Below are 72,089 nucleotides of genomic sequence, written 5' to 3'. Positions count from 1 at the left end.
CTTCTCATAGCTCTTCTTTTGGGGAGTTTATGGCTATTCTTGCACGCTTATTTTTCTACATGATTTTCAGAGTTGACTCCTCTAGAAAAGAATGTGGTATTTTTATTATGATTGTGTTAAGATTATATATTAACTTCAGGAGAATTAGAACTTCATGATGTTGAGGGGTCCTGTCAGAGAACAAGGGAGGTCTCTTGCTTTGTTCAAATCTCCTTTCAAGCCTTTTGGGAGTATTTTAAAGTTTTCCTCAGGTTTTGGTGATTTTGAAGTGACGTGCAAGTCGTTCAGTCGTGTCTGACTCTCTGCGACCCCATGGACTATCAGATCTGATCAGATCAGTCGCTCAGTTGTGTCCGACTCTTTGCGACCCCATGAATTGCAGCATGCCAGGCCTCCCTGTCCATCACAAACTCCCGGAGTTCACTCAGACTCACGTCCATCGAGTCAGTGATGCCATCCAGCCATCTCATCCTCTGTCATCCCCTTCTCCTCCTGCCCCCAATCCCTCCCAGCATCAGAGTCTTTTCCAATGAATCAACTCTTCGCATGAGGTGGCCAAAGTACTGGAGTTTCAGCTTCAGCATCATTCCTTCCAAAGAAATCCCAGGGCTCATCTCCTTTAGAATGGACTGGTTGGATCTCCTTGCAGTCCAAGGGACTCTCAAGAGTCTTCTCCAACACCACAGTTCAAAAGCATCAATTCTTTGGCGCTCAGCCTTCTTCACAGTCCAACTCTCACGTCCATACATGACCACAGGAAAAACCATAGCCTTGACTAGACGGACCTTTGTTGGCAAAGTAATGTCTCTGCTTTTGAACGTGCTATCTAGGTTGGTCATGACTTTCCTTCCAAGGAACAAGCGTCTTTTAATTTCATGGCTGCAGTCACCATCTGTAGTGATTTTGGAGCCCAGAAAAATAAAGTCTGACACTGTTTCCCCATCTATTTCCCATGAAGTGGTGGGACTGGATGCCATGATCTTCGTTTTCTGAATGTTGAGCCTTAAGCCAACTTTTTCACTCTCCACTTTCACTTTCATCGAGAGGCTTTTGAGTTCCTCTTCACTTTCTGCCATAAGGGTGGTGTCATCTGCATATTTGAGCTTATTGATATTTCTCCCGGAAATCTTGATTCCAGTTTGTGTTTCTTCTAGTCCAGCGTTTCTCATGATGTACTCTGCATATAAGTTAAATAAACAGGGTGACAATATACAGCCTTGACAAACTCCTTTTCCTATTTGGAACCAGTCTGTTGTTCCATGTCCAGTTCTAACTGTCGCTTCCTGACCTGCATACAAATTTCTCAAGAGGCAGATCAGGTGGTCTGGTATTCCCATCTCTTTCAGAATTTTCCACAGTTTATTGTGATCCACACAAAGGCTTTGGCATAGTCAATAAAGCAGAAATAGATGTTTTTCTGGAACTCTCTTGCTTTTTCTATGATCCAGCGGATGTTGGCAATTTGATCTCTGGTTCCTCTGCCTTTTCTAAAAGCAGTTTGAACATTAGGAAGTTCACAGTTCACATATTGCTAAAGCCTGGCTTGGAGAATTTTGAGCATGACTTTACTAGCGTGTGCGATGAGTGCAATTGTGCGGTAGTTTGAGCATTCTTTGGCATTGCCTTTCTTTGGGATTGGAATGAAAACTGACCTTTTCCAGTCCTGTGGCCACTGCTGAGTTTTCCAAATTTGCTGGCATATTGAGTGCAGCACTTTCACAGCATCATCTTTCAGGATTTGGAATAGCTCAACTGGAATTCCATCACCTCTACTAGCTTTGTTTGTAGTGATGCTTTCTAAGGCCCATTTGACTTCACATTCCAGGATGTCTGGCTCTAGGTCAGTGATTGCGACAGGCGCGCCATAGCGCAGGTGGCTGCGACATGGCGCGTCATAGCGCGGCCAAGAGGAGCCACCCCCACGTCCGAGGTCAGGGGCAGAAGCCAGGAGGACCCCATGCCCGAAGGGCGGTGGCCAAGAGGAGTTAACCCACGTCCGAGGTCAGGGGCAGTGGCCGAGAGTACCAGACAGCGATGGCGCAGGAACGGCTGAGAGGAGCTACCCCGCGTCCGAGGTCAGGGGCGGCGGCCGGGAGGAGCTACCCCACGCCCCTAAGCCCGAGGCCAAGGGCGGCGGCGGGGAGGAGCAACCGCACGACCGAGGCCAGGGCCGGTGGCCAGGAGGACCATGGACTATACAGTCCATTAAATTCTCCAGGCCAGAATACTGGAGTGGGTTGCCATTCCCGTCTCCAGGGGATCTTCCCAACCCAGGGATTGAACCCAGGTCTCCCACCTTGCAGGTGGATTCTTTATCAGCTGAGCCACAAGGGAAACCCTTTGGTGATTTTAGCTGTAGCAAATAAAACAACTCTCCAGAAGATCAAACAGAAGTTTTATTACAAAAAGTGATACCAGAAGAGAGGACAGAACCAAACAAAATCACCACATTGACACCAGATGCCAGTCTTACACCCCAGAGGCACAAGAGACCTGGAGCCAGACAGATAACCAGCGAAGGCAGAAAGCGCAGCCATAGCCCCTCTCTGGAGGCTAGACACCACCTCCTGATTCATGGACTTGTTATAACCTAGGGATTCAAAATGTCTCACATAGGGGGCTACTTTCAGAGCCGAGCCTGTGTATAAAATATGGAAAATATTAAAAAAAAGAATTCTTTACAAAAGAATTGTAAATCAACTATACTTCTATTAAAAATATTGATTAAAAATAATGAAATAAAGAATTGTATATACCTCATTTAAGAAAATAGGGTTATTTTCTTTCATTATCTCCTGTAACTGGTTATTGTTTATTTAAATACAAACATTTTTGCATATTCATATGTTACTTATCTATCTAAAATTGTGCATTTATACGTACTTCTTATGGAATTGCTTTGCTTGTGTTAGTTTTGCCATTAAAACTTTTACCTATTATAAGCCTGCCTGTTTTCTTATTTATGACCATGTAACTCATTTTCTAGATGTCTAATGCTGAAATATTAGGTAAAAACTTCATATAACAGATTGTGTTAGAATTTCCACATAGTTCACGTGTATTTGTTGGTTTATTCCTAAATATTTTATGTGGGTTTTTGTTTCTGTACCACATGAAATCACCTGTATATGAATCTAAAACATAGCACACAAGAACCTATCTATGAAACATAAACGGGATCTTGACATAGAGAACAAACGGGTGGTTGCCAAGAGGAGGGGGTTGGGGAAGGGATGGAGTGGGAGGTTAGGGTTAGTAGATACAGGCTTTTATAAATAGGATGGGTAAACAAGAAGGTTCTGCTGTATAGTGCAGGAAACTATATTTAATATCCTGTGATTAATCATGATGGAAAATATTAAAAAAGAGAATGTATATATATGTACAATCTGAATCATAGCAGAAATTAACACAATATTATAATCTACTATACTTCAATAAAAATATTTATTATAAAAGATAAGAATTGTATATACCTTATTTAAAAAATAGGGTTTTTCTCTTTTATTATCTCCTGTAACTAGTTTTGCTTATATAAACATATTTTAATATTTATATATTATTTATCTAAAATTGTGCATCTATATGTATTTCTTATAGAATTGTTTTGCTTGCATTAGATTTGTCATTAAAACTTTTGAATTTTCCAACTATACTATCATATTATCTAGGAATAGAGATATTTTAATTTTCTCATTTTCAATTCTTATCCCTCTAATAGTTTTCTCTTGTCTGGTTGCATTGATTAAAATCTCCAATATCACAACAACACGGATGGACTGTGAGTATTATGCTTGGTGAAGTAAGCCAGACAAAGACACCGATACTATATGATACCACTGATATGTAGAATCTAAAAAATAAAAATAAAACAGACTAGTGAATATAACAAAAAAGAAACAGACTCACAGGTACAGAGAACAAACTAATGGTTACTAATGGAGAAAGGAAAGGGGGAAGGGACAAGATGGGGTAGGAGATTAAGAGGTACAGACTGCTACAGACTAAAATAAATAAGCTATAAGGATATACTGTAAAGCACAGAGAATATAGCCAATATTTTATAATAACCATAAATGGACTATAACCTTTAAAAATTAAATCACTACGCTGTATACCTGAAACTTATATAATATTGTAAATCAACTAAACCCCAATTATATTATCTTCAATATCATGTTAAATGGTAGTAGATTTGCTAGGTATCCTTGCCTTGTTCCTGACCTTGTGTATTTATTTATTAAATAAGATTCTGACTTTAGGAATGAATTATGCATTTCTAATATATACATGTATTGTATAATATACATATATATTTATTATGTCAAAATGAATTCACTAATTCCTGTGTTTAATTAATGTTTTGATCATGAATGAGTAATTTTATCAAAAGATTTGCAATATCTATATAAATACTCATTTAATTTTTTAATAAATGTTAAATTTATTAAATTTAAATTTAATGCTGAATTTCATTCTGCATGCATGAAAGTGAAAGTCACTCAGTCGTGTCCAACTCTTTGGGACCCCATGGACTATACAGTATATGGAATTCTCCAGGCTAGAACACTGGAGTGGGTAGCCTTTCCTTTCTCCAGGGTATCTCCCCAACCCAGGGATTGAACCCAGGTCTCCCACATTGCAGGTGGATTCTTTACCAGCTGAGCCACAAGGGAAGCCCATAATACTACAGTGGGTTGCTTATCTCTTCTCCAGCAGATCTTCCAGACCCAGGAATCAAACTGGGGTCCCCTGCATTGCAAGAGGATTCTTTACCAACTGAGCTATCAGGGAAGCCATGCCCAGTCATGAAGTTGTGTCCAACACTTTGCAACCCCATGGACTGTAGCCTACCAGGCTCCTCTGTCCATGAGATTGCCCAGGCAAGAATATTGGAATGGGTGGCCATTTCTTTCTCCAGAGGATCTTCCCCACTGGGGGCTCAAACCCACGTCTCTTGCACCTCCTGCCTTGGCAGGTGGATTCTTTACCACTGAGCCACCTGTTTACATATTACATTAATGAATAATATCAAACCATTTTTGTGTTCCCAAAATAAATCCCACTTAATCATGGTATATTGTTTGGAATGTACTCCTAGAATATTTGTTGGCTTTTTGAGATGTTTGCATCTCAAACATCTTTATAAGCATCTTTATAAGTAAAAATTATTTACGTATTTTCTTTTTTGTTTGTCTATTGCATTTAGGTATCAGTGTTTACTTCAGAGGAAGAGTTGGGGAATTTTCTTTTTTTCTAGGCTCTAACATTAGGATTATCTGGTCTCTGAAGGACTGGAAGAATTCTCCCGTAAATCATGTGACCTTAATGCTGTGTGTGTGAGAGAGAAAGGGAGACAGAATTTTGGATAACTTTTTCTGTTTCTTCTATGGAACTGTTTCTCAAATAAGTGACTGAAGGACACTCAAGGGTCCATAAAACCCTTTCAAGGTGACAGCAAAGTTCTCCTTTCAACTAAATATCTGCATGAAGCTAAATTTTCTTTATATTCTTCAGTCCAAATATATAACAAGATACTGAATGAAGAAGCAAACATGAGGGGTTTCCCTGGTGGCTCTGTGGTAAAGAACTGGCCTGCCAATGGAGGAAACACGGGTTTGATCGCAGTCTGAAAAGATCCCACATGCCATGGAGCAGCTAAGCTTGTGCACCACAACTCTTGAGCCTGTGTCCTAGAGCCCAGGAGTCGCAACTACTGAAGCCCACACACCTAGAGTGTGTGCACCGCAACAAGAGAAGCCACTGCAATGAAAAGCCTGCACGTGACAGCTAGAGAGTAGCCCCCTGCTCGCCACAACTGGAGAAAATCCACACACAGCAGCAAAGACCCGGCACAGCCAAAAACAAACAAATAAGTAAATAAATAAAATATTTTAAAAAAAGAAGCCAACACAAGGATCCAGCTGTCTTAGATTAAGCCAAACAAAAAAAATTGCAAAAATGTAAAACAATACCATTATACTCACTAAATTTTTTTGGTGGAAAATACAGTTGTTTTTCATAAAATAGTGCTATTTATGTTAACATGTATTAGGCTTGTCTCTTAAATATTATTTCAGTGGTCTCACTTTTAATGTCTAATATAGTAGATACTGATAAACAACCCACATAAACAAAAGCTCTTGAGATGTCATCAAAATTTTTTTAAGAATATTAAAGTGTCCTGAGACCAGCAATAATGAGAACTGCTATTTTATGGGAATTGTGTTGTTTAACTTTTATCTTTTTTATGGACAATTTTGATAAATTGTATTTTCTATGAAATTATTGATTTCATCTATATCTTCAGCTCTATTCAAAAAGAGTTGTGCAAAATAGCCTTATTTTTAGAAAATTTCCTCTTTTCCATGGTTATTTTGTTCCTGTCATTTCTTTTGTGAATTTGGCCTTGCTTCTTTTTCTTTATTAGCTTAAATAAGCTTAAACAATAAATGATATTTATTAGCTTAAATATTAGTTTACATATTTTGTTGATTTTTCAAAGAACAAGCATTTGAATATGGTTGCTATTTCTGCTGTCTTTCTACTTTTTAAACTCATTAATTTCTGCTTTAATTGTTCCACTTTTAGCGTGGCAGGCTAAGCCCATTATAACCTATGTGGACTCTTAAAAGTAGTTTTCATTTACATGGGGCCATCAGGCATATACATCAATGGTCATGCCCAGAACTCAGTTAACTCTCCTGTCATCCATTGTAAAATAGTCCAAAGGAAATTTGACAAGCTGGAAATTCTGCAGGATATTTCAATAGTCCTCTATTTTGATAATATCATATTAATAATAGTAGATGAGTGAGAAATGTATTGCAGTCCAAATGGTGAGATAGTAAAACTTACAAAGACTTAGGGACCTGCCACAGTAGTGAATTGATAAGGATCCGGTGGTCTGAAGTCTGCCAGGACATCCTCTCAAAGCAACAGACAAATTATTGCATCTTGCATCATCCACCACCAAAAAGGAAACACAACACTTGCTTGACCTCTTTCTGTTCTGGAGGCAGCATATTTATTTCACACTTGTGATACTGCCCTGACACATCTGTCAAGTGACACAGAAGGCTGCCAGCTTTGACCAAGGCTCCGACTAGGAACAGATTTTGCAGTCAGGTTCAGGCTGCTGCCTGGGCCACGTGATACAGAAGACCTTATGGTGTCTGTAGAAGCCTTCTGGGGGCTTCTGTAAGGAGAAGATGCTGTGTAGAATTCATTACAAGCCCTAGCAGGAGAATCACAATGTACACACCTGAGTTCTGGAATAAGCCATGACAAATGCAGCAGAGAATTATATACATAGGAAAAATAGCTGGGCCCTGGTAGAGACAGTATCTCTGACCTTGCTGACCATGGAATAACAAGTGGCTATGTGGCCAGAGGGGGCTTCCCTGGTAGCTCAGCCAGTAGAGAATCCGCCTGCAATGCAGATCCTGGTTTGATTCCTGGGTCAGGAAGATCCCATGGAGAAGGGATAGGTTAGCCACTCCAGTATTCTTGGGCTTCCCTGGTGGCTCAGATGGTAAATAATCCACCTGCAATGTGGGAGACCTGGGTTCGATCCCTGGGTTGGGAAGATCCCCTGGAGGAGGGCATGGTAATTTACTCTAGTATTCTTGCCTGGAGAATCCCTATGGATAGAGGAACCTGACAGGCTACAGTCCATAGCGGTCCCAAAGAGTTGGACATGACTGAATGACTAAGCATAGCACATGTGGGCAGAGACACTGCATTATATTTTTATTGATGTGTAATAAATCATATAAATCAAATAAATATAATGGTGTAAGGGAATACACATTTATTAACCTAGTTATATAGGTCAGAAGTCCAGAATGGCTCAAACGGGTTCTCTGCTTAGCAAATCACAAGGCCAAAACCAAATTGTTGACCAGGCTAAGTGCTTATCTGGAAGCTCAAAGTAAGAATCTGCTTTCAACCTCATTCAGGTTGTTGGCCAAAGTCAGTTCCTTGTGGTTGTAGGACTGTTCTTGTTGGCTGCCAACTGAGGGCCTTTCTCAGCTCCTGAGGCCTCTGCATTCCTCCTAATGTGTCCCTCATCCTCCTCAAGCCAGCAACAGTGCACCTAATTCCCCCATCAGTTCAAATCTCTGGCTTCCTCTTTTGCCACCAGCCAGAGAAAGCTCTCACTTTGAAAGGTTCATGTGATTAAATTAGGCCCTCCTGGATAATCTTCTTATCTTAAGGTTAAATGTGCTGGAGAGCATAACAGAACCATGGAAGAAGGGCTTCCCCAATGGCTCAGTAGTAAAGAATCCATCTGGAATGCAGGAGACACAGGAGACAGGGGTTCTATCCCTGAGCAAGGAAGATCCCCTGGAGGAGGAAATGGCAACCCACTCCAGTATTCTTGCCTGGGAAATCCCATGGACAGAGGAAACTGGTGGGCTACGTTCCATGGGGTCACAAAGAGTAGGACGTGACTAAACACGCACATGCAGGTCTCATCACAGGAGGGAGAGCTTATCATATTCACAAGTTACAAGGATTAGGATATGACATTTGGGGGGCCATTTTAGAAATGGTCTCTACCGCAGCTGTCCATCATGAACTGGATTATCTTAGACACACTAAGTCAAAAGCTGAGGCTGGTCCACCAGCAGTCCGCTGAAAGATGAGAGTAGTATGGCAGGTCTGGGCACAAGCAACACAAGTACTCACAAGTGAGCCGTACCAACAGGTGACTGAGACCGCTTGTCACCCATCACTGTTGCACCAGTGTGTCTCCCTCAGCCCGGATCTACGTGCACAAGGGAAAGTCCTTTATGACCAGCCGACAAAGGAGGAAAAGGCCTCACAGGTGAGTCACTTGATACCTGGAGCCAAAAACGAACTGCTGCCCATGCAGCCCTACTCTGGCATAGCTCTGTGAGAGTGTAGAGAGGAAGTCCTCCCAGTGGGGAGGACTTCAAATGGTACACTTGGTCATTTACTTTCCACAGACACAGAAGTATCCCAAGACAAGAATATGCAGAGACTCATGCGCAACCATGAGTGAGTGAGCTGGTGAGTAACCAGCTCTTTTAATCATCATCGCTAACAAGGGAAATGGAACTGGGTGGATGAGGAAACATTATCAGCATGTAGCAACTAACAACCACAATCACAAACATTATGTGAGAACTTAGGAAAATAATTGTGTAAGAATGTTAAGCGATGGATAACTTAAATTCTTTTGGCCTCACCTGGAAAATGGGCTTACTAACATCTACTATATTGGTTTATTGTGATGATTAAGTGAGACAAAATAGGTTTATCATAGAATCCACTTATTATGAGGGGCTTCCCTGGTGGCTCAGACAGTAAAGAATCTGCCTGCAATGAAGGAGACTCGGCTTTGATCTCTGGGTAGGGAAGATACCCTGGAGAAGGCTATGGCTATCCACTCCAGTATTCTTTCCTGGAGAATTCCATGGACAAAGGAGCCTTATAGAGGGTTCACAAAGAGCAGGACACAACTGGGCAATTAACACTTTCATTTTCACTTCTACTTATTATGAACCTGTGATAAATGATAGCTATTTTGATAAATGATAGCTATTTTGTTGTCATTATCATTTACAGTAAAGGTGAAAGAAACAAAGAACAAAAATAACTCTTTTAGGCCAATGTTGAATAAAATAACAAATTTTAATCATTTCTTTTCATGTAGCAAAATCATGTAATTCTTTTCTATAATTTCAAAAATTTTGTTATTAAAGTAACCAGGGTTTATTACCAGCAAACTGAAACTCATTAACAAAGTAAAAATAAGTATTATGTCCTCCTGGCTTCATAAGGTTTCAGTGACTTAAGTTTATTTCCAAATGTGAAAGTGCCTTGGATGTAGTCACATACCTTTCCCAGTTCTTTCTCTCTTGCCTGAATCTCCCTCTCTGGTGTCCTGGTGAAGGATGTACTGGCTATGACACACACCCTGAACGAGAAGGGAGAGTCAGTAATTCAAGTGAAAATCCATGTGTGGCTGGCCGTGATGTCAGCTGGAGGGGGTCTGGTGAGTACCTCCAGGGGACAGAGGGCCCACAAAAAGAACTCTAGACTATCTGGGAAGTGGACTGGATCCCCCAGGCTGGATCCTGGGTTTGGAACGGCTCCAGAGAAATGCTGTCAAGACTCAGGAATTTAATTTTAAAAATGCCAAAGGAAGGCAGCCTCAGATCCACACCAGGGCTCATCTGTGGCATGTTTCACTCAAAACTAGTCCCCATATATTTACAGGTATATGTATAACTGAATCACTTTTCTGAACCCCAGCAGGTAACACAACATTGGAAATCAACTATATTTCAATTAAAAAAAAAAAAAACCTTCGCTCTAGTTCCCACCACCCATACCTAAACATCCAATATCCTCCAACCTATTATTACTACTGGCTGTTTGGATCTGAATGACTGGACTCTTTGACTCTGTCCCTGAGAAAGACAGAGGTCTTGCTTCATTAATTTTTGCAAGTTACCAGAGCTCCAGAAACTGGTTAGCACCAGAAAGGTTTTTCTGCTACTGGATTTTTCATTTTCAGGCTCCAGAAATATCACACATTCTGGCTTGTTTGTGTTCTCCTTACTGCCTCTGAGAACTCCCCTGACAGAAACTGGATTAAGGGACCACTCAATATAAATCGGGCTTCCCTGGTGGCTGGGCTGGTAAAGAACCTGCCTGCCAATGCAGGAGACGCAAGAGAAGCAAGTTTGATCCCTGGGTTGGGAAGAGCCCCTGGAGAAAGAAATGGCAACCCACTCCAGGATTCTTGCCTGGAGAATCCCATGGACAGAGCAGCCTGGTGAGCTACAGTCCATGTAGCTGCAAAGAGTCAGACATGATTGAGCACACAGAGTAAATTAAGGGACCACTCAATGTCAGTGTGAACAGTTCACATGTATTTGGAGCCCTTTTGTTTTTAAAAATCCAGCAGCCTCCTTTGTACCTGTTGGCAGAATATCAAATTGCTGTTTCACTCATGCTCTATGGGAGAGTCAATCATAATTTCAACTACAAAGTCAACATTTGGAAAGACGAGCCAGGCATTTTTCATTTAATCCTCACAAAAATCTCTGCAAAGTAGGTGTTATTATGCCCATTTGTGGATGAGAGAACTGGGTCTCAGAGTTCAGGAGCATGAACAAGATCACACAGCAGAGCTGGGAGTCAAAAGTAGGGCTCTGGCCTGCTGAGGCCCGGCTCTTCTATTGTACTATACCAGGGTATAGACAGGGCTTCCTAAGAGAACCCACCTGCCAATGCAGGCGACATAAGACATGTGGGTTCGATCCCTGCATCCAGGGCATAGCATCCCACTCCAGGATTCTTGCCTGGAGAATCCCAAGGACGGAGGAGCCTGGCAGGCTACAGTCCATGGGGTCACAAAGAGTCGGACATGACTGAGGCGATTTAGGACACACACAGGGTAGAGACAGAATGTTTGATTTCTACAATTTTCTCTGTAAGTTCATACTTTAAGTTACCACTCCTGCTCCAAGCACACAGGAATAATGGATAAAATATGAAAAACATTAATCCTGCTCGAAAGCACAATGAACATCTCTGTGGACTACTCAAAATGAACCTGAAAACCAAAAATTTTAAGAACATCAAGAAATCGAACACTCGGGAAGAAAGCTAACAAATCAAATAATAGACATGAAATTTTCATACAGATTAAATGAAAATAATAGGATTTTCTGGCATAAACTTTGAAATGACACGTTGAGGTTGCATTTTTCTCATTGCATCTGAACAAGTGGTGCATGGTTTCATTTTGCCTTATTAACAGTGATGTTCACTTTGGCCACTTGACTTTCCAGACTTCTCTACTGTACAGTGGATGTGAAGAAGAGGGAACTATTGTGCAGGGTTGGTGGGAGTGTAAATTGGTGCAGCCACTAAAGAAGAGAATATGAGGATTCCTCAAAGAATTGAAACAAGCTACCATACGATCCAGCACTCCCACTCTTGGGTACTTATCCAAAGAAAACAAAAACACTAATTAGAAAAGACATATACACCCCTGTGTTCACTGCGGCATTATCTACAATAGCCAAGATATGGAAGATATTGAAGTTCCTGTCAATAGATGAACGAATAAAGCAGCCTTGAACTGAGCCTGGGAAGAGCTTGAGCTGGTGGGGAGCAGACAGGGACTCAAATCCTTTCTCTACTGCTTAGCTGTGGATTCTCAGGCAAGCTACCTTCCCTGGCCTTGGCTCAGCCAGTTCACTTCTCTGCAAAATGGGAATGCATGCTGCTGCTGCTGCTGCTGCTAAGTCGCTTCAGTCGTGTCCGACTCTGTGCGACCCCATAGACGGCAGCCCACTAGGCTCCCCCATCCCTGGGATTCTCCAGGCAAGAACACTGGAGTAGGTTGCCATTTCCTTCTCCAATGCATGAAAGTGAAAAGTGAAAGTGAAGTCGTGTCCAACTCCTAGCGACACCATGGACTGCAGCCTACCAGGCTCCTCCTTCCATGGGATTTTCCAGGCAAGAGTACTGGAGTGGGGTGCCATTGCCTTCTCCCGGGAATGCATGAGGTCCAGCTTAAAGAGTTGTCAGAATTAAGTAAGAGCGCATATGCAAAGCGCCTGGCACCTGCCTAGCACAGAGGACAACCCCTCCATTCAAGATACCTCTGCTCTCTCTCCAAATGATGTGTGTGCAGGTGTGTGTGTAACAGGTGTTAAATACATGTGTGTGAGTGGGAGGAGGCAGGGCCGGCTAGGGGATACAGCACACAGTTGGCTCAATTACTCATGGCCTCAAAATAAAAAAGCTGCTCCAAGCATTTACAGGCCCCAGGATGATTGTAAATCCCACAGCCCTGGCCCCAGGCCAAAAGAGTGCTAGCCCACCCTCCCCCACCTCCTCCGCTGGTGGCCAGAGCCCTGCTGTCTTCCTCTTTCCCCAGATGGCCTGGTCCGTGCGTGCCCAAGGCCCCAGGAAGCCACGGAGCATCAGAGGCATCATCAGGATGGTCCTGAAGGGTCCTGGGTGCAGGTCTGCTGGGCTTTTTGGAGACCCTGGCCTCTCCGGGGACCTCTCCAGGTGAGGAGATCTATCTAGAAGCAGGGAGGGGAGCGATACACAGCCTGGACCTCTCCCCCTTACAATATGGCCCGGCCAGGGGTGCAAGTCCTCAGACCCTCCCACCTGGGAGCTGGCCAAGCAGGTGGGGCACTCTCGCCTCCATGTCTCTGAGGAGGAACCAGGAATCTCTTTCCTGTTCTGGAGCTTTGGGAGAGCTGGCCATCGAAGGACTCCCACTGGGACTCTTTCTAACCCGAAAGCTGCTTCCTCCCTATTGAGCTCCATAAAGCTGTTTTTCTGTGACTTTGCAGAAGGTTGAGAGGCACACAGATGGCTCTGGAAGGTCAGTGTGAAGCCAGCAGGCCTGTCCCCCCCTAGTCATTCCAGTTAGCTCTGGGAGTGTTGCTGGGAGTGGGGGTCCTGGGGAAGGGTTCAGTGGGCAGCAAGACCAGCCTCCTTCACATTCCCCTGGACAAGAAGGTCAGGGACAGGACTGGCCTGAGGTCACCCACAGTACAAGCAGGTGCTGGCTGAGCGCTAGAACCCAAGAGTACTCTCCCATCCACCTCTGTGCTCCCAGAGCCAGATCAGAGGCCCCAGGGGTAACAGGGGTTCAAAGTGATGGTGGGCTGGACTCCAGCCCAGGGTTCTTGGTGGCAAGACTCTGCCTGCTCTAGAGGCTACTGCTAGAGTTCCAAATAAAGAGACATTCTGTAAGCCCCTACTTACAAAAGGGTAACTGCAGCAGATTAGAGATGGTCACAAAATCTTGGCGATCCCCCCATGGAGAGGTGGGGCCCTATTCCCCTCACCTTGGAACTGGGCCGGGCTTCATGGATTCATGACTTGCTTGACAAATGAATGATGTGAGAATGACACTCTGGGACATCCATGGCTAGTTTCCCTTAACTTCCTACCAGACACAGGAATGAAGCCGCCTTGAAGTCACCCAGGTGAGCCCATCTTCCAGCTGAATCCCACTCAGGTGCCCACCACTGATGCCACGTGGAGCATCACCTCACCGAGTCCTGCCGGGATTCTTAACCCACAAAACCATGAGAGAAAATAAAATGGTGGTTGTTTTAATCTACTGAGTTTTGGTGTCATCTCTTAACACAGCAATAGATAACTATAGGGTAACTTTCCATCTTGAACATACCAGAGAACAGAGCAGCTGGATGCAGACTCCTTTCTAAAGCAAGTACACACACTCCTGAATTGTATACACCGTTTAAGCTCAGATGCTTTTCGAGATTTCATAAAGCTGATTTGGGCTCCAAATATTATAAATGTAACCTGGATACCAACTGGCATAAAAAAAATTAAACCTAATTCTCCTGGTGCAATGACTGTATAGCACAGGCCTCTGTTCTTATTTAATTCAAGAACCACCTTTTAGGGTAGTTTGATGCGGTATCGCCATTTTACCAGAGAGGACATGGAAACAGAGGTTAAGGAGCTTGCCTGAGACCATACAACTCGCAAACGCCAGGGCTGGGGTTCAAAGAGCCTCTCTCCACGGAGGGTGCTTCCCCGGGGCCCTCCCCACGTCTGAGAGGACACCCCCGCACACCGTGTTGGTGACACGAGGGGCCGCGGGTGGACGCTGGAGCGGGGGTCCCGGGGCCCCAGGAAAGCTCCTCCAGGCTGACGAAGGAGCACAAACCCCAGGCCCAGCCTTGCGCCACCTGCCCACGTCCCCTCCTCAGGCCCCTGGCGCAGCTGTCACCATCACGGGCCTCCGATCCGGTTACAGACCCCAGAGCCCCATCCTCCTCCTGCCCGTGCGCAGGATGGAAGGCAGAGCCCCGTCCGGCCTGGGAACAGCACTGAAGGCGGAGGACCAAACCGCCCAAGGCACTGCCAGCTGCCGTCACCGCCGCGCCCCCGCCCGCTGAGCTCATTCTCTGGGGTCTTCGGCGGCTGGTGGTGAAGACGGACAGGAGTGCGCGCCCTGCGGTGGGCTGTGAGGAATCCTGCAGTTGGCTTTGTTGAGACGAGTTGATGCCGCACCAGGCCCGGGCTCTGCACCTGCTGCCGGAGGAAGTCCCCTCCTACCTTGCCCCAGAGTGCGTGCAAGCGCACACGCCCGCACACAGAGGAAGCCACCTCCCACCCAGTAGCTCCCACAGAAGGCCCAGGCCTGGATTAACTCTGGGCTTCACCAGTTGCTAATCTAAGGTTCAGTTTCCTCACCTGTAAAATGGGTTCATATAACACCTAACTCATAGGTTTTATATCTCAGGTCCTCACCAAAAGCTTGTTGAGTAAAACCAACAAGCAATAACAAAACCAACAACCCCACATCCATCCATCCATCCATCCATTCCCTGTGGTGCAGGTCCCAGACTCTACTCTCCTCCTCACTGCTGCCTTCCTTCCTGTCAGCCCCACCCTTGCTCCACTGGGCTTGACCCAAGGCTCTTAACTAGGCCTCCCCCTGCCAACCCTGCAAGATGGTGAGCTCCTCTCCTCTGGGTCACACCTCTGAGGGCTGGAGTATGTGTCTGAGAAGCTTCAGGTGTTTAGCAAATGTATCCAGTTCTTGGGGATTAGGCAACAAGCCTACTGAATGCCCTTTCAAAGTCACACTAGAGCAGTGACCAGCAGACCCCCCTTGGGCCATCCAACTTTCTAAGGGAAGTCATTTGTTTGACACACTGTCTTCCACGGATCAGGGCATAGATCCCGCTGAGTTAGATGTTAACTTACAAAGAAATGAAACTTTCCCCAATTGGAACGTTGGAAGTGACTCTTGTAAGCTAGAAAAATAACCCCGAAAGATTATGGTTTTATTGACCTATCCAGATCTGTTATCCTGCAGGTTCCGTCATTAATGAGATAATGGTGCTCATGGTAAAGAACTCACCTGCCAGTGCAGGAGATGCAGGAGACCTGAGTTCGATCCCAGGTCGGGAAGATCCCCTGGAGGAGGGCATAGCAACCCACTCCAGTGTTGTTGCCTGGAGAATCCCATGGACAGCGGAGCCTGGCAGGCTACAGTCCATGGGGTCATAAAGAGTCAGACATGACTGAAGCAACTTAGCATGCATACTGTGTATGAGAATCATATTTTCAAAATTCCAAAACCATGCTTCAACACAGATCTCACATGTTTAGGAAGAGGCCAGGGTTGGGGTGGGAGGACACCTGTAAGTGGAAATTGGAAAGAATGAAGCCCCAGTGGATGCTGAGGGGCTGTGGATGGAGAGGAAGATGGAGCTTAAGGCCAAGTACACTAGTGTCCTGAGAGCTGGTGATGCTTCCGATGCTGGTGGTGATGTTGAGGGTGGGAGCCAGGGTAGATGGAGCTACAGAAGAGTGATTGCTGAACAGAGTGGTGACGCAAAGTGGCATCCCAGAGCCAGGAGCTCACTGTCCCTCTTCCGAAGCCTGAGAGAAGAGGTAGATGAGAAAATCCCTCTCCATGAAAAGGACTTGAACAATGAGAGATGTCAAAGGGAATCATCAGGAGGTAACGGAAGCTTTCAGGTGTTGAGACTGAGGCTGAAGTTTTCAGAAGCCTTAGTGATATAAGAGGGTGGTCAGAAGGTAACGGAAGGTTTCCGGTGTTGAGTCTGAGGCTGAAGGTTTCAGAAGCCTTAGTGATATAAGAGGGTGGTCAGGAGGTAACAGAAGGTTTCAGGTGTTGAGTCTGAGGCTGAAGGTTTCAGAAGCCTTAGTGATATAAGAGGGTGGGGAGAAGGTGGGGCAGGTATGGAAGGAAGCTGGCTCCTGGCCCAGGAATGAGAGTAGCATGAGGGTGGGAAGCCATCTGGAAGGAAGCAGAGTCACAGTGATGCCCGTGACGGACTGGGCAGGCCAGGGGCTTCTACCAGAGCAGGGCCTGGTACAGCTCTGGGGTCAGAAATGCTCCAAGTGGGGACTGTGGGCAAGAGGCTTTGGGGGTTTTCCCGGTGGCCAGACTCACTGGCTGGGCACGAGGAAACCCTGAGCTGGGCACACTGAGCTCTTAGCTTCCAACAGAAGCTTCCCAGAAACTTCAGGTGTGCAAGGGAGGTATTGGGGTGACAGGGAACCGCTGTCAGGCTCTTCAGCTGCCCACACCGTCACTGTGATTATGCTCCGAATCTCCCCTCAGAACTGCTGGCGGCCGGCAGAGACCCTCAGCTGGGAGCGGCCAGGTCCTGTCTACTGAGGAGGCCCAGGAGTCAAGCTGGTGAGTTTGAACTACTCTCCCCTCAAGACAGGAATTAGCTTAAAGCCCCCAAGTCAAACAGGGGAGTGGCACAGTCCTCTGGCTGGTGGGACGGCGGCAGCTCTGGTTGGCTCACCTCTGCCATCCCAGCCTTCCATCTGGAGGCCTTTTGAAGTCTGCCAGTCGCAGGGACCCCCCTCCCTCCCACCCCACTGCATCCAGCTGCCGCCCACTGTTTACCTCGGTTCAGATGAAAGTTTTAACTTTCCCCTTACATAAAGCAAACCCCAAAAGCCTGCTTCTTTTCTTTGCGTAAAGAATCAGAAAGGATTCCTCCCAAGTTCATGGGCCACTCTTTGTTCCAAAGGCGAAGGGTTTCAACAGCCTGAGCCTTCTCTTTAAGGCCCATAGATTTTCCCAGTTAACAGGCAGGGCCTGTGACCTTCCTGGGCCCTGCCCCAGACCTGCTGATTTAGAACCTCCAGGGGAAATGCTGGCAAAACAGCAGCTTCAATCAAAAACAACTTCAAGGGCTTCTTGGGTGGTCTAGTAGTTAAGAATCCGCCTTGCAGCGCAGAGGACATGGGTTCAGTCCCTGGTCTGGGAAGATCCCACATACCACGGAGCAACTAAGCCCGTGTGCCACCACTATCGAACCCTTGCTCTGGATCCCTTGAGCCACAACTACTGAAGCCCACACGCCCTAAAGCCTGTGCTCTGCAACAAGAGAGGCTGCCGCAGGGCGAAGCCCGCACACTGCTGCGAGAGAATAGCCCCCACTTGCCTTAACTAGAGAAAGCCTGTGGGCAGCAACAAAGACCCAGCAAGGCCAAAAATAAAGAAAGAAAGAAATATAAAAACCACTCCAGGGCACCTCCCTGGTTAAGAATCTGCCCTGCGATGCAAGGGACATGGGTTCGATCCCTGGTCAGGGAACTAAGATCCCACATGCCTCAGGGCAACTAAGCCCATGTGCCACAACCACTGAGCCTGTGCAACTAAGCCCGGACATGGCTAAATAAGTAAGTAAACACTTAAAAACCACTCCAAGTGGGGAGTTCCCTGGTGGTCTAGCGGTTAGGATGGCGAGCGTTCACTGCCGTGGCCCAGGGTCAATTCTTGACCAGGGAACTGAGATCCTGCAAGCTGAGCAGCATGGCCCCCGAAAAAGGATGAAAAACAAAATAAACAACACTCCAAGCGAATATAATGGTGAGGCAAGGCTGGGTGACACAGGTTCAGATTAGAACTCCTCTGGGATATAGGGTATTTGTACATTTCTCATCAAACTTCTAGCTGAATTATTCCCGACTCTTCCCTAGCTACCAAGTTCGGCCCTAGAGTGGGCCAGGGTGGCCGTTCAGAACGTAGCTATCCCAAGCATCCACGCCCCCTTCTGTATGGGGAACCCAGTCAAAGGGAATCATGGCAACGATAGAAATAGACCATGGGAGAATTCAGAGGGGATCAGCAGCCTGGGGTGTCCCAGGTCACGGCCTGCGGGCAGGTGGAAGGTTCACGGACAGGGAGGCACCACATGGGATGTGGACCTCAGAGGAGGACCGACCTGGGCTGGGTCTGCCGCCCCCGCTTAGAGCTGTGTGGCCAGGGGTTGGGGTGGGGAAATAGCCCCTTCGAGGCTCAGTCCCATTTTTTGAACAACAGCTCCTCTCTCAGGGTGGTGGTGAGGCTTGTCTGCCCTTGCCATAGAGAATATAAGTCGCTGAGCACAGAGCCTGGCACACAGTAAATGCTCAGTAAGTGCCAGCTGCTATTATTGATCATTCATGCATTCCACAAACAACTTGTGGATAAAAATGGCAAAAATAAACAGCAAAACAGAAAATTAGACAGATGCGGTGTCAATGCTCATAGTGCACACGGGATGGAGGGTTTTAATGGGATTTTACTCTAAATTCATACAAACAAAAGGTTTCTGTTTTTAAAGTGACAGAAGAAAAGAACTTGGGGAAAAGCACAGGTTCAACTCAGATGAGAGTTCTGCCCTGGTTCCTTCTTCAGATTCAATCTGTTGGTGCAAGAATAGATTGTGGAGATCTCAGAAAAGGGGCCCGACTTCCTGAGACTGGAGAATCTTTTCAGTCTTGAAGAGCAAATAAAACTGTTACCCCCATACCCTGCCTTTGCAGTAGTAAAATCTTGGTGATCTAGAACTATTCTTAGTTCCCTCAACTTCCAAGTCCTCCTCTACCTCAAATGTCTCATGTTACTGCTTTAAAAACCCTCTTATACCTACAAACTACAAAGTAAAGAATAATTAGGTGCATTCGAGAACCAAGAGAGAAAAGGGACAGTGTGGGGAGGGGCATGAAATCACAGTCCTACCCTTCGGGATGCACGAGGTTGAACCCAGGCTCTCCTCCAGGAAAGCGGAGCTCTCAGATGCATGGGCAGGGAAGAGGGCTAGTGGTGGTGGCCAGAGCTCAATGTGCAATCTTTGCCTTTTTAATACTGGGAGCTGAGAATAGGATTGGGGGACTTGAGAGAAACTGACAGTTATGTGCTAGAGAATTCCAGAATCAAAAGCACTTAGCCAGTATGCTCCTCTGCAAAAGATGTGTGTGTGATACAGACTGGGGTCGGGGGGAGTTTTGGATCTGCAATTGCTTCCCAGAGACCATCTGAAGCTAGGGACTGCAGAACCCAGGACTGCGTTTCAACAAAGCTTTTTGCTTTTGTGGCCTGGCATCCCTGGGGGATGGGGTGGGGGTGGGGAACGTAGCTGCAGGAAAAAAAAAAAGCTCCGGGAATACACCTCAGATTTGTAGGCAGCTCGGAAACCAACTGGTCCAGAGGTGCGTTCACCCTGCTTTGTGGCAGGTCATTCCGCCAGTGTCGGTACCAACTTTGAGTTTTTAAAAGGGAGTCAGAGAGAAGAGATCTAGTGAAATAAGGGAGAGCAGGGCTCTCTACTCTCAGCCCCACCACTTTCTCTTTTTTAAAATATTTAATTGGCTGCGTCAGGTCTTGGTTGCAGCATGCAAACTCTTAATTGCAGCATGCAGAATCTAGTTCCCTGACCAGACTGAGCCCAGGCCCCCTGCTTTGGAAGCAGAGTCTTGGCCACTGGACCACCAGGGAACTCCCCCCACCTCTTTCTTGCAGGAATTTTTCAGCAAGTTCCTTCACCCTCATGGAAGCTTCCTTTTGTGCAGACTAGTTACCACCACCCACCTCAAATTTATTGCCCTCAAGTGAGATGATAAAGGGGCTGTCTGGTATTTGTTGTTGTCGTGTCTGCCTGTTTTTTGTGACCTCATGAACTGTAGCCCACTAGGCTCCTCTGTCCATGCGACTTCCCAGGCAAGAATACTGGGGTGTTCTTGTATTTCTTCCTCCCAGGGATCTTCCAGACCCAGGAATCGAACCCATGTCTCCTGCATTGGCAGGTGAATTCTTTACCACTGAGCCACCAGGGAAACCCCTGTCTAGTATTTAGTAGGTAATTAGTTACTATTAACTCACCCAAAGTTAAACTGTATAAATTCAATACATGGCAAAGATGCTTCTGTCCCAAGGGATCAAGATGACCACCTGAAATCAAACTTTTTTTTTCCCGTACTGCATTGCTTGCAGGATCTTAGTTCCCTGACCAGAGATCGAACCCAGGGCTCCGGCAGTGAAAATACCAAGTCCTAACTACTGGATCTTCTGGTAAGTCCCCAAACATTTCTTTTTAATATCCAGCCAAGGACAGAGGTTAGACAACAGACACTCCAGGATTGTGTCCACAAAAAAAAAAAAGGAAGCAAAAGGTCACTGGAAAGACCTCGTTGGCATGCAGCTTCGGTAGTTTCTCTTTCTTGAAGGTTCCGGAGCTTTTATCTCACACTTGAGATGAAAGACCAGACATTCTTACCTCAGAATTGAAAGACCATGCTGCTTATTTCTCTACTTGTACCTTAAAAACTCCAGGCCACTGTAAGGCCAGGCTCAGTGCCAGTTATTTGCATCAGGGTCACAGATGTAGCTTTAGGGGGGCGAAGATTAAGGTCAAGGCAGGGCCCTGCGTGTGCACAAGGAGGCACACACGCTGCTTCACACCTGCTTCCCAGGAGGATGAACACTTTATTCTTCAGCAGTATGGAAACCGAGCTTCTGGGAGAATCCTTAAGAGGGATAACAGTACTTTCTCCAAGGCTACGGGGGTGCTAAGAAGGTTTCTTAGAAAACCAACCAGCAAGTACTGTCATCATTCTGTGACAGAATGTAAGAGACCCTGATTCTGCCTCAGAGTTGTGTAGGAGAGATGATGATGAAATGGTGAACTGAAATGCAATGTCATATGTGAAGCTGTTTACATTAAGGGATGCAAGGTGAAAGTCAGCAACAGAAAACAGGGGAAACGAAGACAGTCTCTTCTGGGTCTACAGGATTCAGAAGTCACAAGCAGAAAAAAAAAGCTGCTCTGAGTAGGGCTTTGCAAGAAGGGGTTGTGGCTTTGTTAACAAGATTCTATTAAACATCTGCAGCATAGCTTTGTAAATAGCAACAATACAACCTGTTGCAAGCACTAGCCACCTTGGCTGAAGGCATCCAATTTATGGCTGAACTGCAAGCAGTTAACACTTAGCTCGAACTTCTGCAACAGGGAAATCTCAAAAATATCACATCTCAACCTGCTCATTGCTCTTGAAACTCTAAGGAACTAAAGAGGAAACTAGTTTGAAAACTATAGACTGAAAAAAAGGAGGGGTTGGCATGTGGGAAGGGCCCCCTCTAGTGGTTCTGGAAATAAATGAACTAATTTGGGATTTAGAGTATCAGGAGCAAAGCACAGCTGCAGCAAACCTCAATCTTACCAAAAATCTTAATCATTGTTTCTAATTCTGAGGTGGCATGACAGATTCCTATTTAAAAAAAAACCTCTCCTAGCAGGCTTCTGCCTTAGAAGCAACATGATCCTTTCCCTATGTTACACAATAACCACTTCTGTGGCCTTCAGTTCAGTTGCAGTTCAGTTCAGTCGCTCAGTCATGTCTGACTCTGCGCCCTCCATGAACCGCAGCACGCCAGGCCTCTTTGTCCATCACCAATTCCTAGAGCCTACCCAAACTCATGTCCATTGAGTCGGTGATGCCATCCAACCATCCCTTCCTCTGTCGTCCCTTCTCCTCCTGCCCTGTCTTTCCCAGCATCAGGGTGTTTTCAAATGAGTCAGCTCTTCGCATCAGGTGGCCTTAGTTCCAAATGATTTGGTCTCACATCCATGTTCTTCACTTTCAACTTTCTAGTGTTTTTTTTTTTCTCTCTCTCACCTATATGTACTTCTGTCTTACCAGTTTATAGAACCATCATTTTTAATGAACAAAAGTTTCATACTTAGGAGACTAAGGCTGGATTTGGTATCACCACACACTTGACTGTGTATTACATAAGCAACATGCCAGGCACTGGTCTGAACCATACAGAATCCATTAAACATTCAAATGCTAACAGACTTATGCCAGCCAATGTGATGACTTGAGGGAGTAAATATATACATGTTCTCCTTGAAATCCTGATCTCTATGCAGCCTCATATCCCTGTGCAGTTACTGGCTGCTACAAGGGCTCTTACACCCAGGAGACTCTCTGTCTGTAGGAAGGGGAGACCAAGTGCCACAAGGTGGCAGATTTATGGAGCAACACTGGCATCTTTCATGCAGACAAGACTGGCAGCCAGGAGTAACCCAGCCCCCTAGGACATTCAGGCAGATAGAGATCAGAGTGTACCTAAATAGGTGAGAGCTAAAGAAAAGGGGAGAAGGGTAGGGAGGGAAAAGGTTTTGATTAAACAAAAGATGGTGGTGACTCACCCTTTGAAATCCGTTACTGGGTGTAACGTGGAGGACTGATCAACACTGTACAAAACAGCTCCCCTATTTGCAGTTAACCGGGGAGGACAAAGAGCTATCATCCCATATTTCATGTGTTTAAAAAAAGGTGCAGAAATTAAACAAAAAGCTTTCTATCTTGAGAAAATTAATTTCCAGGGTTCTGGGTAAAAATGCTCATTTTGGCACTGTTGCTGAAACAACCTAAGCATCCAATAGGAGATATTTAAGTAAATTAGGCTACTTCTGACAGAATTTTGTGGCTATTAAAATTTTGTTTCTGAAGAGATTAAAGAGGGATATTTCATATTGTATTACTAACTGAAAAGTTCAGGATATAAAATTATATACCCAGTATAAACCCGACCATAAAATTTTGTATGGAAATTTGAAGGAAATGCCCAAAAATGTTAATTGTGGAAGTCTGGCTGGTAAGGTGACCTAAAAATGCCATATTCTTCAAAACTACATGTAATATATACACTCTTCAAATCTATTAGTACTTTGTAAATAATATTAGTAAAATCTCAGAGTGGAAAAATCAGAACAGAGAGAAACCCTTTTTAGATTTATGAATCACTGGCTAATTCCTTTGGTGAATTTCTGTCCTTCCTCTGAGTTTCTGGGTTAGCCAAATATTCCAGGATTTTCACATTTTTCTGTTCAGTAAGAATAATTTATGAGGAACTCCCTAGCGGTCCACTAGGTTAGGACTCCATCCTTCTACTGCCAGGGGCCCAGGTTCAATCCTTGGTCAGGGAACTAAGAACCTATAAGGGTAGAGAGCCCAAAAAATTACATAATATAAAAATTTATGACGAGATATAGAAAGGAAAATGGGTTTTACATTTATATTGTTTCACTATTGAGGTGCTTACTGTTATAAACTCACTTAAGTCTCATTTACACTCTTGGGGAGATGCTTAAGAAGATTATTAGCAAGTTCTAGAATAATGCCATGCATGTAACATCCCTGCCAAATTCTTTACTATGGAGGCTTGATTGTATTAGGGGAAAGTTATAGATCATAAACTATATACCAACCACTTCAGTCTGCATTTGTTGTCGTTCAGTCTCTCAGTCATGTCCGACTCTTTGCAACCCCATGAACTACAGCCCGCCAGGCTTCCCTGTCCTTCACTATCTCCCAACTTTGCTCAAACTCATATCCATTGAATCGGTGATGCCATCCAACCATTTCAACTTTTGCTGCCCTCTCCTCCTCCTGCCCTCAACCTTTCCCTGATGCTGGGGACTTTTCCAATCAGTCGGCTCTTCAATATCCATGGGTGACTCATAATGAATATTCCTGGGGACATGCTTAAGAAACATTTTAGGAATGTTAGAAGGGTACTGTGCTTATATAACCCTTTGAATGGGGTCTTAGAATTCTATTTCTTGAACCAAATTCTCTCTTAGGAAGATAAACAATCTACTGTATGTGTGTGTGCTCAATCTCTCAGTTGTGTCCAATTCTTTGTGGGCTCATTGACTGTAGCCTACCAGGCGCCTCTGTCCATGGAAATTTTCCAGGCAAGAATACTGGAGGGGTTGCCATTTTCTACTCCAGGGGATTTTCCTGACCCAGGGATCAAACCTGTGTCTCTTGCGCACACTGTATTGTATCCTCCCAACCCACATGAGCAAATGCACACATTTAAGTTCCAACCCCACTACCTCCAAATATCACTACTGTTTTGGAGACAGGGCTTTTAAAGAGGTGATCAAGTTACAATAAGGCTGGAAAGAGTGGGCCCTAGTCCAATCTGACTGGAGGCCTTAGGAGGAAATTTCCTTAAGTGGAAATCTGGACAAATGAGTTAAATGTTATGCTTCAAAAGATATTATTAAGAAAGTAAAAAGACAAGGGCTGGGAGAAAATATCTACAAGTCACACACCTGACAACGGACTTTTGTATCCAGAATATATAAAAAACTCCCACTTCTGTTATTAGTATCCTATAATAATATAACTATGATTCTATAATAAGAATACAAGTTAACAGAATTTAAACATGGGCAAAAGATGTGAACAGACATTTCACCAAAGATGACACATAAATGACCAGTAAGTACATAAAAAGGTACTTAACATCATTAGTCATCAGGAAAATGCAAATTAAAACCACAATGAGATACCACTTCACGTAAGAACGGCTATAACAAAAAGGGAGATTAAGTGTTGGTAAGGATATGGAAAAATCAGAACCCTCACAAACTACTGGTAGAAATATAAAATGATACAGTTCCTTTGGAAAAGTCTGGCAATTCCTCAAAATGTTAAACATACCACATCACCCAACAATTCCAATCCTAGGTAAACACCCAAGAATACACAAAAACTTGTTCATAGATATTCACAGAAGCATTATTTATACTAGCCAAAAGGTAGAAACAACCCAAATGTCCAACTAATGATAAAAACAACACAGTATACAGGTGACCTTTGAACAACATAAAGGTTAAGGGTGCTGACTTCCCCTTAGAGCTGAAAATTCAAGTAATGCTATGTCTGCCTCAAAAACAAAGGAAATGATCCATAAAATGAAAATACAGGTAACTATATTGAAAAATATCCAAGTTTAAGCAGACCTGACCAGTTCAAACAAACGTTGTTCGTGAGTCAAACTGTATAATCATACAATGGGATATTATTCAGCAATAAAATGGAATCAAATACTGGTATGTGCTACACCATAAATGAACCTTGAAAACATGCTAAATAAATGAAGCTAGTCATAAAAGGTCCTATACTGTATAATTCTGTTTACATGAAATGTCCAGAATAGGCAAATCCATAGTATGAAACATACATTTGTGGTTGCCAGGGGAATAAGAGGAACGGGAGACGTAGAGTGACTGCTGATTGGTACAGTGTTACTTGTGGGGTAACTGAAATGCTCTAAAATTTGATTGTACAGATGGTTGCACAATTCTGTGAATAAACTAAAAAGCACTGAATTGTGCTATACTATTTTGAAGGGTGAATGTTATGGTGTGTGAATTACCTCAATAAGCAATTTAAAAACACAATAAACAACAAAGCTCTCCTTTGGGAAAAGCCCAATGTTCCAACAACAAGGTTTTCCAAACTATTTACTTATCTGGAGGAACAACAATTTCTTGGATACACTTCCTAACTTCTATTAAACACACTGCCATTTTAAATTAAAAATACTTTTTAAAGGACAGTTACATTGAGTTATAGCAGGGTTTCTAATCCTCACTGAGGGTCAGGATCACCTTATGGAACTTTAGAATTAACACTGACTAAGACTCTATTCCTTAGAGATTTGGATTCAAGTGGTCTAGGGAAAGACTCAAGCAGTGTTACATTTTTAAAAGCTCCCTCCCATGGATTTAAACAAGCAGCCAGGATTGGAAATCATATTGCAATTCAACAGAATATTAAACCATATTTTAAAAATCTTCTTTTAGGTGAAGGCAGACCTTTTCTCAAGCAAAACAAAAAGCAAATATTTAAGAAAAATTTGTTTCCAATCATACAACTATAAATAAAAAGCCACATAAAACAGTCATAAAACCAATTATTTAATTGAAGCTATAAAAAGAGGCAATACACTTGATAAAATAATTAGGAAACAATATTTAGCAAATTTTAAAAGATTTAAAACAGAACACTTTACAAAAAGTTGTGTGGGAAATAAAATCCTTAAACTATGAATAGAAATGTAACATTACAGAGTACGTTATAAAATACAATGACAGAAATATAAAAGGACTATGTATACTCTAAGCTGAAAACTATTAATAATGACCAGATATTTAAGTTTAAATTTACAGTTCCTGGGTAAAAGGATCATATTACTTTACACATCTTCCAGACCAATGGGCAGTATTTTCCAATTAACCATGAGTGGTATCATCTTCTACAAAGTCTTTGGCCATCTCTGCTGTGATCACATCAATATGACTAACCTGAAGAATAAACATTAAAAACAGAATCTGTTAAATTGTAAAGAAACTTACCAGTGTTCCCACTGGATACTGTAATATTTTAAAAATACAGCCAATTACCTATAAATTTCATATTTCAAGTCAACTGACTCTAAAACACTGACTGATAAAACCCTTATTTTAATGCTGTTTGTTAACTGCTAAGTTGCTTCAGTCATGTCCGACTCTGTGCGACCCCACAGACGGCAGCCCACCAGGCTCCCCCGTCCCTGGGATTCTCCAGGCAAGAACACTGGAGTGGGTTGCCATTTCCTTCTCCAGTTTGTTCAACACATGAGTTTAAAAAATATTTTGCATTTTAATGCTCTGAAGATACAGATAAGTACTAATGTCTAAATATCTGAACCACATTTTTGTTCAGTTTTTTATTACTTTGCTATTTCAAAGAATTTTAAGGCTGAAAACACCTGAAGAGCCATGTGGTCTAACCAAATATAAATCAATGTATGTAAATGTTAAAGACTGCATTAAATAAGCACTAAATAGACTAGGGAGGAGGATAATGTCTCTTAATGCCAATGAAAATAAAACTATGCAATGAATGCCAAAAAAAACCCCCTGATAAGCTTCATAAACATTTTAAGGTTTTTTTCACAAAGACTTCATCCAATAAGCAACAAGTTTCTGAATTTTTTCTCATGACTTAAGTAACAACAACAAAAAGAACTGAATGGATACAATGGATTAAATACTATATGAACTTAAACTTCATGTAAAAAAATTTTACCTTATTTCTGAACTTCACACCATAGAATTTGTCAGCTGACTCAAGCAGTTCAGGCCTAAAAGTAGTTGTAATGAATTGAGCATGTACAGCAAGCTCCATAATCATATCTGTAAAAAGAAAGAGTAATAAAACCGTTTTCTCAGTAGAACTAAAAATTTAAAAAGCAATGATCTTTAATCTTACCTAAAATTTAAAACTGCCTGTTTGCATACATCTATAGAAAGCATCCATTTATTTCTTAAGCTAGGGATAAACCTTTAACACCGATATCTTAGTTACAGAATATAAAAGCAGCATTTTCTAACTGGATTAGAAAATGTAGGATTAGAAATAATATCAAAGTAAATTTTTCTCATCCAGAAAAACCAAAAACAACCTTTTCCTGCTACCCACTCCCCCAAGATCTTTTGAACTTACTAAAGATCAGGTATAGATTATTTAAACACTGAATAAAATCTGTTTATGAAAAACAAGTTTTAAAAAGAGAGACATTTGTATAAAAAGCTGAACTGGAGTTGGATTTCCAATTGTTTCATGTTTCTCATAGAACTAAACTTTGTAGTCTAATAAAGAGAAATTATTTTGTTTATTGAATAATACCCTGTCTAGTCTCCCCAGATACCTCAGGCAGCAAGAAATATATGATAGAAGAGGCAAGCTATCATTTCTAGTAAGTTACTATGAAACTATGAAATCAAAACTGTACCCGACACAGCCTTTCTGTGCTGAGCATCCAGAGCCTGGTCAATCTCATCAAACAAGTAAAAAGGAGCTGGGTCACATTTCTGAATGGCAAAAATCAGAGCAAGAGCTACCAAGGATTTCTGTCCACCCGAAAGCTGTTGCATTTCTCTCATTTCACCTTGTTTTCCTGTAAATGACACCTAAGAAAATATTTAATTAGAGTTACTATTTCAAAGGGGTAAAATCACCATCATCACTTAAAATTAAATTGCATACAGTGTACCAATTTAAGATTTGCAAAATATTCCACTATGATAATGCTCTCAGGAAAATTGAATATAAAGTTATTTTACCCTAATTCCAACTCCAGTGAACTGGTCAACTGATGGAACACTGCTTTGTGATCCAGAGCCCCTCTCACTTTCACCACTCCCTTCTCCTTCATCCTGAGACTGACTGCCTTCCACATCTCCTTTCTTCATCACCAAAGTAGCTTTGCCACCAGGCACCAACTTCTGGAATACTTCACTAAAGTTTTTGGATACCTTAAAATGAATAATATATAAATAGGTGTCAAATGGATATGTACTTTTTAAAACAAAGACAAAAATTATTTAAAAGGAATAAAAAATATTTTCATTTTTTAATCTTAAGAACAAGAATAACTTGAAAATAGAACAAGAAGAACAAGAATAGCTGTATATATACTGGATGTCTGTAAATATTAGAACAATTATCAGTGGAAAAAAAGCTTTTAAATCTTTACAAACTGAATGATAAACTTTTAGCTTGTGTATTAACTACAAACAGAAACATACCTGTTTGAAAGTTAACTGAATAGCTTCATATTTTCGAAGTTCAAGTACATTCATCAGTTCCATGATTGATTTGTACCCCCTGTCCAACTCTTCTTGTCGCTTTATTAACTTTTCTTTCTGCTCCGAGAAATTTACAAACTGATCTAAAGCTTTTTTGTTAACATGGCTATACTTCTTCAATTCTGTGTTGCACTGTTCAAGTTTTCGAAACAACTATAAAGAGAAAAAAACATAAATAAACTCACATGTAGGAAAATTTGTAATGAGATTTCATATTTAAAACAAATTAGATTTACCTGTTTGAGGCTCAGTGTTTGGTATTTTTCAAATGCTTCCTGTGGAAGTGATCCAAGTTCTCGAATTTTCTTCATACACTCTTCTTTCTTCTTCAGCAGCATGCCTTGTCGATTTGTCATCTTTTCTAGTTCTTTAGTATCATGATTTATAGCATCCATGTGTTCTTTTTCCATATTTTTCCAGCGCTCCATACTCTTCTGCAGCTCCTTAATTCCAGCTTCTGTTTTATCGATGGAATTGTCCAAATCTAAAATGGGGGGAAAACCAAATTAGGCCATAACACTTTTGTATTTTGGCTGAGCCATGCGGCTTGCAGGATCTTAGTTCCCTGACCAGAGAGTGAACCTAGATCCTTGGCATGAAAGCAAGGAGTCCTAATCACTGGATCGCCAGGGAATTCCCCATAACACCTAGGTTTAAGGTGTTATCTGACCAAAGATTTTAATGGTCAAATCTATCAAAATAAATAGGTTTAAATTTTCCTGTGAAAATTTATGAAAGAATTCAGAATAAAATTGGGAGTATATACAAGCCATTCAGTTTATAAAAACCTAAAATAATTTTCTTCTCAGCAATTAAGTGTCAACAAACTTGATTCAGCTATTCCATGCTTTTGTCAATGAAACTAATAATGTATGGTCTCTTAAAAACTGCCACAAACATTTCAATAAAATGAAGGTGACTATAATCAACACCCTAAACTCTGTTCACTAGAAACTGTTTACGACAAAAACTTCTGGTACATGCTTTTGCCTATTTGGGTATTTCATTTTGTAATACAGTCTTATAAAATGAATAAGCTAAATTTAACTAGATATCAAAAACATTTTTACAAAATAAACATTCACCTTCTGATCTTGCCATGGTATCTTTCACCCTTTTATTGATGGCTTCAAGTTCTGAGGTTGTAGCAGTGAGAACAGTACCCCCTTCTGTCTCTCTCAGTTCATTGAGTTCCTATAACACAAAAGGAACACAGGAGCATTAAGCCATAAAAATATAAACTTAGTTTCAAAATGCTATGACTGCCAATGTTTATATAGCTGTTGATATGTTTGAATAAACACTTAAGGAAACCAAAAAACATACTTCAAATAGTTGTAAATACTTAAGGTATCCATTAAGCAAGAAAAAAATGATTAATGACTAAAAAATTTCTTAGCATCTGACCACTACTGAGAAAATATTTGTAACTAATATTTACTGAGTACCTAGAATATGCCAGATAATCACACAAAACATACTGCTGTGCTTATTTTACACAAGAGGAAACTGGAGCTTAGAAATATCAAATGACTTGACCAACACAGCACACTAGGTGGCAGTGTGAGATCTCCAAGCCAGGGCAGGTCGTCAGACTGCTAGTCTTTCTGTCCCCAGAGTCCATACTCTAAATCAGAGCCTCTCACGTAAGCATATTCAAAAGGTTGTGCTCATCAAGAAACCATCAAAAGAGAACGTACCTGTTCTACTTGGTCCAAGCGTTTTCTCAAATTCTCATTGAGGTAAGTCTCTACTCGAGTAATAATACCTTCTAATTTAATTCTTTCATTCAGTAGTTGTCTGTTTTCCTAGAAGAAAAAAGAAAAACAAAATTGTTTGTCTACATAGGCATGCACATTTCACATACAGGAATGCTGTTAATCTGTTGTTGTCTCCATTCAGATCAGATCAGTCGCTCAGTCGTGTCTGACTCTTTGCGACCCCATGAATCGCAGCACCCCAGGCCTCCCTGTCCATCACCAACTCCTGGAGTTCACTCAGACTCATGTCCATCGAGTCGGTGATGCCATCCAGCCATCTCATCCTCTGTCGTCCCCTTCTCCTCTTGCCCCCAATCCCTCCCAACATCAGAGTCTTTTCCAATGAGTCAACTCTTCGCATGAGGTGGCCAAAGTACTGGAGTTAAAAGACCTTTATTTTCTTCATCTACTCTCATCTATCCAGAAAGGCTATTTTTGTGCCTGGTTCTTTTTATAAGGCATACTACCAAAAATATCTTTCTTTTCCTGCTTTTCACTTTTTGAATTTAGTGTTAATTATTTACATCTATATTTAAGAATCAAATGTTATTAAAATGTTTAATCAAAAGTATTTTTAAATATGTAAAAGTGGTCACATCAATAAATAGCAAAGCTAATAAGCTCGATTTTACTAATGACAAACAGGCATTAAATAAGATGAAAGAAAATAAAGATTTCCTATACAACCTTATCATAAGGTTTAGAAAAACTTACTAAAATCTCATTTACTTTAATGGATACTGGAAGTCTTAATCTTATATTTTCTCAGTATCTCACACTCTTTTACTAGCAAGAAAGACACTTTTCACAACAGTTGATTACCAACAAAATTTTTTTCTGTCAACTGTACTTGCCTGCTGAAGTTGACGAATTTCATCATTCAGTGCATCTACCCTCTTCTGATCTTCAAGACTAAGTTGAGAAAGCAAATCAGTTCCCAGTTCTGCTTTCAGTGATTCTCTGGTGGACTCCATAGCATGCAAACTTGCCTCCAAACTTTGTAAGCTACGTTGCTATATGACAGATTTTCCATTTATTAGTAACGGTATTAGTCAGTGTACACTTACAGTAGTGAAAAACTGGAGACCATCAATATTTGATATTAAAGTGAGCTTAAATAATATTATCTCAAATATTAGATGCCCATTACATTTGATAATTAGAACTATGCAACAACAAGAAAAATGTTTACAATGCAATGTTATGCAGGATCTGTGGAATAAATATATCATATTCCATGGTCAACCTATATAAAAATCATTATGCATATTCATAAGAACAGAAAGAAGTTGCTAGAATGTTAGGGTGGTCTAATTGTGGGTATATACACTACACTTTTAACTTTGTTGTTTTAGTGTAATTAATGTACAAAATTAGTAGTTTGTGTCAAAACTGCTCATGTTTATGAGACCAATGGATATTATCATTTGTAATAGCAATAACAATTCACTTTCTAACTCATTTTAATATAATTTGGGCAAAATGCAGTCAAATAAATCCATAAATAGCATTTACAGACACAAATGGTACCTGGCTGACTATCAAACAATACTTTTATGTCATGGCTCAAAATGCCTACTGGCTTAATGAAGTTGGAAAATATGAATTTGGCATACAAAAGTAGACTCTTGAGTACTGATGAGTAAAAGTGTGATAAAGATACATGCAGATACCCAAAGTATGGGCCTAAATGAAAATGGAACATAATGTATATGCTATATAACCTACACAATATATAGTCTACCCCAGATCTATATAATTAAATATATTTTTAAAAAGCATATTTACGAACCTTGGGCATAAAGGTTTTCTCTGACTGCTGCCTCTTCTCTTTTAACATCTTCATTTCTGATAATATGCTATCTCGAGATGCTTTAAATTTCCTTTGCTGAGTCTCTATTTGCTGCATTTGGTTCATAAGCTGATCAATTTCATTATTAATCCCTATACAAGGCTAAGGAAAATTCTCTTCAGTGTCTACTAACTTGTATCCCCTTCCTTTTCTTTATCCCTAGATTAAGCTATTTCCCCAAATTTAAGTACCATAACAACACAGAATTAAATCCTATGTCAAGTCTGTTCAGTCATAAAAGCAGCTTTAAACATTTTAACCCACTTCTCTCTCAAAATAACATACAATTTTACCAACTGCTATATAAAATAAATAAAACCATGGGAAAGTCCTAAAGGAAGCTAAATGATACACATTTTAAAATATATATCTTTTTCATTCAGCAAGTATTTACTATATAAACTTATGCTTAAAGCACTATATAAGACAGTCAGATGTAAAGAGGAGGCTTCACGTATTTTCCCAGGCAAGATCTGTGCTCAAATCTTGCCAAATTTGGGCAGATTTCAAAGTATGCAAAGTCAAAGCTAAAACGTTTATTTACCTTCTTCTCTGTGCTCTTGCTTCCAACTGATGACAAAGAAGCTATACACTCACAATTTTTAAAATGCCAGTTTCAATAAAAATATCCTAATGAAGCAGTAAAAATAATTATTTTCATTGCTTGACTACCTGTATTTAATATTGTGTGACATAATGCAAGGTATAGACACAAAGCACTTTTGCCTTATACCATGGTTATTTTAAGAAAATGGACATGCACAACTGTTTTAGTTTTGAGCCGAACTAGTCACTTTTCACAGAAAACCATTTTTATCTGAAAAAACGGAAAGAACCATGGTTACTAAGACTTGCATTTTGATGGACATTTCCTCCACTAATACTAAATCTTAAACTCAAGATAATAACCCCTAATAGACATTTTTCAATCCTTATATATTTAACTTCTATGTAATATGTGGCATTCCTGATACTGCCCACTCTTCTTCCAGTGAAACCCTATCCTGGTTTTCTTCCTATAATTGTCTGACAAATCCTCCTCAGCTCCCTTTACAATCTTAAATTTCTGTGTTCCTCAGGTTCTTTTCTCTCAGAAATACACTCATTGCCATTAACTATGTAACAGTTAAGCAAAGGATATTACAATGGTTTTTAGTTTTCTCCCTGTTTTCGGAAGTTAAACGGACATACTACACAAGCCTTAAGTAAAAGTCAAAATAAAACACATGGGATACTTCCCCCCACTGTGTATGTGAAAATACATCTAACACTCAAGATTGTATATTCCAACCAAAACACAGGTCTTTCTCTATAGCAACATAAGACAAAAAGATATTTTCAATATTTCTGCGCAGATTTTCATTGAGCTTTGCTTCAAGCTCACCAAGTTCTTCTTCCGCTTTTCTAACGTCTTTTTGTAATTCAAGTCTAGACTTCCTTGTATCATAATAGCCTCCAGTCAAAGCACCTCGATGACTAACTTGGTCACCTATTAATAAAACACAATAAAATTAGTAATTCTGTATAACAACATCTTTATTCAACAATAAATTGATTCATAATCAAACGCCTAGATTAATCTAAAGGTTTTACCTATTTAATAAGAACTTAAAAGTTAAGAGTTTAAGCCACCCCGGAAAAAATGTTGTTTTACAATATGAACACTTGCACTTAAAAAATATACCTTCCAGGTAAACCTGAACATTTGCCAGAAAGGAAAGAAGTGTTAAAGACTAACAGGAACATGTCAACAAGACACAGAACCTAGCTTGCAATTCCCAATGGCCATAACTGGAAATATGAAAATCAAAAATAATAATGGCAATCTGGAACACATTGAATAATAAAAAAAAATCCATGAATCACAGCAATACATAAAAAGGAAAAAAGGAGGGGGCTTTTCTTTACAGAAAAGTGACAGCTAATAAATATAGAAGCAATCACGGAATTTTAGAATGATCATTTTGAAATCCTCAATGTATTAATCAAGTCAGGCAAGGGTCACCAAAGGATGCTCAGCCCTTGGCAAAAAACTTTTGGGAGAACCTGATATTCATGTGTCCATATCATTTATTACTTACAAAGGGGAAAAGGTACCTTTACAACCAAGATCTGCTAGAGGTCAAAGCTGACCACTAACAGTGGGACACGCAGTAAGAAGTACACATCACCCATGCCAAGAATGCTTAACCTAACCTAATAAAGAGGAAGCAGTAAGACAAATCCACAACACAAAAGATTTTTGAGAGGGCAGACAGAAGAAGCAAGAACCACAGTCCCACAGTGGCTAAAACGAAAACTACATCAGAGAAAGTTAACCAGGATGAAAAAACCAGAGGGTTTTGTCCCAGATGAAGGGGCAAGACAAATCCCAGAAAAACCACCAAATGAAGTGGAGAGAGGCAATCTTCCAGAAGAACTCAGAATGATAGTCAAGATGATCCAGAATCTCAGAAACAGAACAAAGATTGAAAAGATGCAGACATGTTTATCAGAGACCTAGAAGAACTAAAGAACAAAAGAGATGAACAATACACTAGAAGGAATCAATAGCAGAACAACTGATGCAGAAGAATGGATAAGTGACCTGGAGGACAGGATGCTGGAAATCACTGCTGCAAACAGAATAGAAAAAAGAATGAAAAAAAATGAAGACAGAACACAAGAATTTCTTTGAAAAAGTAAATTTCTGGGGGTGGGAGGAAAACTGGAGAACTGTGCTATACTGAAACTGTTTATGCTCCCCTGTAAACATATAGGGGAAAAAAAAAAAGAAAATGAGGACAAGTGAACCTATATACCAGAGGTTCTTAACCTTCACTCAAAATAAAATTCAGGAGGTCCACTGCTAAATCTCGTTTTTAATATCTTAAAGAATAAATTACTATGTCATATTTCTAGAAATACTGTGATAACCATGCCAACTGGTTTCTTTGGTGATCCAAAGTATTTTGTTTAATACATTTAAAAAATTTTTGAGAAAGGTGCCAGAGGCTTCACCAAACCAAGTCCATGGTGCCAAAAGGTTAAGTAAGAAATTAATTCTACTATGCATTAAATGATTATACTTATGAGACATCAATTAAACATAAAGTGTTGACCTTGTTTAAATTCTGACTTGAATAAACCAACAGGATTTAAAAATGAGAAGTAACTGGACATGAATTTTCAAATACTTTTAAAGGAATTTATTTGTTCAAAGCTAATAATACTATTACGAACCTTCCAAGGTTATGCAGTCCATAGTGAAAGCACGGGCCAACTGGGTTGAAACTTCCATACTACGACAAATAAGTGTTTTTCCAAATACATGTTTGAAAGCTTTGTCAAATCTGGGATTGTACCTCAATTTACTTATCATAGGAATAGCATCCTAAAAACGAGTATGTTGTTAGCAAGCAAAGAAATCACAACACAATTAAAATGTGTTAGCAGAATTGTAAATTACATTTTTCTGAAATACAAATAAACAAAATGCCTTTACATTTCAAAACTGTTGATTTTTATACTGAACAAGTGAGAAAAATCATTCTACTGAAATATCCTGGAAATTGTACTCATGTAAGTCATCCAGGTTTTCAATAGTATAGAGGTTTTCAGAGTACGGTGATAAAGAGCTCAGTGGCTTTGGAGCCAGACTGCTCAAGTTCAAATCTCAGTTCTGCTTCTCAGATGTGTGCTCTGGACAAGTTGCTTAACTTCTATACTCATCTATAGAGCTACAGTAACAACAGTACCTTCCTCACAAAGTTGTTAAGATTAGGCGAGTTATAAATGTGAAACATTTAGGGTAGCATCTGTCACACAGAAGGGACAAATATAAACTAGTAGTATATTCTCAAAATATTTTCATTTTATTTTCATCTAATAATACACATATAACCTTAGTTAGATACTCAGAAAAATATTTTTTCAGATAAAATTTATTTTCCCTTTTTTCTCTCTCAACTGGCAGAATCAAATTTTTACATTAGGAAATACATCCTACATACAGAAAAAAGCAATAAATATGTTGTTGCTGCTGCTAAGTTACTTCAGTCGTGTCTGACTTTGTGTGACCCCAGAGACGGCAGCCCACCAGGCTCCCCCGTCCCTGGGATTCTCCAGGCAAGAACACTGGAGTGGGTTGCCATTTCCTTCTCCAATGTGTGAAAGTGAAAAGTGAAAGTGAAGTTGCTCAGTCGTGTCCAACTCTTAGCGACCCCATGGACTGCAGCCTATCAGGCTCCTCCGTCCATGGGATTTTCCAGGCAAGAGTACTGGAGTGGGGTGCCATTGCTTTCTCTGAATAAATATGTTAAGCTTGAATTAATAATTACAAAGCAAACACCAATATAACCACCATGTAGGACAAGAAACAAAACACTGCTATAAAACCCAGAAGTCATGCGTGTAGCCCTCTTCTAATCATAGCGGTTATCTCCAATGGTTACCTGCTGGTGATGACCACTCTTATAATTTTGTGGCAATCACTTCCTTGCACTTGTAGTTCTGTCATCTAAGATTACTTTTGTTCAGGTATTGTAAAGGGAACAACACTATATGCGTTCTCTCGTGACTTGCTTCACTCACGTATCACATTTAGGATTCAATTTCTCCTCCTCAAACTTCAGAGAGTTTGTAGATTTAAAAGAAAAGGCTAGACTACTTAAATAGCTCATAAGATTCTCACTGTTCCTCTTCAACTGTAGCTCATTCTCCTGGGTTTTAGCTTTAACCTTAAAAAACAGTGAAATAACTGCTACTACCATCAACATTCTGAAGCCAAATGCCTCAAAGCAATTACATTTTTATCAAGGATGATGTCTAGGTAATATTTTTAATCTGTTAAAAAGCATACCAGCTAATAACAAGAGCAACATTATGCTTTCAGAGCCTATCATCTTGCTAGATATTTTTAATCTAATTTATAAGCTGTTTTAAAAAAAGAATATTCAGAAATCTTATTTACTTTAAATGATACTTCCGCAGGGAATTCTTCTCCAATTATTAAATCTTAATTTTGTCTCCTTGAGTTACACTCTCAGAATACCCTGTACTGATGTATTTTAACACTTTGCACATTTTGCAATGGTTTATGTCATGGCTGTGACCTCTGTCTTCCTTCCTTTCCTCATCCAGCATTAACTATCCTCTACGGTAAGAAAGGAATGTTTTCCTCACAGACCATGTGAACCAGTGTATAGTGCTAAACCAAGAAAAAAACTTACTGAAAGACAGACTTTAACACACATCAACTCACATTGGTTTCAGGATAGGCAGTATCCCTTACATCTAACTTGTTAAGAGGCAGGAAAGTAACCTCTCCAGGAAGATTCATTTTATTAAACTCCATCAAAATCTTCGTGCTGACTTCATCTGAATCAACAATGTGATAAAATAACCTACATGTAAAGAGAATGAGATAGGTCCAAAGTGCTTTAAACATTTAAGCAAACAAGTTACTTTTTTCTGTGCAATCCAATTTGTATGGGGAGGGCTATAATATATACTCTAGAATTTTAGAAGAAAAAAATTTATTAATAAAATTCTCAAAACACTGCAGTGTATACTTTTCACATGGACCCCTCTACACACAATGGAGGGAGAGAAAAGTACAAAAAGGAGAAGTTCTAGTTTCTACAACTAGGAACAAACACTTAGCATCAATGTCTTTAAGTGGAATATTAAATAAAAGAGGATTGGAATATTAAATAAAAGAGGATATATTTAAACTACAAAAGGTTGTTTCTTAGGTTATTCTTATTCCCTCTTTTCTTTAAAAACTCAAAACACAAGCAAAAAAACAAATCTCACCTGTTTCCAGCAGTGACTTCCACACATGTGTAGAAAGCAGGCTCACATTCAAAGTTATTCATCACAATACCATGATAGCCATTTTGAACATGCTGGTTTATTCCTTTTCGACGGAAGTGGTCTAGCACTTTATTTATGCTATCTATTCCATTTAAAATGGCCTGTTCAGAAACAAAAAATTGTAAAATATTGCTAATGGCACTCATGCTGATATAAAATGCCCCTATTACTCTATACATTAAAAAAATATACCAAATTGGGAGACTGGAATTGACATATACACAACTACATATAAAACAGACAACAGTAAGAATCTACTGTACAGCACAAAGAACTCTACTCAATACTCAGTAATGCCCTATGTGAAAAAAGAATCTAAAAAAAGAGTGGATATACTTATATGTATAACTGATTCACTTTGCTGAATACCTGAAACTAATACAACTCTGTAAACCAACTATTTTCCAATAAAAATTAAAAAAAATAAAAAATATACCACAGATTAAACACCTTCTCCAACAACAGGTCAACTCCTTTTAAATATGCCAACTACGTGCAACACCTTGTATTATGGATTCTGTCCCATGACATTAGCATTAAAAATGGACCCTTCATCTAGAACTCAAAAGTGCTATTTTTAATAGCATGGGTGCTTAAATGATATCCAGTATTTCATATTTATAAGACAAGTTAATTTGCATTCTTCTCTTGAAAGCTAATAAATTCTTATGCAGTGATAACTGACTCAATGCAAACTGAGGTAATGAAAGAACCTACCCACCTTTCCTGTTGCAGCTCTAAGGAGTTGCTGTTTCTTTTCAAGATCTTCTCTTTTAGCAGCAAGTGCCTGCTGTTCTGCATTCTCTTCTCTCCACAAGTAACTAATCAATAAAAAAGAGACTGTCTTCAATTTTAAAATTAAGACAATATGCTAACAGTATACAATTTTGAGGGAAGATAGTTAATTTATAATTTAAAGACCATTTAACAGCCAGTAACTACCATTACTCAAAAATATTAAGGCATACTTTAGTCTATACTAACTTTCTTTCACTTTGTAATTCATCTTTCTTATTTTTTACTTCATAGTATTTTCTGTCCAGTTCTTCAACCCGAGCTTTGACTTCATTAAGATCCTGATCCAGTTTCTATGGAAATAAAAATACATCAAATTTAAAATCTAATTTCATACAAACTAATCCCTAGTAACAGAAAGCAGGTCAGTTGTTACCAGAGGATGGAAGAGGCCAGGAAAGGAGAGAGGGAGGAATTACCAAGGGATATGGGAAACATTTTGGGGTGATCAATAGGCTTATCTTAATTGTGGTGATGGTTTAACAAGCACATACACGTATCAAAACAATTAATCTGTTCATTAATGACCTTACTACTTCTATAATATATACTCTAGAATTTTAGAAGAAAAAAATTTATTAATAAAATTCTCAAAACACTGCAGTGCATACTTTTCACATGGACCCCTCTATACACACACACACACACACACACACACACACACACACACACACACGAATACAAGAGATTTAGGAACATACTAAGAAGCAAAAGGCTCTTTTGCACAATGTACTTAACACTGTAAAATCATCTCTATCCAATATAAAGAACAGAGTTCACCCTCACAAGTGGTCATTTTGATACACTTAAATGCAACTGAAATATTGAAAAATAATTTCAAACTTGAAAAAGAATGAATAAAACCTCTCACTGCAAACTCCTGTTTTAGCACCAAGCTTTTTCAAAAAGGGCATCTGTTGAGGTTGGTATTTCCATGAACTCAAGATAAAAATGCTTTTTATTTCAAGACAGGATGTAGCTATCTCAACTAAAACTATACTAACAAATTCCCAAAGAACTGACTACCTCAATCAATCTGTTTTCCATTCCTGACCAAAGTCCAAAGCACACTGGCCAGTAGTCTATTACTCCTGGTCACTTGTCCTACCAGCTGAGCTGTTTATGGTTACAGAATCGGTTCTGTTTGCTCCCTATTATGTTTTTGTTTTTAGGTGACTGATTACATTAAACATTAGATAAACTGATGATATGAGTACAAGGAAAAGTTGTTCCTTTAAAAAACTGATTTAGTTTTGAACACACTCAAAGACTAGTCACTGAAAATTGGATTAAAAGAACAAGTGAAAGTGAAGTCGCTCAGTCGTGTCCGACTCTTTGCGACCTCATGGACTGTAGCCCACCAGGCTCCTCCGTCCATGGGATTCTCCAGGCAAGAATACTGGAGTGGGTTGCCATTTCCTTCTCCAGGGGATCTTCCCGACCCAGGGATCAAACCCAGGTCTTCCGCATTGCAGGCAGAAGTTTTAAACTCTGAGCCACCAGGGAAGCCCTAAATGGGCAAAAACCTCTAATATATAAAATGTAAGTGCATATGGTAACAGATAATATGTACTTTATAATGGGCTTCTCAGGTAGCTCAGTAGAAATGGAGTAGCCATCATAGTCAACAAAAAAGTCTGAAAAGCAGTACTTGGATGCAATCTCAAAAACAACAGAATGATCTCTTTTCGTTTCCAAGGCAAACCATTCAGTATCATGATAATCCAAGTCTATGCCCCGACCACTAATGCTGAAAAAGCTGAAAGTTTCTATGAAGACCTTCAAGACATTCTAGAACTAACACCCAAAAAAGATGTCCTTTTCATTACAGGGGACTAGAATGCAAAAGTAGGAAGTCAAGAAATACCTGGAGTAACAGGCAAATTTGGCCTTGGAGTACAGAATGAAGCAGGGCAGAGGCTAATAAGAGTTTTGTCAAGAGAACACACTGGTCATAGCAAACATCCTCTTCCAACAATACAAGAGAAGACTCTACACATGGACATCACCAGATGGTCAATACAGAAATGAGATTACATTCTTTGCAGCCAAAGATGGAGAAGCTCTATACAGTCAGCAAAAACAAGACTGGGAACTGTGGCCAGATCATGAACTCCTTATTGCCAAATTCAGACTAAATTGAAGAAAGTAGGGAAAACCACTAGACCATTCAGGTCTGACCCAAATCAAATCCCTTACAATTATACAGTAGAAGTGAGAAATAGATTTAAGGGACTAGATCTGATAGACAGAGTGCCTGATGAACTATGGACGGAGGTTCATGACAATGTACAGGAGGCAGGGATCAAGACCATCCCCAAGAAAAAGAAATGCAAAAAGGCAAAATGGCTGTCTGAGGAGGCCTTACAAATAGCTGTGAAAAGAAAAGAAGTGAAAGCAAAGAAGAAAAGGAAAAGACATAAGCATCTGAATGCAGAGTTCCAAAGAATAGCAAGGAGAGAGAAGAAAGCCTTCCTCAGTGATCAATGCAAAGAAACAGAGGAAAATAATAGAATGGGAAAGACTAGAGATCTCGTCAAGAAAATTAGAGATACCAAGGGAACACTTCATGCAAAGTGGGCACAATAAAGGACAGAAACAGTATGGACCTAACAGAAGCAAAAGATATTAAGACGAGGTGGCAAGAATACACAGAACAATACAATAAAGATCTTTACAACCCAGATAATCACGATGGTGTGATCACTCACCTAGAGCTAGACATCCTGGAGTGCAAACCAAGTGGGCCTTAGGAAACATCACTATGAATAAAGCTAGTGGAGGTGATGGAATTCCAGTTGAGCTATTTCAAATCCTAAAAGATGATGCTGTGAAAGTGCTGCACTGGATATGCCAGCAAATTTGGAAAACTCAGCAGTGGCCACAGGACTGGAAAACATCAGTTTTCATTCCAATCCCAAAGAAAGGCAATGCCAAAGAAAGCTCAAACTACCACACAATTGTACTCATCTCACACGCTGGCAAAGTAATGCTCAAAATTCTCCAAGCGAGGCTTCAACAGTATGTGAACCATGAACTTCCAGATGTTCAAGCTGGATTTAGAAAAGGCAGAGGAACCAGAGATCAAATTGCCAACATCCGCTGGATCACTGAAAAAGCAAGAGAATTCCAGAAAAACATCTATTTCTGCTTTATTGACTATGCCAAAGCCTTTGACTGTATGGATCACAACAAACTGGAAAATTCTTAGAGAGATGGGAATACGAGACCACCTGACCTGCCTCCTAAGAAATCTCTATGCAGGTCAAGAAACAACAGTTAGAACTGGACATGGAACAACAGACTGGTTCCAAATTGGGAAATGAGTACGTCAAGGCTGTATATTGTTATCCTGCTTATTTAACTTACGTGCAGAGTACATCATGAGAAATGCTGGATTGGATGAAGCATAAGCTGGAATCAAGATTGCTGGGAGAAATATCAATAACCTCAGATATGCAGATGACACCACCCTTATGACAGAAAGCGAAGAGGAACTAAAGAGCCTCTTGATGAAAGTGATAAAGAGGAGAGTGAAAAAGTTGGCTTAAAACTCAGCATTCAGAAGACTAAGATCATGGCGTCTGGTCTCATCACTTCATGGCAAACAGATGGGGAAACAGTGGCTGACTTTATTTTTGGGGGCTCCAAAATCACTGCAGATGGTGACTGCAGCCATGAAATTAAGATACTTGCTCCTTGGAAGAAAAGTTATGACCAATCTAGATAGCATATTAAAAAGCAGAGACATTACCTTGCTAACAAAGGTCCATCTAGTCAAAGCTATGGTTTTTCCAGTGGTCATGTATGGATGTGAGAGTTGGACTATAAAGAAAGCTAAGGGCTAAAGAATTGAGCCTTTTGAACTGTGGTGTTGGAGAAGACTCTTGAGAGTCCCTTGAACAGCTAGGAGATCCAACCAGTCCATCCTAAAGGAAATCAGTCCTGAATATTCATTGGAAGCACTGATGCTGAAGCTGAAACTCCAACACTTTGGCCACCTGATGCATAGAACTGACTCATTTGAAAAGACCCTAATGCTGGGAACGACTGAAGGTGGGAGGAGAAGGGGACAACAGAAGATGAGATGGTTGGATGGCATCACCGACTCAATGGACATGAGTTTGAGGAGTTGGTAATGGACAGGGAGGGCTGGCGTGCTGCACTCCATAGGGTCACAAAGAGTCAGACAAGACTGAGCGACTGAACTGAACTGAAATGGTGGCTCAGTGATAAATAATCTGCCTATCAAGGCAGGAGACACCGGTTCGATCCCTGGGTGGGGAAGATCCTCTGGAGGGGGAAATGGCAACTGACTCCAGCATTCTTGCCTGAAAAATTCCATGAACAGAGGAGTCTGGTGGGCCACAGAGTTGGACACGACTGAGCACACATGCACATATTTTCTAACAGTAATTCAAAATGTCAAGTCACAAAGTCAAGGAAAGACTGAGGAGCTGATGCAGATTAAAGCAGATAACAGAAACATGACAACTAAATGCAATATATGATCTTATATTGAATCCTGAATTGTTTTCATCCAACTTTAAGGAGAACTGTATTTACATGTGCAGCTCATAACAGGGAAGTCCCCTTGGAATGCTAATCACTACTCATATTCATAAGAAATACCTTGCGTGCTACATCAAGATTGGTATACACTCTGGTGAAGAATGCTGATAAAGAAGGCTATTCAGGTGTCGGGGGTAGGCAGTATATGGGAAATCTCAATACCCTCCTCTCAATTTTGCTGTGAACCCAAAGATGCACTTTAAAAAATGTCTAAAAATAAAGACTGGTACATAAGCATACACTTATCTTTAAATATTTATATATAAATACATGTAAATATTATACATTAAATGCATATAAGTATACATATTTAAGATTTTATGTTTTCAGTGACTTTTCTGATAAACTGACCATACCAATGGTGAAGACCTTGTAAGGTAAAAAGGTTCCTTCTAGGTGTGTGTATATATAAATAAATAAATATATATATTCTTACCCTACACCTGTCCTACACACTCCCTTCTCACCACTTCGATCATCTTCCAATCACCTATATATATCCACAAGTATCACTTAAGAAAGCATTTTTCTCTTTCTAATTTTAAATAATTTACAATCTTTCTTATTCAAAGTAATAGTTTTATCTTCTACTTCAATTTTTAAGAAAATGCTAACTAAACATGCAGAGTGAATGTTTAATTCATTTAGAAAGTGTTATAAAATCACCAATGTGTTAACAAAATATATTCTGCAGTAAGTTATTACATTGATAGAATATTACATTATTACATAAAAATGGAAAACTTTTAAATTACTATAGTCATTTTAGATTTGTATGTTACTTAAAGTTAAGTGTACAGTCCAAGTGCATGTTACTGACTCATAAAAAATATATTTTAAAATATATTTAATCTATATGGACACTCACTGACATGGCAAAAAAATCTTTAAATACAGAATTACCATATGTATAATATTAAACTGTCCTGGTCTTATCTAATTAAGTATCTGTCTTGTGTATTTTATGATAATTATTTACAAATAAAACTTAAAAGAAACAGATAAACCTGCACATGTTCACACTCAAAGATTTCACAAAGCAGCTATAAAAGTTCTTACATTATACTGCTCCAGATTTTTCTCTTTATTTGCCTCAGTGTCCTCCAAATCCTTATGTATAGCAGCAATCTGTCTTTTCTTGTCATTAATAGCTTGATCTAAAGACTTGAGTTCCTTTTTAATCCACTTATCCCTTTCTTCTTTTGATGTAAACTGGCTTCCTCGACCCTGCTTTGCATAAAGGTCCGTTCTCTCTTGGGTAGCTTGGGCCAATCTACACAAGACAGAAAAGAATGGATTGAAAAGGAGAACAGGAAATAACCAAGTTTAATTGCAATCAATACCTCAAGAGTACAGAGAGACAATAACCATTTTTGTAATTCCATACAAGAAGGAAAGGAGAATTCCCTGGTGGTCCAGTGATTAGGACTCTGTGCTCTCACTGCCGAGGGCCTAGGTTTGACAGTCAGGGAACTAAGACCCCACAAGCCACATGCAGAAAAAGGGGAAAAAAAAAAAAAAAAGGAATTAAGTATAAAAGCAACTGTTATCTAATAGTGCTTCTAGGACTAGCTCTATATAACATTAATTTAACTTCAAAATCACAGTGAAATTCAGGTAAAACAGCCCATCCTCTAAGGATTTAAGGTCCTTCCTGGTCTGGGTAGGTCAGTAAACCTAGACAAACCTAGCACCCTACCTCAGGGATTTTCAAAAATGCTCCAACTATATTTAACTATTTAAACATTTTCAACACCTTACAATGAAAGACATTATGAAAGTTAAAAGGCAAGAGAAAACACATAGAACATAAGGACAAATATTAACCCCCAAATAATACTATCAAACAGTAAGAAAAAAAAAAAAAAAAAAACCAGGAAAAAAATGGACAAAGGATATAAACAGGAAATTCATTAAAATGAACATATGAGGCATAAAAACATGATAATGTACTAGATTGTGAAGTCAGCAAACAATGGCAAGTCCAATCTTCAGACAGAAATTAAAATGTCTAGATGCTAAAAGATGTCAAGTATGAACAGAAGGTGGCAGAATGAACACACAGCAGGATACAATTTGGATAAACAAAAGAACAATCATCATTCATGTTTTTAAAAGTCCAAAATTTAGCTATATTACTTATGAGCAAGTTACTGAACTTCCCAGAGTCTTAAATGTGTCAAACTTATAGTGAGGATACTGTGGCTCACCGAGGGCTTATGCCTCGGTGATACGCGTACACTAATACTGGCCCACAGTATTGGCTGTTACTTTGGAATGGGCATTTAACTTTTTGCCCTTAATTACTTTTTGCCTTTAATTACTAACTTCCTAACCTATAATTCTTTATACAATAAGGTTCTATAGAGGAACCATGTAGAAAATTAGAATTGGTGAAAAAAGTCCCAGACCTAGCAATTCCTCGCTCTTCTTTTTCTTTTACACTGTTGAATTTAGGTTCTGTTTCTGCCAGTTCTTTCTGCTTTTCTTCTATTTTTTCAAGCAGCTTCTGCCTTTCTTTTAATAAGCGTTTCTGTAAATAAAGCAAGATAAGTAAAAATGCAATCTGTTTAAAAACTTTTCTTATTTTTAAGTCTAGTGTAAGATATTTTCTCATGAAAAGAATTCATGAGAAAACTGATCCTGCAACATAAAACTAATTTTTAAATGTAAGTAACTGATAGTACTCAGTTGCAACTTGAATGCAAATTATTTTAAAGTGCCAAATTTTTTTACAAAAATTCAAGCATGCACCCCTGTCACAGAAAGGACTGTCCTCTGCAGTTCCCACTCACCTGAACATTTATGTCTTTCATTTTCAGCATTTTAACTTACCCTCTGTTCACTATTGCCTGCCAATTCATCTTGTAAATCCTTGGCTTTAAGCTCCAATTTAGTTCTCTGCTTAATTTGTTCCTGTCTTTCAGCACTGAGCTGTTCCTTTTCTTCCTTCATAGCTGAAATTTTTGTTTTCAGTTCTCTAACTTGGCGCTCAATATCCTATTCAAAAAGTATCAGAAACAAGTTAGACAACTAGAAATACAAAAGCAAAATCAGAACACCATTATTGGTTTGTCTTTTTCTCTTATTTGAACTTTCAGTACTACTCTCTTTCCAATACTCAATCCCAGTGACACCACTACTTGAAGTTACCATTCCGTAATTCTGGTACAGAAAGTTTAACTTACAAGTTACCCTAAGTCTAGTTTAAAACCTTACCTCCATTTTATCTCTTGCATCCTGCTGAGCATCTCTTAATTGTCTGGATTTTTCTCCACTTGTCTCTCGCTTAGCAGAAAGCTGGAAAAAAAACCAAGCTATGATTTCTAACCCATTTTGGATTTGTTCAATATTTTATAACATCTAGTAAAAATCTTTAAATATCTGCTAAAACAAGCATTCACTTAAAAAAATTTTCCCCCCAAAATAACTGTATTGGTTTTAAATATAAAATGCCTAGTTTTCAGCATTACCTAAAACAAATTTTTGTACAAAATGTCAGCAATACTAATTACAAAATACACCTTAAAAAGTCAAGAAAGAAATTCGTGAAACCCTAAACGTTGCTTTCTTCTCACCCTGGTCTGCCTGACACCACCACCTACTTATATTTCAGATGCAACTACAGCAAGGACCACGTGGGTCATTTTCCTTGGAGTAAACTCAGAGTAAATTTGCTGAGTAATGAATTCACTAAGAAGTTTTAAAATTTTGAGGTCTGTATTTAAAAATCATTGAAAAGTATAAATATAGTATGAGTTTAATATATTCATAAAAATAAAATTAAACAAGTGGCAAAGGTAAGTATTTTACCTCATCAAGTTTAGCACGAGTCTCGTTAAGTTCCTGATTGTAAATGGTATATTCCAGGGCTCGTCTCATCTTATCCCACTTTTGATACTGAGCTAGTTCTTCCTTTTCTTCCTCTAAGGTATGTAATCTCTCTTCAATGTATTTTAACAACTCATTGATTTTTTCCCGTTTTCCCTCTTAAAAAAAATGGGAGAAGGGTGAAGGAGTTGAATAAAATTTTTACGCAGTATCAATTCTCAAATATAGTGTGTAAAACTTAATCTTAAGCACTTTAGCATTATTTCTTTGATATTAGGTGGTAACCAAATCTAAGATACTAAAATGGCAATTAAAATGCTTTATTATGGAAAGTATGAAAGAATAAACTTATACATGGTGACACTGATTCTTATATTACACATTTACAGGCCTTTGTTTAAGCTTCCTTTAAAAGTTAATGTGCCTCCCCATGACATTAGGGGAAAAAAAACACAAAACCCTACTTAATATCACTGGTGTCACTGATTCTCAATTCTTGTAACAGCATTATCTATATAGCTGCATATACTGAATACTTACTATATTCCAATCATGGTGCAACTTTGCTCCTCTATTCACCACTACAAACTATAAAAAAGGACTGCACAGATGGGAAAGCTTTGGACCACAAAGGTCAAGTCTAAAGTCTCAATATCAGGTAACTATTATTTAGACTTTGAACGTAAGGCTCTCTGACTCTAAGCCATGAAAGGGCACAGCACTTGAAAGGCAAAGTTGAGTTTCCATAATGAATGTACTAAGGAAGAATCCAAGTTCAAAGTTTAAGTTTTACATTTACTTGCTTGTGAATAAATTAAAACCTAATGCCAACTGATATTTCCGCATTTTTTTTTCCTGAGGAATACATCCAAATGTGTTATCCTCACTAATAATGAGAAAGACTTTAAAGGCACAAAGCAGCTGACCTAGAATGGTACTATTATCTCACAGTAACAATTCTTTATTCAAAGGGACAAACTTAGAATTCTCAAACCTTAAACTGCCTAACACTAATTTTCTTTCCAATCAGTCTACAAGCAAATTATTATACAATAATAAATATTCCTGAGAATAGACAACTTCTCTCAAGTATCATAACACAATGAAAAAGCAATACACAGAATAGAAGAAATAAGGCAGAATAACATTTATTTTACCTGTTTCCTTCATTAAAGATATGCTTTCTTCTTTTCGTTCATCATACACTCTAGTACCAGCTACTTCTCTTAGTAGTTTTAGTCTCTGAGAATCTGGTGCTGTGGCCATCTGGTTAATCTAAAAATTTTAGAAAAATAATTATTTACAGAGCTAGATTGCTCTTTAAGAACTCTACCTTGAAAGGTATTCACATGCCAAGTTTTAAGTATGAATTCACAATAGGAGAATAGCAATGAACAGAAAAGATCTTGCCCTCAAGAAACGTACACTCTAGTGGGAAAAAACCCAGGAAGCATACATACCATTACAGTATAAGTGCCATGAAGAAAAACAAAACAAACTAAGAAATTATAGCATAAAGAGTTAGGGTGACGGCAGCGCTCTTATAAAAGAGGCAGACAACATAGATGGCTTCTATGAAATGACCTATGAGCGGAAATTGAAATAATATAAAGGGACCTATGCTGCATGCACACAGGAAGTCTCAGGTAATTGCTTTCAAATCAGCCTCCTTTTAAAGACATTTTTCATAGTCTTTTCAAAAATCTCGCTCTTGAAAGTGAAACACATATTCTTCCTAATCCCGTTTTCTGCATGCTAACTTTCTAACACATAGCTAAAAACGCCTCCAACATGAAATAAGAAGTGGACATTTTAAAAGGATTCTCCCCTAGTCCAAAACAGTACAACAAAAAACTATCAGGACACTGCAGGGTATGTTCTAAGAAAAATAAATTATTTTAGATATATACAGTTAAAACATATGAGGAAATAGTAGAACAATCAGCTAAAGTATATAACTCCTAAAAACTGTAAAAAATACAATTCGATTGAGAGAAAATAACATGTAGCATTATGGCAGATTTCTGGTAATGTAAACTTTCTAGTATATTATACTAACAGAGTATTAATTTCAGAAAGTAACTTTTTTCAAATGTGATTTTTATAAAGTTTCTACAATACTCTTAACTTCTACAAACCAAAAATATCTGCAGATCACTAAGAAAACATGATCCACTTAAATAATTCTGCTGAAATACTTTTATCCCACTATGCAATGGATCTATTTTGCACTTTATGGCCACAAAAAAGGTATTATTAATACAAACTTCAGTGCAAAATAAATCAATGAAAACAGAAGATAGTAAGGTCCATTATCACCCGAATTTAACCACTAGAATGAAATCAAATTCATCATTCAATGAATATAATCAGAAAACAAATTCCCTTTAAAAAGATACACATTTTTTACCTTTCCTTGTTTAACAATATAATAAGGATTGCTTCGAGAAAAACCAGCACTTTCAAGGAGATTCATCACATCATTTTTCCTGTTGATAAACAATTAAAAAAGTTTTCAAATATATAACAATCCAACAATAAGCAAAGAATACACTAACCCTTGAGTTAAGGGGCATGAAGAACTACAGAACAGTCATTAAATACAGTTTATATCAGCCTCAGGGAATCTTCTGATTCTTATGCTTGAGCTCTAAATAATAATTTCCTGAACACGAGGCAAAAGTACCTCATATATGAGCCAAGTAAAATACTTTTACTCTCATGTATAAAAATTATAAGCATAAAATGCTTACGTGACCATTTTCTTGTCTAAGAAATACTGATCCTTTTTGGCACCGATAACTCTTCGAAGGGAAACTTCCTCTTTGTCGATCTAAGAAAAAAACATAAATGCTCAAACATAAATCTAACAGTAAATGTTTTGGAAACATTTCAGTTAATAGGGTCATTTTAGAGTCCGTCACCATAGCAATTATTTTGAAACTTCAATTACCTCACTAAAGATATGCTGCTGCTGCTAAGGCACTTCAGTTGTGTCAGACTCTGTGAGACCCCAGAGAAGGCAGCCCACCAGGTTCCCCCGTCCCTGGGATCCTCCAGGCAAGAAAACTGGAGTGGGTTGCCATTTCCTTCTCCAATGCATGAATGTGAAAATGAAGTCGCTCAGTCGTGTCCCACTCTTCGAGACCCCATGGACTGCAGCCTACCAGGCTCCTTCGCCTATGGGATTTTCCAGGCAAGAGTACTAGAGTGGGTTGCCATTGCCTTCTCCAAGAAAGATACGCTATGAATACTCAATTCTATGACAAAGACCTTTTTCTACAACAGCTTGCACGTTCCCACTTGTTTACCAGAATATTCAAAACTTTAAGATAAAATTAGAATGTAAGCTATAGCTATTTTAGTATAAACTAAATCATAAAAGCCTTCCTGGGTAGCTAAAACAGTAAGGAATCTGCCTGTAATGCAGGGTTCAATCCCTGTGTTGGGAAGATCCCCTGGAGAAGGGCATGGCAACCCACTTCGATATTCTTGCCTGGAGAATTACATGGACAGAGGAGCCTGGAGGGCTACAGTCCACGGACTCACAAAGAGTTGGACACAACTGAGTGACTAACACACACAAATCATAAAAGTCTAAGTACAGCTATAAATAAAAGTTTCAAAGCACGAGAAAAGTCAGCTGCATCAATAAAATTCTCAACATTATTACTGAAAAGAAAAAAACAGTTACTCACCGGTAACCGGTTGTCTGAATTGTCAAAAATAATCTCCACAAAAGCAGAAATAACACGAGGACCAGTACCCTCCTAAAACACAAGAGAAAATTCATGTCATTTAAGTGGTATTTTCATATTCTTTAAATACTTTATCACAGCAATCCAGTCTATGCCCCAACCACTAATGCCAAAGAAGCTGAAATTATATGATTCTATGAAGACCTACAAGACCTTCTAGAACTAATACCCAAAAAATGAGGTCCTTTTCATTATGGGAGTCTGGAATACAAAAGAAAGAAGTCAGGAGATACCTAAAGTAACAGACAAGTTTGGCCTTGGGAGTACAAAATGAAGCTGGGCAAAGGCTAACAGAGTTTTGCTAAGAGAACACACTGGTCATAGCAAACACTCTTTTCGCATAACACAAGAGAAGACTCTACACATGGACATCATCAGATGGTCAATATAGAAATCAGATGGATTATATTTTTTTAACAGAAGATGGAGAAGCTCTATACAGTCAGCAAAAACAAGACCGGGAGCTGACCATGGCTCAGATCATAACTCCTTATTAAAAATTCAGACTTAAATTGACTAAAGTAGGGAAAACCACCAGACCATCCAGGTCTGACCTACATCAAATCCCTTACGATTATACAGTGGAAGTGACAAATAGATTCAAGGGATCAGATTTGATAGACAGAGTGCCTTAAGAACTATGGATGGAGGTTCACGACATTGTATAGGAGGCAATGATCAAGACCATCCCCAAGAAGAAGAAATACAAAAAGGCAAAATGGTTGTCTGAGGAGGCCTTACAAATAGCTGTGAAAAGACGAGAAGCGAAAGGCAAAGGAGAAAAGGAAAGATATACCCACCTGAATGGAGGGTTCTAAAGAATAGCAAGGAGGTAAGAAAGTCTTCCTAAGTGATCAATGCAAAGAAATAGAGGAAAACAATAGAATGGGAAAGACTAGAGAACTCTTCAAGAAAATTAGAGATACCAAGGGAACTTTTCATGCAAAGATGGGCACAATAAAGGACAGAAATGGTATGGATCTAACAGAAGCAGAAGATATTAAGAGGTGGCAAGAATACACAAAAGAACTATACAAAAAAGATTTTCACGATCCAGATAGCCACGATGGTGTGATCACCTACCGAGAGCCAGACATCCTGGAGTGTGAACTCAAGTGGGCCTTAGGAAGCATCACTATGAACAAAGCTAGTGGAGGTGACAGAATTCCAGCTGAGCTATTTCGAATCCTAAAAGATGATGCTGTGAAAGTGCTGCACTGGATATGCCAGCAAATTTGGAAAACACAGCAGTGGCCACAGGACTAGAAAAGGTCAGTTTTCATTTAATCCCAAAGAAAGGCAATGGCAAAGAATATTCAAACTACTGCACAACTGCACTCATCTCACACGCTAGCAAAGTAATGCTCATAATTCTCTAAGTGAGACTTCAACAGTATGTGAACCATGAACTTCCAGATATTCAAGCTGGATTTAGAAAAGGCAGAGGAATCAGAGATCATACTGCCAAAGTCCACTGGATCACAGAAAAAGCAAGAGAGCTCCAGAAAAACACCTACTTCTGCTTTATTCATTACGCCAAAGCCTTTGACTGCATGGATCACAACAAACTGTGGAAAATTCTTAAAGAGATGGGAAATAACAGACCACCTGACCTGCCTCCTGAGGAATCTGTATGCATGTCAGAAGCAACAGTTAGAACGGGACATGGAACAACAGACTGGTTCCAAATCGGCAAAGTCAAGGCTGTATATTGTCACTCTGCTTATTTAACTTACGTGCAGAGTACATCATGCAAAATGCCAGACTGGATGAAGCACAAGCTGGAATCAAGATTGCTGGGAGAAATATCAATAACCTCAGATACGTGAAGACACCACCCTTATGGCAGAAAGCGAAGAACTAAAGCCTCTTGATGAAAGTGAAAGAGGAGAGTGAAAAAGTTGGCTTAAAGGTCAACAGTCAAAAAATGAAGATCATGGCATCCGGTCCCATCGTATCATAGCAAATAGATGGGGAAACAATGGAAACAGTGATAGATTTTATTTTCTTGGGCTCCAAAATCACTGCAGATGGTGACCGCAGCCATGAAATTAAAAGACGCTGCTCCTTGGAAGAAACGCTGTGACTAACCTAAACAGCATATTAAAAAGCAGAGACATTACTTTGCTAACAAAGGTCCATCTAGTCAAAGCTATGGTTTTTCCAGTAGTCATGTATGGATGTGAGAGTTGGACTATAAAGAAAGCTGAGCACTGAAGAATTGATGCTTTTGAACTGCGGGGTTGGAGGAAGACTCTCAAGAGTCCCTTGGACTGCAAGGATATCAAACCAGTCAATCCTAAAAGAAATGAGTCCTGAATATTCATTGGAAGGACTGATACTGAAGCTGAAGCTCCAATACTCTGGCCACCTGATGTGAACAACTGACTCTTAAGAAAAGACCCTGATGCTGGGCAAGATTGAAAGCAGGAGAAGGGGACGACAGAGGATCAGATGGTTGGGCGGCATCACGATCTCGATGGACTTGAGTTTGAGCAAGTTCCGGGAGTTGATGATGGACAGGGAAGCCTGGCGTGCTGCATTCCATGCGGTTGCAAAGAGTTGGACACGACTGAGCGACTGAACTGTACTGAGAAAATCCTCTTGCCAAAGCAGCAGACACCGGATTAGGATAACAATACTCAACCACAGAGCTTTTTTTTTCTCCTCCAAATAGACTTTGACTGTGAATTTAAAAAATGAGAACTATGCAAAAGATGTCAAAGTTAGATGTACATAGGCTTTATTCTACATACCACTTCATTTGAGCAAAAGACCCCATAACCACCCAATTTTACCTATTTGCTAATACATAAAACTTTGAGGCTTTTCCCTTATAGATTCATCTTAATGTTAGAAAGGAACCCTAACAAAGCATATAATTACTGGAACTGTCTTTTTAAACATTTGAGATATTCTGTATAATTTTAAATCTGCTATGAAAACACATACATTTAACACGTCACATTTTGATCATTTTGTGACCCAGCTACTTACCATGCCCAGATAATTTCTAGACTGTGAACACTGTTATGAAGTAGTTCAATACAATAAAGAATAACACCTCAAGAAACTATTCTTTTAATGCTAATCTGAGAAACCTAAACAGAGACTTGCTTATAGGGAATCAATCCTGATTACCAGACTGAAAATTCAAATAAAAAAAAATTAAAATTAAAATTTAAGAGTGGGAGGAAGGAATTCCTTGCCAGTCCAGTGGTTAAGACTGGGTGCTTTCACTACCGTGGCCTTGGTTCAATCCCTGGTTGAGGAATTAAAATCCCACAAGCCACATGGCACAACCGGAAAAAAAAAAGAGTGGGCAGGGGTAGTGGGGGGTTGGGGATGATGGTTAGAAAAGAACTTTAAGTCTAGAGATACTGTGTAGATACACTGAAGAATCTTGCTTTCTGGTCTTAAAAGTAATTATAAGCTATATTTAAATAAGACAGATAAGGTACACCATTTTATCATAGACTTTTATACTTTCTTACCCTAAAAGTATTTACTACTTATAATTTAATGAAAACATTCTAACAGTTTTCATTACTATAAACATACTTTCTTATTGGAAAATAATGTTCCCATTTAAGTACAAATATGGCTAAAAATAATTTTATGTGCTTAAGTTTGTAATGGTTGCTTTTCTGTGGCTCCATATTAACTTGATTCTGAGTCTCAAAGTTTCTAATCCCCAACCTAACTCGTTTTTCTCCTCAGCAAACCAGATTCCAGACCCTTACCAGGCCATACTCTTTAAATAAAGAATTTATATTTATATGGAAGATATATCCATCCATAGGGAACTCCTACAATTTTTTTAACCATTATATAAAAATTAAGCCTTTATCCTGCATTAATATAGTACATTAAATTTCACAGCAGAACAATATACATAAGAAACATATTGTGTCATGTTCACAAAAGATCTGAAACTTGAAAAAATAATTTTGTTTGGCAGAACTGACAATGTATTTTTAGAAGTACTTAAAACTGGTAATGTTTTAAAGCAGTCTCACTCACATGTAACAAAGCCAATCGCTGTTCCGGACGAAGATGACTAAACTCATCACTGAGAACAAACTGAATTGCTAGAAACATAAAAATAACTATTAGTACAATCTAAAAAAGATTTATGCTTTAGTTATAATCTTCCATACCTTCAGAGAACAGTGTATCTTTCAGGTAATGAACAATTCAGATTAACTGTTTCATATAGACAAAAGGAATGCAGAAAATTTGCCTGTACAGATTAATCACCTACTAAATGATGATATTAGAAAAATATTAACAAGCTTTCACTAAAACATTTAAGGTAAGAAAATAAAAAGAAAACACTGAAATACAAAAAAAGGCAAGTAGAACTAAGGTGTAACTTGATCAAAGTATACACGTTCAGGTTTCATGCTATATTTGCTTTTATCCACTACATATAAATGATATAAATTAAAATATTTAACAAAATAGGATATATTCCTATAATATCGCTGATTGGATACTTTGTCAAAAGAAACAAAACTAAGTAGGAAATACTGGGAAACACTTCAGATTTCTACTCTCTGCTGCAGTACTTACATGCCCTTTATCTTCTATAAATAAGGTGTCATTCATGCCACTTCCTCAGAACGCCTAACTGGACAACCCTCTCCTAGAAATGTAACTCTTTAATCAACTTTTGTATTCCCAGTCCACCCAAGAGACTTTTGACACTCTAAAAGAGTGAGTCTGTGTATATGAATGTGTATGCTGGGGGTGATGGTGGGGATTGGTTTTCTTTTATAATCACCTTGGAGGGGACAAATTCAAACTCCTGTGCTGCGATTCATGGGGTCGCAGGGAGTCGGACACGACTGAGCGACTGAACTGAACTGAACTGAGAGATTATGAGATTATTACTTCCACTCCAATCCTACTCTTCTCATCATCCCCAAATTACAACTACTGATGGGATACAGAGTTCCCTTTAGAACTGTGAGCAGAAAAGGGACAGAACTCTGCTATTACTAATGCTCCCTTTTCCTCAAGCACCACTCAACTAAGACGTTCAAAAATTCCTCAACCTACTCCTTATATAGTCCAAATCTGTTAAAATATTTTTCCTCAGCAAAGAATTTAACACAGGCATTACTATTCTTAAATGCATTTTATCTTTAGAGCTAGTTTTCAAAGCTCTATTTACTACCTTCTGACAACTGTCTTTGTTGAGTCTATACAGTTTTTTATACTCCTCCATCTTTTATTAAAATAATTGATTTAGATGAAACAGATAAGCTATTTCCCATAACAATGTTAACTATTCTACTGCACTTATATTCTCTCTCTCTCTGCATTTACAACATTTATATATGGCACTGAAGTTTAGAAAGCACTCCTATACATATAATCTCATTTGATTCTCACAACTCATCTAAGGTAAGCAGGGTAAATACCTGTTTTTAAAGTAAAAGACTACTTTGAGAAGCTGTTTTGCATAATCTCACATGGCTAATTAGCCACTAGTGTAGAGCTCAGATTCTTACACTCTAAACCCTCTACATTAAATTTCAATCGTGTTTGAAGAAGTACTTCTTCTATTTCATGCAGACATAACCTCAGATAAACTACCTTAAGATACCTAGGTCTTATTGTATTTAGAATTCAAAATACAATACCTACCATAAAAAAAGTTACTTTTTCCAGATCCATTTCTGCCCACTGTAAAATTTTAAAAAGTATGTTATTTTGTATAAAAAACAGTAAAATTTTAAACTGAAAGTATTCAAAGATATAAAATCCTATTTTCTAACAAAACATCTTAAAACTTAAATGCAACAGAACAGTGAACAGCAAATAATAAAACAGCTTTAATTACCAAATGGGTACAGTTTTTGTATCGTCTTCAGTTTTTTTCGTAAAGAAATGTATTTCATTGTTTACTTTTTTGCTCTTTCTCAATAGTTTAAAATTAACAGGAATAACTAAACATACTACCGGGTCTTCATTACAATGGACATGTAATTCTATTTTAATTGTATACAATACTTCTAACAATTTAAAGATTCACATGCTAAAATTTTAAAATACTTAAACAGTCATTAAAAATTCTCAAACCATTTCCATGTTAAAACAGTTTTCTGATCAGCCCTATCTATACATCAAGTATAGCCTCTCAGAATCACAAAAATACAGACAACTATAAGGCACTTGTTTTACTACCTGAATTCAGAAATAAGCAATTCTATACATAAAAGAAAATCAAATGCATCAGATATAATGAATTTACTTGAACTTTTCTTTTCAGCAGAATTTTCATTGTTAATAGTCATGAATAACTATGTCACTCTCTCTCAATCTTGACCAATATCCTGAACATTTAGCCCCAAAGTCATTCTCTTTAATCCAAAGTAAATTCTAAAGAGATAGGAAAATAATGAAGTGCTTAAAAAAAAAAAAAGGCATATAACAGACACAGGCCAACTTAAAGGGGGTCTTCTACTAGGGAAATCTAGGACAATTTGAGCACCAAAATAATTAGATGAATTATAAATTAGGGCTTGGGTGGAAGTGGAGGAGAGTAATTCATGAGTCCATACTGAAAATAAAAAGATAAATAAACAGCTAAGGAGAAAGGATGCTTGATTCCAGTAAAATAACAAAGGGTAAATGTGAGAGGAGTGCTGGAAATAGAGTATCACCGTCCTGTAACTACCAGAATAAAGGCAAGAATTATTGATGAATACTAAATCTAAGGGGGAATTTTGATAAGGAACACAGTATTTGCAAGGTCCCCAAATCTCTCCACATTATTTATCAGTTGCAAAGGAAAAAACACTAACTAGAGTGGAAAAATGACACAACCTTTACTGATCAAAAGCATAATCATCAATAAGAAGCAGATGGAGATCACATGCCTCCACATCGAATACCTTGAAAAGGACACATCATTTACATAATGTTTCTCAAAACCAACACTGTAAAAGACAAAGGCTGTGGAAATGACCCAGATTAAATGAGAATAAAGAGACATGACAACTAAATTCAATGCCTGATCCTAAATTAAATCCTGTACTGGGGCGGGGTCTAGTTATGTTGACTGGGTCAGTCAACATAACTAGAAAATAAAAATAAAAGATTACTGTACTGATGCTAAATTTACTGACATTGATAACTATACGGTGATTATATAAGATGGCTTCACAAAATCTGTCTGGACGTGATCCAATGCAACCACAAACCAGATATATCTTCTTTGTAAAGGTATGACCACTTCTCCCCTCACTCTTGCCCTCAGACTGCACTCTCCCATTAAGGCCCTAGCAGCTAAGCAGGCTTGGGGCTCTGTTTTCCAGGAAAGCAGGACTAACACAAGCATAGATCATTAACAGGAAGAATAGCTATCTCTGGGTAGAGGGATAGTTTAATTTTTTTTCCTTTTAGCTTCTATGCTCTTTATGTTTTACAAAGTCACATATATTTCTTTTGTTAGAAGGATAGGGAAAAAGATAACCTTAAAAAGGTTTATGGTTATTACATTTAAACATCAAACAAGTATCATCACACGAGGTTTCTCCCTGCCTTCAAATCATTATTTTTCTAAGGGTCGAAAATCATTAAACAAAGTGATATGCTTTCAAAAGATATGTTTAGGATCAATCTCAGTGTACATTACTTTTGGTCTTTCTTACATGATTAACAGACTTGTTTTTATTTTTTAAGATTTTTTTTTTTGATGCGGACTGTTTTTAAAGTCTTTTTTAAATTTGTTACAATATGATTTCTGCTTTAGGCTTTTGTGGCTATGAGGCATGTGGGATCTTTGCTCCTGGACCAGGGATTGAACCTGCACCTTGTGTACTGGAAGGTGAAGTCTTAACCACTGGACTGCCAGAAGTCCAGACTCGTTTTTAAAATACATTAAACAATATCATTTTTTTTCAGTTAAACAAAAGAACATTTAGATAATTTCCTTTGTAACTGTGACTATTAACAATCCTAATGTTGCAACCAAAGTAGTAAAACAGCTACCTGGTAAGAGGCCCTACAGATACAATTTAATCATTTTAGGTAATGATGGCCATCATCTTACAAAACCAAAATGATTGAAATGTCAAGAACAAACCACCAACCAAACAACTGTCATCGCTCAGTCGTATCCGACTCTCTGTGACCCCATGGACTGTAGCCGACCAGACTCCCCTGTCCATGTGATTTTCCAGGCAAGAGTACTGGAGTGGGTTGCCATTTCCTTCTCCAGGGGATCTTCCCCACCCAGGGATCGAACCCAGGTCGCCCGCATTGCAGGCAGACGCTTTACCCTCTAAACCACCGGGGATAAAATTAGTCAGTCCTCCAAATCTCAAATCGCTGGGTTCCAAACCCAAGGATTTAATCAACCACAGACTGGGGGTTTTCAGAAAGTTCCAAAAACAAACCAGAATTTGCCACAACCTGGCAACTATTTACACATGATATACATTGTACTTACAGCTATTTACATAGCATTTACACTGTATTACAAGTAATCTAGGGATATGCTTAGGTTACATGCAAAAACACTAAGATTTGATAACAAGTTTTAGTCGCATCCAAGATACCAAAGAGAAACTATAACTGTATAAAACTGATATTAAGATATTTAACCACTTTTAATTTATGAGTTAAGGAAATAATCTAAATCTAGTAATTATTCACTTTTCTCCATTTCTAAAGATTTTCTGATTGATGAAAATCAAAAGACACTTATAATCAAAATGTAAGTAGAACTCTAGTACAATCAATCTATTCTTATAGCACACTAATGATTTTTCAGTAGGTTAAGGCAGAAGGAAAAGTATGTTTTTATTACCAACTACAAAGCTGCAACTGCTGTTTCAAGGACAGGCTTTTTCGTGCCCTCAATTTTTAAATTTTATTATTTCAAAATAAAATATGATTCTCAAAAGTTTCTCTGGGAACATTAGTATTCACTGTTCACCCTTAACTTATTTCTGTATTGTCAACTAAACTGGCACTTGCCAAGAGCATTTGCCAGCAACAGAACAACAAGGGCATTTGCCATTTGCCTCTGCAGAGATTGAACCCTGTGCTGCTGCAGCTGCTGGCCTTCAACACCCCCTGAGCTGAATTCAGGGCGGAGAGTCAGACCACTGTGCTCTCTCACTTTCCCACCAGGGAAACTGGTGCAACAGGTCTTCAGATAGATATTTTCAGGAACTGATTTCACGATCCCAATCCCTGCATCTCTTCAGATCTAGAAAATAACTAAATCCCTTCATGATGACATTCTCTCCTCTTGACTAGCAGAAAACTTTGTGTCAAGTAAGCGCTTGCGAAGTAATGTTCAAAATTCTACAAGCGAGGCTTCAGTTCTCCTTAAGAGAACTCCCAGATATTCAAGCTGGATTTAGAAAAGGCAGAGGAACCAGAGATCAAATTGCCAACATCCACTGGATCAAAGAAAAGCAAGCGAGTTCCAGAAAAGTATCCACCTCTGCTTCACTGACTACGCTAAAGCCTTTGACTGTGTGGATCACAACAAACTGGAAAATTCTTCAAGAGATGAGAATACCAGACCACCTTACCTGCCTCCAGAGAAACCTGTTAGAACAGTCAGAACTCAACATGGAACAATGGACTGGTTCAAAATAGGGAAAGAAGTGTGTCAAGGCTGTATATTTTTACCCTGCTTATTTAATTTATATGCAGAGTACATCATGAGAAATGCTGGGCTGGATGAAGCACAGGCTGGAATCAAGATTGCTGGGAGAAATACCAATAACCTCAGATATTCAAATGATACCACCCTTATGGCAGAAAGTAAAGAGGAACTGAAGAGCCTCTTGCTGAAGATAAAGAGGAGAGTGAAAAAGCTGGCTTAATATTCAACATTCAAAAAATGATGACCATGGCATCCAGTCCCATCTTTTCATGGCAAATAGATGGGGAAACAATGGAAACAGTGACAGACTTTATTTTGGGGGGCTCCAAAATCACTGCAGATGGTGACTGCAGCCATGAAATTAAAAGACGCTTGCTTCTTGGAAGAAAAGCTATGACCAACCTAGACAGAATATTAAAAAGCAGACATTACTTTGACTACAAAGGTCTGCCTAGTTAAAGCTATGGTTTTTCCAGTATGTGTATGGATGTGAGAGTTGGACCATAAAGAAGGCTGAGCACCAAAGAATAACTGTGGTGTTGGAGAAGACTCTTGAGAGTCCCTTATACTGCAAGGAGATCAAACCAGTGAATCCTAAAGAAAATCAATCCTGAATATTCACTGTAAGGACTGATGCTGAAGCTGAAGCTCCAATACTTTGGCCACCTGATGAGAACAGCCAACTTATAAGAAAAGACCCTGATGCCGGGAAAGATTGAAGGGAGGAGAAGGGGGTGACAGAGATGAGATGGTTGGATCGCCTCACCAACTCGATGGACATGAGTTGGAGCAAACTCCCAGAGATGGTGAAGGTGAAGGGAAGGCTGGCATGCTGCACTCCATGGGGTTACAAAGAGTTAGACACAACTTAGCGACTGAATAACCACCAAAGGGCTTGAATGTACTGAACTTCCCCTTCACCAAAATCTTAAGAGACTGACCTTCCCCCACTGCCTCTTTGGAGCAGTCTCTCAGAGTTATCTGAGGTGCTTGTCTCCTGGGCTGCAGTCCTCATTTTGCCCCAAATAAAACTTAATTACCAATTCGTGCATTTTTTTTAGTTGACAGTATGAATCTTACCTCACCTCAAGCTATGGACTCCATGGTGCATACTCTCCCTGACCCCCAATTCATATGTTAAAGCCCTAACTCCACTATGTGAAGCTTTTTGGAGACAAGGGGGTCTTTGGGAGGTAATTTACATGAGGTTAGGAGTGAAGCCTTTATGGTAGGACTATTGCTCTTTCAAGAGGAAGAGGTTCAAACAAAGGTTCTCCAGAGCAGTGAAAAAATGAATCCCTGTTGTTTAAGCCATCTAGTCTATGATATTTTGTTGTGGCAGACCAAGCCAACTAGGACACTGTATAGCTGAAATCTATGTTGATAGCGATTCTATACTTTTCTGGTGTCTAGAAGCACTCATTTCATCTATTCTTTAAAAACTCAGCAGATGGTCAGAAAACACTTGCTGTCTGTTATCACTATCATCTGTAGAACCTATATATTAACTATTATATTGAAGGACAATCACCATTCGCCCCCTCATCCTCACATAATTGCTTTCTCATTTAATCTTTCCAACAGCCCTAAGAAACATGTATCATTATTTCCACTTTACAAGGGAGAAAACTGAAGCATCAGGAAGTCTGAAGAATACACAGCATAATTGGGATTTGAATCCCATTCTGCCATGATCCAAAGTTTATGCTTTTCCCACCAAGTTGCATGGTCTGTCCTTGGACATTATAATAGGAAAAAAAAAAAATCTTAGAATAACCTAATTGTGAATAAAGAATGGTCATCTTTGAAATAAGGCAATAGTGACCATTTTTAAAGTAGGAAATGACATACCAAGAATAGCTGAAATGCTAAATTTAGTGCCATTCACTATAAACTTAAATCTATTAAAACACATACACACAAGGCTACCAAATAAAAATGAATACTTTGTCTTATTCAAGTATTTTTAAACGTAAAAAGGAAACAATTTCATTAGTGCAGATAAAAGTATTCATACAGAAAAAAAAAGCATATAAATTTACGTAATATTCAAGACAATTCCTGTGTCCTTAAGCCTAATATAGGCAAATTTAAACAACTATGTAGACAGAAAACTGACAGCATAAACCATGAACACTTACCAATAACATTATGTTTTGAACTGAACGGGTCTACAATTGTTTGATCTCTATAACTTCGAAAACCCTGGATAATAACCTAACAAACAGAAGAGAGATATTTTTCAGAAAGAAATAACACACCCCAAAAGAACTAACTTCTAAGCTAATATTTTCCTTTTGCCCTCCTTCCCTTTATGGTTTCCCGTTTAATGCCAAACAAATATTTCCACGTCAGAGAAGAAAAATTTATCTTGGAAAATGATTTAAAAATATTCTTAAAACTGCCCGTATATCAGTAACCACTGCCAGTGTTGCTTATGAGAAGTTATAATTAGTAACCTGTTGGGGAGCGCTCAAAATCAAATACACTGTATAAGGTTGGCTGGAACACTAACCATCACAGGGCCGGATAAAAGTCTATCACGTATGCAGCGGGGCTCAGCGGGCCTGGGCGCCCCTTTCAGTCACACTCTGGCCAAAAAAGAGCCGCCCATCCAGGACAGGACTGCTCAGAGTCCAACACATCCAGCCGAGACACTTCTCTTAAGGAGTGTGAATGGGCTCATTTTCGGGGTGGCCTCCAGCGCGGGAAGACCATTTTGACAGAAAGTAAACAACGGAATGAGGAGGCGCTACACATTCTGCAGGAAGGAGGGACCCTTTCACGTCTCCGGTAACTCGGGGAGGAGCGAGGCCCCCGGCTAAGCTGACGCCCCAGCTTGGACCCCACAGGCGTTCCGAGGCCGGGGACACCCTCTCTTCACATACGCCACGCAAAAGGCTCGCGAGGGGGCTGGCCAGCCCCGCAGGGCCAAGCTGCTTCTCGGCCACCCGGGAAGGCCCGTTCCCTCCAAAAGGCCCACTTCGCCAGCCCCTCCAGCTCTCTCAGCTAGAGCCCGCTTCCCTCAGGCAAGCGGCCTGCGGAGAGGCTCGGGCTGCAAAGGGGCGCCCCTCCCCCACAGTCCGTGTCCAGCCCCGCGCCACCCTGCAAGAAGCAACACCTCCGACAGGAGCTGTCCTCACGAGCCCCTAACGGGCGGGAGGGACGCACAGGCCTCACCTGCTTTATGTACATGGTTCCGCGCCCCTAGCCAGGGAGAAGGGCTCCCCGCGAGAAGCAACAACTCGGCAGCGGGGTTAGGTGAGGCGCCTAAGAGACCCCTCCCCCCCAAAGCGCCGCTTGCACCCCTCTCGCCAAACAAAATGGCGGTGCCCATGGAGGCGGAGTCCCCGCCTCGGACGGAACCACCCTCGCAACTTCCCTCGGAGCGTGGGGGGAGTCAGAGTCAGATCTGCTCTGTCTTTTTGGCAAAAGGGCCTTCTACAATGTCTTCAGCTGAATTTCATGTGACTCCTCAATTTTTAAATGAGTTTTCCCTGAGAATTAGTCGGAAACTTCATTCGGAAAAGCCTTGGTCGTGAGATTGACCTGTATTCCCTCCGAGCGCGCAGCCAATGGTTGCGGCCACAAGGTGGCGAAAGGTTCGGCGCCAAAGCTGAGAGAGGGTGTCCAAGCGCCAGTAGCTGTGAGAGTTGACGGCCCCGTGGTCTCGCGCTGTTTGGAAATACCGAGCTGGGGACCTGTAGAGTACACGACCGGGGGAGAAATTCGGTGGGCAGAATCCCTGGTCCTCTATTATTCTCTCACTTGTATAAGTTTAGAATGGCCCCCGCTGGCTCTGGACTCCCCACTCTCAGGACTGCCCCAAATGGACTTGACGCTAGAAAATTATTTTTAATAATGTCATAGTTATTAATATCCTGGAGCTGTTACTGTTCTGCCAATTGCCATAAATTTAGGCAGATTGGACGACTGCAACGCAAAGATTTAGTTAAGATTAAAACCACTCCCCCTCTCCCCCCACCCCCCCCCACCCCACCCCCGCTTTTTCCTAACAGCCTAAAAGCTTGCAGGTGCTAGTGGCAACCCTGGTGTATCTGATCTGCATCAATCGCAGGAGAAAAACTCGGATCTCTGGGCCTCTGTAAAATTACCTGCCACTCAGCAGTCACTCTAGTTGGTCGGTCCTCGCCACCTGTCCCGCTACGGCGGGCAGTTCTAGCCCTGATTATTTCTGCATTGAACTATTTCAAATGTCTAACTTCATCCCTGTCAACGCCTCTTGGTGCTGAAGAAGACTTTATGTACCTTTTTAATAGATGAAGAGGACAGGGACACTTCAGGGAAAACAAAGGACTTACTAGAAGGGGGCAAGGGAGAGAGAAAGAGCACTTCAGGGAAAACATACGACTTTTAGGAAAGTCAAACCGGCCCTTAGGAGAAGAGATGGAAGTCGATAGTTTTTGTGACTGAGTATTACTTCAGTGATGAGTCAGACTTCCCCGTGTGTTCCCAGGGAGAGGATTTATGGCAAGTGTGTTATTTTGAGCTCTTTTGAGAGGCAGATAAGAGATTTCAGAAACTCAATTACTTTCTGCCCAAAATAATGTTTATGCCACAATTGTGGATTCTGGATCCCTTCCAGAGGGTCTCCAGAGTATACCTGTCAGGTCCTCCTTCCCAGGTATGAGAAGCTTGATATCAATATAGTGGACCAGCATCATAATCTGCTCAGTGAAAGAGAATTAACGACTCCAGACTATATTATGAGGGCTCTCTGTTGGCTCAGCAGTAAAGAATCCACTTGTGATGCAGAAGACCACCTGTAATGCAGAAGTCCCCAGTTCCCTGGGTGGGGAAGATTCCCTGGAGAAGGAAATGGCTACCTACTCTGTTGCCAAAATCTTGGCTCTTGGTGCACCAATGCCAAACAGAAATATGGAGACAATTATGGAGGAGAAAGAAAGAGTGGCTTTATTACTTGCCAGGCAAGGAGGGAACACAATAGGCTAGTGCCTCAAGGACTGTGACACTCTCCCTACCCCTCAACCCACCCACCCCAAGTATGGAAAGGTTACATAGTCAGACAGGTTCAGAATTGGGAAAGGAGTACTCAAGGCTGTATATTGTCACCCTGCTTACTTAACTTATATGCAGAGTACATCATGAGAAATGCTGGGCTGGATGAAAGACAAGTTGAAGTCAATATTGCCAGGAGAAATATCAATAACCTCAGATATGACACCACCTTTTGGCAGAGAGGGAAGAGGAAACAAAGAGCTTCTTGATGAAGAAGAGAGTGAAAAGGCTGGCTTAAAACTCAACGTGCAAAAAATGAAGATCATAGAATCTGGTCTCATCACTTCATGACAAATAGATGGGAAAATCATGGAAACAATGATGGACTTTATTTTCTTGGGCTCCAAAACACTGCTTAATTAAAATGAAATTAAAAGACCCTTGCTCCTTGGAAGAAAAGCTATGACAAATTTAGACAGTACATTAAAAAGCAGAGACATTACTTTGCCTACAAAAGTCCATCTAGTCAAAGCTATGGTTTTTCCAGTAGTCATATGTGGATGTGAGAGTTGGACCATAAAGAAGACTGAGTGATGACAAATTGAACTGTGGTGTTGGAGAAGACTCTTGAGAGTCCCTTGGACTGCAAGATCAAACCAGTCCATCCTAAAGGAAATCAGTCCTGAATATTCATTGTAAGGACTGACGCTGAAACTGAAACTCCAATACTCTGGCCACCTGATGTGAAGAACTAACTCACTGGAAAAGCCCCTGATGCTGGGAAAGATTGAAGGCAGGATGAGAAGGGGACGACAGAGGACGAGATGGTAGGATGGTATCACTGACTGGATGGACATGAGTTTGAGCAAGCTCTGGGAGTTGGTGATGGGCAGGGAAGCCTGGCGTGCTGCAGTCCATGGGGTCACAAAGAGTGTCGGACACAACTGAGCTACTGAACTGAAGCTGAGGGTATATATATGTATGTTCATGAAGGGGTTTGGGTGGTGGATGCATATTCATTAAGAGGCTGGAGCAGGGGAGAATTCAGCATAGAATTAGGGTAAAGTAGACAGAGTCAAAGCTTTGGTTGGTTGAAGTCGTGAGGGTCAGGACAAGTCAACATCATCATCCCTTAGGTTCCAGTTGATCTGGTGGTTGAGTGCTTTGCATGCATGCATGCTAAGTTGCTTCAGTCATATGCAACTCGTTGCAACTCTGTGGACTGTAGCCTTCCAGGCTCCTCTGTCCATGGAGATTCTTCAGGCAGGAATACTGGAGTGGATTGCCATGCCCTCCTCCAGGGGGTCTTCCCAACCCAGGGATTGAACCCATGTCTCTTATGTCTCCTGCATTGGCAAATGGATTCTTTACGAATAGCACCATCTGGGAAGCCCTGGGCGCTGCAAGGAGGATTGACATTTTGCAAAACAGTTCAAGAGATTTCCTCAGGCTAATCTTCACTGTGGAAACAGAACTGAGGGTTTACAACTGATATATTGTCTTTGCTATTGTTACTTCACTTGTGTGTTAACAGTTTGTTCTTTCGTTCCCTTAAGATCATTATTACTAAGACCTGTTCAAGGGCAAGCATTGTGGCCAGGCTTAGGTCACAAAGTAGTTTAGGACTAAAATGGCTTGTCTGCTGTCCAAAAGCTATATCCGGTTCTTTTCCTCCAGGGGACCCCCTACCCTAGTTGCTTACAGGATTTGTCAATTGTTAAGAGTATCTGTCGTGATTGTGCATGCATGGACCAGGGAAATGACCACAGCGGTGAGTTTTTTGGATCCACTGCAGCCCATATGAAACAAACAAGGACCAGGACTTCATTTTTCAGCTGGCCCTTGCACACCTCCAGTCTGTCAGGACCCAGAAACATGTTTGAGGTCCCCTGGCATCAGTGTCAGTACAGATCTTGTCTTGTTGAATACTGTTGTTGAATATAGTGCTGTTGAACCCAAGTTCGTGTGCCTGATGCACAGTGAGGCCAAACAAACTGAAATGTTTTAGTTTGGAGCAGAGAAAGGTTTATTGCGAGGAGAATGGGGTAACTTATGTTCAAAAAGCACAAACTACCCAATGATTTTCTAGGAAGAGTTTTTATAGGCAAATTTTGGAGGAAGGGCTTGGCAGAGGTGTGTGACCTTCTTCTGGTATAGTAACGGTGGTATTCCAGAATCTCAACTATCAGCCCTCTTGTTCCAGCCAGTCAGGGGTCCACATGCTTGTTCTCAGCCTTCAGTTACCGTTCTTGATCTGCTTGGGGGACTTAGTGCCTGTAGAAGAACTTAAGAGATGTGCATCAGATTGTAGTGTGTGTACCTTGAGAAAGACCCAGGACCCCTCCCCATCACTGCTCTATTGTTTCTTGCCTCCTTTTAATTTCTTTCAACATTCCCTCACTTCCCTAGTTAGTAACTTTGAATATGCCCTTTGGAATTCAGGGAAAATCTAGAAGGCTGAAGCCTTTTTCCTACAAACAAGAAATGGGGGACACAGAAAGGCTTTTGGTATGTGGCAGGGCCCCTAGGGTCCTGCCTGGGTTCAGTGACACTCAAAAATCTGACTGCTCTCTTTCTCCAATGGGTCAGTTACTCTGAGAACTCTCAGGGTCAGATTGGAGGAATAAATATACTGAATATACTTGCAGGAGGAATACACCTTGCTCAGGACCCAGCCTTCTATTCAGTTTATGGGCTGTGGTGTGGGATCTGGCTAAAGTCTAGAAATTGGGTGAAGGGTTGTGATTTTTCTGCTGTGGTGACTGACATCAGCCTCCACTCACCTAAGCCTAATCTAACATGGTATGTAAATGAACCTCTACCACAACTGGCTGCCTGTTTCACTCGTAGGAACAACGTGGTCTTAGCTGTAGCCATAAGGGCTAAAAATAGAAAATCGTAGATGATAATATAGGAGTAAATCTTTGTGACTGTAAATTCGGCAATGGTTTCTTAAACATGACACTAAAAGCACAAGTGATGAAAGAAACATAATTTATACTCTAACAAAACTTTTGTGCAGGGACTTCCCTGGTGGTCCAGTGGTTAAGAATCTGTCTGCCAGTGCAGGGGACACCAGTTCGATCTCTGGTCTGGGAAGATCCCACGTGCCGTGGAGCAATTAAGCCCGTATGCCACAACTACTGAGCCTGTACCTTAGAGCCTACAAGCCATAGCTACTGAAACCTGTGCACTCTAGGGCCTGTGCTTCTCAACAAAAGAAGCCACCACAATGAGAAGCCCCTCATACTGCAAGGAAGAGTAGCAACTTCCCCCAACCTCTCCACCACCACCGCCCTCTGCAACTGGAGAGAAAAACATACAAGCTGCGCACAGCAACAAAGACTCAGCATAGCCAAAAATTAAAAAAAAAAAAAAAAAACTTCTGAGCATCTAAAGAAATAAAACAAGAAGAAAATATTTGTGAATTGTATTGATATATTTGAAAAGGGACTTGTTTCTGAAATGTATAAGAACTCTTACAAAAACAGTAAAAAGACAACTTGGTTTAAAAATGGGTAAAAGCTTTGAATACAAGTTTTCCCAAGTGATCAGTAAACATATGAAAAGATGCTCACCATCATTAGCCACAGTCAGCTACCACTTCATATGCACTAGGATAGCTAGAATAAAAAAGACAGACAATGACAGGTGTCAGCTTGGATATGGAGAAATTGGAACTGTCTTACTGCTGCTGGAAATGTCAAATGGTGCAGCCGCTTTGTTCCTCGAAAAGTTAGATATAGAATTACCACATGACTCACGATTTCATTTCTAGGTATATATGCAAGAGAAATGAAAACTTCCACACAAAAATGTGTATATGAATGTCCATAGCAGCATTATTCTTAACAGCTAAAAGGTAGAAATAACTTAAATGTCCATCAACTGATAGATGAGTAAAATGTGCTCAATCCATACAATAAAGTATGATTCAGCAATAAAAAGTAATACTGATACACACTGAAGATTGTACTGACACACTTAAGAATACCAAAGGAGTTCCCTGGTTAGTGGTTAGGATTCTGGGCTTACACTGCTGTGGCCTGGGCTCAAGCCCTGGTCGGGGAACTTATGTAATGCAGCCAAGGGGAAAAAAAAATGGGATGAACCTTTCAAACGTAAGCTAAGTGAAAGAATCTAGTCACAAAAGAGCACATATTGTATGATTCCATTTATATGAAATGTCCAAAACAGACAATCATAGACATATAAAATAGATTAGTAGTTGCCTCAGGTTACAGATTGGGTGGGAAGACTGGGAAGTAGATTTGAGCAAAGTTTTTTTCTTTTTTTGATCTGTCTCATAAAGTAAAGGAAATAAAAGCAAAAATAAATAGGACCTAAATAAACTTAAAAGTTTTTGCATAGCAAAGGAAACCATCAACAAAACAAAAAGCATACTGAATGGGAGAAAATATTTGCAAATGGTATGACTAATAAGGAATTATTATCCAACATATGTAAACACCCCTTGCAATGCAATATCAAGATACAAACAACTTGATAAAAACTGGGCTGCTGCTGCTGCTAAGTCACTTCAGTCATGTCCAACTCTGCGTGACCCCATAGACGGCAGCCCACCAGGCTCCCTCATCCCTGGGATTCTCCAGGCAAAAACACTGGAGTGGGTTACCACTGGGCAGAAGAACTGAATAGACATTTTTCCAAAGAAGAAATGCAGGTGGCCAACAGGGACATGAAAAGATGCTTAACATCATTAAACATCAGGGAAATGCAAATCAAAAACCACATCACACCTGTCAGAATAGCTATCATCAAAGAGCATGAAGAACAACTGTTGGCAAGGATGCAGAGAAAAGAGAACCCTCCAACACTGTTTGGTGGGAATGTAAATTGGTGCAGCCACTGTGGAAAAAAGTATGAAGGTTTCTCAAAATACTAAAATTGGAACTACTGTATGACCCAGAAACTCCACTCCTGGCTATATAGATGTATATAAAAAAATCCCACCCAAAACACCAAATCAAAAATACATGTGCACTACAATGTTCATAGCATCATTATAAGCAACCCAAGTGTCCAACAACAAATGAACAGCTAAAGATGTGGTATGTATATATATATGTATGTGTGTGTACACACTCATACACAATGGAATACTACTCAGCCATAGAAAAGAATGAAACTTTGCCACATGCAGCAATGTGCATGGATTTAGAGGACGTTATTGCCTGCCCGTACAGAAGATGTAGGTTTGGTTGGGAAGATCCCCGGGAGGAGGAAACTGCAAACCACTCCAGTGTGCTTCCCTGGGAAATCCCATGAATAGAGGAGCCTGGCAGGTTACGGTCCATAGGATCTCAGAAGAGTCAGGACTTACCAACTAAACACACACACGACACACACAACATGCTAAGTGAAACGTCAGACAGACAAAGAGAATGCACGATATAACTTATGTGTGAGATCTAAAAAATACAACAAACTAGTGAATGTAACAAAAAAAGAGACTCACAGATAAAGAGAACAAACTAGTGTTTACTGTTGAGGAAATGAGGAAAGGGCAATATTAAGGTGGGGTAGTAGAAGGTACAGGGTGTAAAATAGGCTACAAGATATACTGTACAACATGGGGAATGTAGCCAGTGTTTCGTAATAATATAAGTGAAGTGCAGCCTGTAAAAATTGTATAAATAAATAAACATCAAATTTAGGTAGCATTTACAAAGAAGAATAAGTTCAAAACTTAAAGAGTACGCTGAAAGATTATTG

General features: G+C 39.9%; 1 protein-coding gene across 1 annotated transcript; it reads right to left on the bottom strand.

The window, feature by feature from the left end:
• Window positions 1-26,576: 26,576 nt before the first annotated feature.
• On the bottom strand, window positions 26,577-64,709 carry SMC3 (structural maintenance of chromosomes 3). The gene is made up of 29 exons (XM_019952952.2): window positions 64,554-64,709; window positions 63,515-63,590; window positions 57,392-57,430; window positions 55,760-55,827; window positions 51,677-51,748; window positions 50,732-50,811; window positions 50,389-50,467; window positions 49,136-49,253; window positions 47,961-48,136; window positions 47,367-47,447; window positions 46,983-47,147; window positions 46,559-46,680; window positions 45,207-45,420; window positions 39,765-39,868; window positions 39,502-39,601; window positions 38,721-38,881; window positions 38,167-38,308; window positions 36,147-36,297; window positions 34,261-34,413; window positions 32,865-33,016; window positions 31,927-32,085; window positions 31,013-31,120; window positions 30,398-30,506; window positions 29,549-29,796; window positions 29,253-29,465; window positions 28,788-28,979; window positions 28,457-28,634; window positions 27,751-27,857; window positions 26,577-26,984 (listed from the first exon to the last, which is right to left on the bottom strand). Exons 1-29 carry the CDS (start codon window positions 64,566-64,568, stop codon window positions 26,913-26,915), a joined length of 3,654 nt encoding a protein of 1,217 aa, XP_019808511.1. The 5' UTR covers window positions 64,569-64,709; the 3' UTR covers window positions 26,577-26,912.
• Between the last annotated feature and the right edge of the window lie 7,380 nt (window positions 64,710-72,089).

This window comes from Bos indicus, chromosome 26 (assembly GCF_029378745.1).
Source record: "Bos indicus isolate NIAB-ARS_2022 breed Sahiwal x Tharparkar chromosome 26, NIAB-ARS_B.indTharparkar_mat_pri_1.0, whole genome shotgun sequence".
NCBI classification, from domain to species: domain Eukaryota; kingdom Metazoa; phylum Chordata; class Mammalia; order Artiodactyla; family Bovidae; genus Bos; species Bos indicus.
This window is presented reverse-complemented; position numbering and strand designations above follow the sequence as displayed.

What these genes read in the sequence shown, in the direction of transcription:
- SMC3 (XM_019952952.2), bottom strand. An exon ending in TTCAAAACATAATGTTATTG is followed by an intron (nt 57,431 to 63,514) that starts GTAAGTGTTCAT and finishes AAAATTTTACAG; the next exon opens with TGGGCAGAAATGGATCTGGA. An exon ending in AGCGATTGGCTTTGTTACAT is followed by an intron (nt 51,749 to 55,759) that starts GTGAGTGAGACT and finishes CTTGTGTTTTAG; the next exon opens with GAGGGTACTGGTCCTCGTGT.